Here is a 72089-nt window from a genome sequence, read left to right as displayed (position 1 = left end):
GGTGTTTTTTTCTGTTCTCATATTCTGGTATTTATTCCAAAACAGCTGACGTTTTTGGTTTCTACTACACATGATTTTGTCTTTGTGACTTTGTTAAATAGTTAGACACTGCCTGGGGGAAACTTTTTGACCTGTTACCTACCAGGCCTGAAGCGCTGCCGTGAGGAGCTCCATCTTAATGAACTCCTCTGACTGTCTGGAGTGAGGGACGCATGAGAAATGTCTAAAAGGAAAGAATACCTTGAGATGTAATCTCCTCTCCTGAACTTGTCTGCTGCTTTTGGTTACATTTTCAAACAAACGGTGCATGGAAGAAGAAACAAAGCCCCTAAGGAGAGGAAGACAACCCAGACAATGATTGGGAGAGGCTTAACAAAGCACCTGTCTGACAGAGACGGATAGACAATACACACAAAACATGCAAACAAACACCAGAACCTGCTCTGTTCTATGCCTGCACAAATGAGGCAGAAAGGAAAAAGTCTTCAACTCACTGCTGCTCATCCAAATTGGTGTGCAAGGAGAAAGGGTGAGAAAGTAGCATACCCAGCGTAACAAAATTAGTGTGGGAAGTTATGCAGAGGCAAACAGTGAGTGTTACTGGAAGAGAAGGGGGAGAACAAGATGTGGTGACATCAGACTTAAAGCCCAGAAATGGGGCTTGTTAGCAGGAAGCTCTATTAGGTTCACCTCCTGGCCTCTTCTCTGTTCTCCTTTGTCCTCCTCACCTCTCCCACCAGGCCTAAATTGGCCTCCAGAACTCCACCTGACTCCCCTCCCAGCCTGCAGCGCTCATGTATATGCATCTCAAATCCCCCCTAGACACGGGCAGATAGGCAGGCCAGATATTGCGCTGGGTTCACCTAACAAAAGCAATTTGGTACAAAATAGCTTGGGTCAAGTACCCCGCATCTTCCCCCTCAGTTGTTTTAATCAGGCCAAGGTAGCAGGAAAGAGAGGGCTTGGAGGTACCTAAAGGCACCTTTCCTCCTGCCCATTATCCTCTGGTGGGTGAATTGTGGATGTGGTTGTTAAGAGGGACAGACGTGACAGCCCATCTTCTAGACGAGTCAATTAAAGGAGACAGGAAGTTTTTTAAGGGTGAAAGATGCATATAGATGTATGTTTTCGGGGAAATTAAAGGATAAGTTTGACACCAGAGATATGGAAGTGAATGCCAAGTGGGACGTTGTTAAAGGGAGACATTTGTTATTGGAGTTGTTGGAGTTCTCTGGAACAGACAAATTATCACACTGTGGAATAAAGTTTTCACCTTTGTCATGTCTTTCCTTTAAAGGACTATTCCAGGTTTTTACTATTGACACTATTTTGACTATTGAATTTATCTCAGATTGGCACATACAGTCTACCAACTTAGCCATTAACTCATGTGAACATAGACAATGCAGGAGTCCTTTCAGATCAATCTTTACAATTAGTGCTCAGCCTCCATTTTCCATCCTAGTCACCTCCTATCATAACCGGGAAAGTTAGCTTGGATTTAGTAAACATGAACTGTAACCATTGAAATTTATTCCTATTAGGTTGCAGTCTATTTGGACCGCACCTGACCTCTCTGGCGATTTGGACAGAACGGGTCCCATGCAAGAACATTTTCATATTCTTATCCTAAATCTCTATCACTTTTTTCTATGAGGATTGCTAATTCAAGTGCTCCAATTCAGATTTGCCAAACTCTTCAGCCTAATGAACACCACGTGTACATGAGTAGTAGTTCGCAGTTATGAGTGTTGATCATTAGCATGCTCATCTGTCAAACCATGACATAATTACAGTCATTTAATGGCATGATTTAGAGGACACAATTACATGATGCACACCTCGAAAACTGCCATTGCCTGCCTGTTCTGCTCCATTTGTGGCAAGTTTCAGTCATCAAAATGTTACCAACGTGTAAATAGAAGACTTTCACGCTGCGGAGCCTCAAGTCGTGCTTTCAGGAATCAGCAGACAAAAAGATAACAAGTTCAGTGGTAAATGTAATATGTAAACTGAGGTTCAAGCATACAAGCAAGTACTCGCAGATAACTTGTGTTTACATTCTCATAACTTATCAGATGAGATGACAGACTGGCCAGCAATGTAAAAGCGTGACTCATTCATTTAAAAGTAACTTTTGACTTGTTGGCATTGGCCTTTTGAAATGAAGAGGCACAGGCAGCTATTGGAAAACAATGTTTGCAAGCCATCCTAATTCAAAGACTGATTGTGGGTTAAAAAGATTAAAATCAATCTGTAAAGTAAGTTTGAAAATGTTAGAGAGTAAAGTGATGTGTTTTAACCCAGTGTGATATGTGTCATCTGCTTGGCTCTCGTCCTGATTCAGGTTAGAAGGGAAAAAAACAACAGCTGGGGAGACAAAGGAGGAAAAATGCAGATAGATTCCACTCATCAAATACCAAAACAAACTTTAATGTTCTGAGGCAGCCGTGCCCAAGATTCACCTTTACAAAGACTGTAAATGTTTGGATATCTGAAAATCCACTGTTGTTGATTCTACTTGGTGTAAGCTGTCACAGGTTACTGTATTTCATGTCTCGTTAGCCTCAGGCTACTGTACTTGAAATGTGATTGACTGACAACCTCCATGTGCATAGATGACGGAACCATATTTTGACAGTTACAGTGTAGTTTGACAGAAACAAAATCTCACTAAGTTCAGTCCTTATGTGGCATTCACCTGACCTTGTTTTTGAAATAGTAAGGTTTTCTTCAACACTCCTACAACAAAAACACAATCTTATCTTCGGTGCATGTGAAAGAGGTCCAATTGATCTGAATCTATCTCCAGTTCGGAGCAGCAGAGCACTTTGATTGTATTGCTACTGTGTTACATGCCAGTGTAATTGTGAGGAGGAGGAGTATTTATAAAACACACACACACACACACACACACACGAGCACACACACGAGCACACACACACACACACACACACACACACACACACACACACACACACACACAAACCAACATTCAGTGGAAACACTGAAGGCAACACTAAAACTTCAAACCCCTGAAAATCAGCAAGTCACAACAAACACCTGGAAAAATTGTAACAATCTGAACCACATGGAAAATCATGGGCTGACCTTAACAACATACTTGGCACTAGTTGTTAGCGCGCTACAGTTGTGTAGCTCTGACAGTTTTTACTGACAGATGTATGACTCATGAAGGAGTGTGACTATGCACATCCATTAGAGCTGAAAGTAACTCATGGAACTGGTGCAAACTGGGGGGGTGGGGTTGGCAGCTAATGGACTGGACTGTATCTACACTGCAACCATATCTGAGTGTACTATATTTAACTATGATAACTTTCCTATCCATCATCTATTTTGTTTATATTTTAGGACATTAAATTAATTTTAAACATTTGGATGACGCTGTTGGTCTTTGATGATAACCTAACTTTTCCTCTAGCGTGACCATGAAGCCAACACTTGTGATTTTTAGTGAAATGTGTCAGCAACTATTGGCTGGTTTGCCAAGAAATTTAGTACAGACATTCATGTGCCCCTCAGAATGAATTATAATAACTTTGTTGATCCCTGACATTCCCATCAGTCTCAGCTATAGTTCATGTTTATGCAGCATTCACGTCATATCTTTTAAACTGCAATTACAAGCATTAGAGCAGGAAAAACCTTCCACATCTGCCCCTCAAATGTAATTCCAAGCAGGCATTGTTGGGACTTCTGACACCAAAGACTAGAAAAGAACTACCAATTGTTGACAGAATGGCTGTAAATGCACCACTGCCGGAAGTTACATCAAAATCAAAATAAATAAGTAACACAAAAAAAGAAGGTAATGTAGGGCTGTTTATCAGGAGTAACTGGGGTGATATTTTTGAAATATTTCTCAATTTATTTATGTCTGTGTTTGTGGATAAAAAAAAATTAAAAAAAATGAAAAGAATGTGTAGGAGTGACTTGATAAATTAGTAGAATTAGTTGAAAATAGATTGTGTACCAGCTGTACTAAATATGTGCGGATTAAAATTAAGCATTCTTTTTTTTTCATTGACATGATGTAGTAAGCTTCACTCACTCTTGCTACAAGCAAAGGCTGAAAACTGTTTTCAGGCTACATGGCACGGGCCCTACAACTGCTGGTAGTGCAGCTGTGTAAGAGCAGCATGTGTTATGTAAAAAAAGAGGATGATATTTGAGAGGGGTTATTACAAGACTCTGTCTGTCTGATGAAGTGCAGATGGCGTTTCTGTGAATAGCTGACAGGCTACTGCTAATGTCACAGGCAGAAAACAGAAGCAGGTTAAACCTGTAGAGAAACCTGCAGGGCAGAGTATACAAGGAGACTGCATTGATTAAAAGTCACAGAGTACATTTTAAAATTTTGACCCCTCAACAAATCCGAAGGAAATAATTAATAAAAATTGCGGCTGGTTGGAGGTAGGGAGTATTAAAAATGTAAAGAATGTTTTGAAAATTGTCTGCACTAATATAAAGTATATGTGATGTATAGTTAACAGATTGGTTAATGGATAATTGCATGGAATTACACTGAATAGTTTTCTTAAAATCCCAAAAATTAAAATTCCTGGAAAACTCTCACTTCCTAAAAAACAAAACATTATCAACGGTGACCTACTGACCCGCTCCGCTGCCCCTTCCATCAAACCAAACTGCCTGTGTCTTCCCAACTGATATCTTACTGGTTTCAATTTTCAGTGTGATATGTCCTGCCTAACATTAAACCGCTCTGCTCCCTTATTACTTCATCTATTCTGCTAATTTTTTTTCTTTTTTTTTTCTAATTTACACGGTGCACAGGTGGAGCATGGCAGACCTCTAGACACTGTTGAACTTCACCTCAGCCTTATTGGCTTCCTGCTTCTTAAAAAAAAAAAATCTTTTATTTCCGACTATAATTTTAATCCCCTCAGGCAGCAGGTAACCGACAAAATATCATTTACTGTTTCCCTCAATGGCCATGTCATGAGGAGCCAGGTGTGTTGTTATTTCCATTGCTACACAAAATAAATAGTTCAAAGTCAAGGGCTGTACTTAATGTGTGCATGCGCATGATCGCACATATTTCCATTTGACTGTGTGTATATTTTATTGGAAAAAAAAGTAAAAAACACAAACTCCTATATTGAATATTCAGTGTTCATCTGTATGTGTACTGTATGCATGTATGTGTACTCATACAGAACATGTGTGTCCACATCGCATACTGTATGTGCATGCATGTGTGTGTTTTGACTATTCTATTCAGAACGCCGCCAAACTTCAATAGTAACAGTTTCCGACTAACTGCATGGTATGATCTGAAACTTGTCTTCCCACCTCTTTACATGCATCTGCAACACTTCTACTCATGTGCGCACGCTTGTACACATTCTAGTGTGTATGGTGGTGGGTGTGTGTGTTTGTGCTACTGTCACAGCAGTGATCGGCAGGTCACCCTGCAGGGCACTCTGTTGTGTTGAGAAAGGAAAGGCAGACAGCGAGAGAGACAGTGAAGAGGGCTGGAGGGAAAACCTGTGTGGTGATTATTACGCAGTCCTTCACCTCCTCCACTTAACTTCAACAAGAGGTAGATCGAAATCTTTCCTGTCACTCTACGGGAAGCATTTTCTGAGAGGCAATGATATTTAAAACAAAATTATCACTGGACCGATGGTTTGAAAGGAACACCAATACTGACCATCGTGGTGTCTAAAAGTTAATTTACCGGTTTGCTTTCTTCCCTACACTGTAAAACATCATACTGGAAATAGGTAAAAATCAACAAATCTTTATTCATTAAAGTAGTTAGATAAATACATATGTTTTAATAATTTCAAGCCAATTTGGACTCTTTAAAATAACTCTTTCAACTGAGAAAAAAGTGCCACCACAAGATCCATTTAGAGCAAATTCTGGAGCAAGAAAATACAGTATTTTGAACCTCAGCTTTTAAGGCAACGTGGAGGACAAGTTCTTTAAGTGCTGAGGAAATCTCCATCTGTTGATGGAGTTCATTTGCTATGATTGAAAGTGGCAGAGCAGTATTTAAGCAGACCTTGGTGTTTTGTCAGCTTCCGTTTTGGAGATCCAGAATCATCTCTGAACCTTAATTTATAGGTTAATTTATGTCATATTTAAGTTCAGTTTGGTTGTTATACATTTTTAAGGCAGCAAGGACACCTGAACTAATTTCAAATGTTTTACAGTGTACAGCACAAATTAAAAGTCCACTCAACACAGTACATTATTATAATATCAGCAAACATGTTGAAACCATTCAAATCACAGGCATATTTCAACAGTACATTCAGTAGTTTTGACTATGGAGGCTTTTCAGCATTGATTAAATTTCACTGCATCTTACACCAGCATGCCCATTTCAATGGTGCATAAAGCTTCCCCACTCAGCCAGCCCTCATTGCCCTCCTCTGACTTGTCATGGCTATCATCGTCCCTCATTACATCCTTGCAGCGTGTACTTTACCACGTGTAGCTCACCAAAGATTCGTAAAACATTCACCAGCGCGCTATATGTACACCCACTTTCCTAATGAAACACAATGAGGGTGTAAAATATCCCTATGAATCTTTTAGAGTGGCAATTATACGGGCTGTCTGTGGGGCAGATTTCTTCAAAAGGGTTTTTTTTTTGTTTTTTTTTTAATGGGGTGGAGCTGGTTTTGTTTTGACTTGTCAAGGGCGAGAAAACAAGATGGTGGCTGATTGAGGCAAACCACAAGCAAGAGTTGCTCCAGTGAATACAAGTCGTAAATCTTTGCTATTTAGAAAGAGCAATGAAGGGATTCAACCTCAGACTCTCTACTGCAACTACAGAGTAGAAGAGAACTGAACAGACAAATGGGAACTTTCTACGTTTCATATCAAATGTGTTTCCTACGAATCCCCGTTTTCCTACTTGCAGCCAGGCTTATCAAGATAATTTACCCAGATGTTATGCCATGGTACTTTATCCAGCATTCTGTAAACTTGAAGAATGTCTACGAAGCTCTGGTGCTATCATATAGCCAATATTTTTGTTCTATCAAATTCCCAAGATTGATTCAGAAAAACCCATTTTAATCTCTTCTTGACTCACCTCTGGGCCCAGTGTTGAAAAACGCTGCAGTACTCTACAGTGAATTTAAAAACTATTAAGACCATCTTTCCAATATTGAGTTGCAGCCTCTTCAAAGTTCCCATCCAAATCTTCCGAGGACTTTGAAATCCTTTTGTAAACTTTAGTTCCCTTCTCCTTCCCTTCATGCTGGAAGTGGACTTAACAGGTGAGATCAATAGGAAATAAGGGCTTTCACCTGGATTTCAGTGGGTCTTTTGATTTCATGAGAACAGCATGTTGTTTTTGTGCTCTCTGTGTGGATACAACAAACAAGCATTGTGTGGGGAGGAGCGGAGCTTTCTGGCCAGTCCACAGTGTGTGAACAGTGCATTTTGTTTTGACTAGCGCCGTGAGAGAATTGCTACTCTGCCAGTGAGGCAGTTCATGTGTGTTGATGGAGGCAGGTTGAGAGTGTCAGTCTTGTGTCACGCCGATGCCCTGCCTTAACTGTTAATACAGCCTTTCAAATGTTCCTCTGACACTTTGACACTCCAATTGTGACGGGATGCGAGAGAGAAAGGGGGAGAGAGAGAGAGTGTGTGTGTGTGTGTTCAAGCATGTGCATGTATATCCCTGTGTGTACTCTGGGTATGCACATGCCTATTTACCTGTGTGGTGTGTGTCTCTCTGTTTCAAAACCCGTCCTTGTCGTACTGACTTTGTGACAAACATGAAAAACATTTGACTCGAGGCCGTGTTGTCACTGAGTGAAGCTTCTATTGTTTTTTTGTAACTCTGACTTTACCAGCCATTTCAAAGCACTGAATGCTCACTAAATAGTTTGGGAAGTTATTACTGCTTGTTATTGTTGGACTCCGGATGAGCTCTGCTGATACAAACAAGAGTCATCAGGATTTGTTTGAGGTTGCTGTTACTTAAATGAAATTCTGCCTATGTTGTATGAGTCTCGTTAGTTAATGTTGGTAAAGCAAAGCCACTTTGTAGCCAACTTTTCAGGCCCAGCTGGAAGAATCAGAATGAGTAACACCACGCTGACTTCTGCCGTCTGAATGTTGATCTTTGATAAATCCACTCTTTAGTCAACTTAATTTCTATAAGCCTAAAAGCCTGTAACCACATCAGAGGCCTCATGAAGCTGCAATATTCAGTATACACCAGAACATAGGAAACATTATTATTGATTGGATGAGAAATTGAGCGACAACTTTGTTATTTTCAGATCATTACCAGGAGTGACATAAAGCGCAACACGCACACTGGCCAAGTTGTGGAACATTGTTTCATTTGACGGCCGTAGCAAACACACTGGATGAATGATACAGACTGAAGTATTCACAGTAGTTGGGGTGTGCCAGTCCAGGGCGAAAATGGGATAATATTGCTGCTCTTCTGAACAGTGAATGGCCATTGATGCTAGGGAACAGAAAGCCGAAGTTAATTCAGAACTTTCTGGATGTGTTCCAGAAGTGAGAAAAACAGACTTACTCAAAACCACACAGTGATGCAAATTACTAAAAATCTAGCCTTCAAACATATCCTTACTCAAAACTGTAATGTTGTTCACTCCATACGTATAAATAAGGATGGTAATTTAAAAAAAAACCTCTCTGATTGGCTGTCTTTAATGAGCACTATTGCCAATAAGCCCTAGACGACTGCGAGTTAAACGTCAGCAGCTTGACTAAAGAGACGAGTAGAAGGGCAGGTTGATTGACCACAGCTAGTTCAGCCGTGGCTATGACAGGATACACTGTGTAAGAGCAGGACAGAGATGGCCAAACAGTGTACAGGTTTTCGTAAACAGTGAAAAAGGTGGAAAAATTACATTAGAAGAGCACATGGATAGATGTTGTGGCTTCTGACGAAAACAGAAACACATGCTGCTTTGCTACCAAACTGTCATGGGAGCTGTAGTTGACTCATCTTCTAGTAGCATGACCTATAGTAGGTTTTCATTTATCTCAAAATACGGATAGTAGTAGTATTCCTTTTTTCTTTCCATGAAAGAATTTCTCAATGAAAGATTTGCATTAAGTTACAGATGCTAGCGGAACAGATGCTTGCCTCAGTTCCACTAGCTTCTGTTCCACTCAGGAATTTGGTGTATCCTTGATGACGCATATCAAGATGCCAGTGGTGTGTGGTCTTACTCAAAAAAAATGAGCATGTTTTGAAAACCGGTTCGTTACCATTCTTTCTGATTCGCATTACAGACCTACTACCAGGGGGTGTGGTCGAGGCTGAACCACCGCAAAATCACCGTAGCTATTAACTAAACTTTTACGGTTAGAAGAGAATCCCCTGTTTAGCATGACGTGTAAATGGTGTAAACATAGCATAAATCCAATGGATGTTATATTAAAATATGGTTTGTAGAAGATGAGCATAAGCGACGATTTTTCTCAAAATAGAATGCATTTAATCACCTTTTAATTCACCATACCATCTCTGATAGGACGACTCTTGCGATGTGAGGCACTGCTATATGAGACTTTTAACATCACTTATAGTAATAATCACCCTGAAACAACCTACATTTTGAAAAACCCTTGGACATGATGAGCAGGTATTAAAGGGGAATACTAGCATCATTACTATGGTTTTTAAGTAAGCAGATTTCGCACAACATCATTATCTCAATGGCACCACATGATAAAAATGAATCAGACCAATTTGGGCTAAACACTAATTATTCTTTAGGCTGTTCAAATATAGATAAAGAACCCTAATCACAACGTAGTTTCTTCCAGCGATTGATCTAAAAATCCATCGTCTAATTACAAACTAAAAAGCAGCTCACTGTTGGTACAGTTGCATTTGGGGAAACAGTGTTAATATATCACCTCAAGCACTTCTAAGGGTGGGCCATATTTACTATACTGCTATAATACCCTATCATTTATTCCCTTTGTGCTGGCGGATTGTGAAGACTCACAGGATTACAACAGGCCATTTCAGTGAGGCACATTTACAGGTGTAAGTTCAGGCTTTTGTCTGCACTTTGTGTGTGTAGCCCGTGTGAAGGCTGCTAAGAAAGTGAAACTGTGTGTTGGCTGCTACTGCTGCTGCTGTAAACACACAGCCAGGACCTCAAGCTGAGCAGTGAAGAAACCAAAATGACCGGTCGTTTCCCCAGAGGGGGTTAGAAGGATTCGACAGGGACGCGGATGTAAACTCTCTCTTCCGCAACGCTTTGTGTCCCCATCCTGTAGTAAATTGGCGGCACAGTTTCTTGTAACAAATTCAAGGATGCAGCATGCCTAGGTGTGGAAGCAAATCTCAGCACATAGGGTCGTAAACAGAGGTCGAATCTCAAGCAGCAGAGAGACAGGTTTACATCTGCACTGCTCCAAATCCACCCAATCCCCACTTTAACCTCCACATCCCCTGTATCTGTTTTCACCTCACTCGCACATGCTGACCAGGGTGGCTCCTAACAAACTAAATGAGGGCCACTTAGGTGTCGGCATTAGGCTTAGATAGCAGAGTGACAGGATGAAGACTTATAGTAAGTCCATGGTAAGTCCTTGCTCTCTCACCATCTCTCTCTCTCTGTCTTTCACTCTCTTTCTTGTTTTTTTTTTTCATGATTTTTCCAATTGTTCTTCACCGTCTCGGTCACTTTCTGTCCTGGTTTTTGTCATGTATTCTTGCTTGAATTCTTTGCTTCTCTCTTTTTTCCTCTCTCCACTCAGGGCTTACAAAGAGCTCATATGGGGTCTGTGTGTAATGACTTCAGTTGCTGGGTCTGAATAATTCAGGTAGGATTTTACCTTAAAATGCTGTCAAAACAATGGTATCGCTGTCACACATGTATCCTGCCTGGATTTACTCCACTATCATTCTGTCACAACATTTCTGAATTTGTTAATACATAAGAAGCAGAAGAAGAAGAAAGTTTGTTGACAAAAACAATAAATTTAGTATAAACACTTTAACATAAAAAACAATGTATGCTTATTTTTACAATTAAAATCTAATGATGCTTTATTCCATTGTTTACCTTTTTTTTTTTTTTTTAATCAGATGTAACTTGTGCTGTACAGGTGGGATTATGTATATATATATAGGCATTTGTTTTGTGTGTAAAATTTTAATCTGAAAAGCAACTAGTAATTATAGCTGTGAAATAAATTTAGTTGAATGAAAGTTCGATATTTGCCTCTGAAATGTAACACAAGAAATACTCACATAAAGTCCAAGTACTTCAAGATTGTACTTAAGTAAAGAATGTACAAATAAACGTACTTACTTCCCACCGCTGGTTACAACCTATAAAAATGTATTTTCTTTACTGAATAAAACATCAAAAATGCAGTTTCAGTCCCAGAATTAATGTTTAGTGTTGAGGAATCTCAGGTGCTAATAGTGTGAGATGTTGTGTAGCCACTTTTTAGATATTATTTCAGTTGTAGAGCAATCTTCTTAGATCATAATATCTGTTTTTATTAGAGTACCTATAACGCCCAAGATGTGGCATATTTTTCCAGTTGGCAGTAAATGCTGACATTTCTCTTTGATCACATGCAATTTTCTTTTTAGCAGAGAAAAGCAGCCTATGCACAATCAAGTCACACATTCATGGTTCTCAAAACCCTGCAGAGTGCAACATCAAAGGAAAACAAGAAATCACTGGGAAAGGCAGAGGTAATGATACAGTAATATAATCAGTTTTAATTATATGTGTGGTGGGGAATAACTGTCTCGCGGCAACCATCTCCTACAGCCCAAAAACCTGCCAGTGTTGGCACGGGAAATCAAAGTATAACCTCTTCATAAGTTTAAGGTTATCGTTCCTTAATGGCAGATAAATACAGTGTGATTGAAAAGACCCAGATCAGACCAATTTTCTGACAAAGACAATTTGAGATGTCATGTTGGACAGAAGACCTATTTCTAATGTTTGTAAGCTGTGAAGAAAACAAAGAAGTTATTCTCCTGCACACACGATGTCAACCCTCACACTGCTCAAAACTTCCAGGAAGATTCATCTTTCCCCCTCATTTTATTTTTCTTACCTAACCAAACCTGTCACAAACTGCATGTTGGCTCCTTAGGTTTGACAAGCGCAGCCTTCCACATGCTCTCTACATGTCTCTCCCAAGAATTAATGTGGTTCATACTTTTACCCGTTTAAACCAAATGGCTCAACAGAATTCCCGCAGGATGGATACAAATTTGCTCTTGAGTCTGATCTGCCGGCTTCTAGACCAGAGAACCACAGTGACTAGATTTTCATACAAACCTTTCAGGTTCACGTTAGGCATGCAGACATATTTCATATGACACTGTCATCACAAGTTGTTGGTCATTAATCTTAATGCCTATATGTAGTACTGATGCTGAGCAATTATTTATTTATGTCAAAAACTAGAGTCTGAATATCAACAAGTATTCTTTTTACTGCAGTAAAAGTACTAATACCAGTAGGTAAAATGCTGCATTACTCGTGAAAGTCTTGGAAACAAACAAAACTTACATTTACAATCAATGTTTCTCACCAAATGCATTGTATGAATCGTTGAGGGTGTTGAATAAACTTCCTTCCTCATAAAACTGGAAAAAACTGACTTTTTAAAAAATTTAAAACCTGCGTTGTTTGCATCCATGTTTTTTTCTTCACTGCCTTTGTGGGTGTATTACTACACTACACTTCTTTGCGTGTTACTGCCAACTGTTGATCAGGAGAATAGCACGAGACCAACAGCAGACATAAAGTATGCAGTGAGTCACCGCGTGCACATGCACACTCCAAACAAACTCACTCGAACAAATATTGCTCCGTAGCACTGCTAATGGTCAAAAGCTACACAGGGTACCTTTAACTAAAACTATTAGAACAACATTTAATATTTGTGATATATTCAAAATATGTGAATATTTTACAATTTAAAAATTAGTTAAATTAGTTAAATATATATATATATACACTCAGACATATATATATTTACACACACACACATATATTTAAACACACATATATACACATTCACATACATTCACTCACACACACACGCACACACACACACACACACACGTACACGTATATACATATACATACATATATACATACACATACATACACATGTAAACATTTACATACATACATATACATATACATACATATACATATATATACATACACACACACACACACACACACACACACATATATATATATATACACATATATACATACATATATATATATATTTTTTTTAAATCTGTTCTTGTGCTGCCATGATTGGTGCTTCTGTGCTGTCCTTCAGTCCAGCCTTATCCAGCCACTTCTTCTGTCGGTCGGTGGCACATGCCGTGTAGGGGCTTGTCCCTCCATGATGGTTCATATACATATATCATACATATATATACATATATACATGCATACATATATATACACACACATATATACACATATATACACATATACACACACACACACACACAAACACACATATACATGTACATATATACATATATACACACTTATATCTTGCAGAGGTTGAGTCTCAGTCTAAAATAGTCCCACACTTGGGACTGATCACACACACTGATCCTGTTTGAAGTTTTGTAGCTACTGCTTGTTTTCCGAGGAATTCAGGCTTTGACCAGGCAGCCATTATTGTGATGCACCGTTGCCCTAATCGATGACTTCGGCTTCGTTGATGAGTCGCCCCAGCCCGAACCAACTGTCATTTAATACATCTCTTTTTATGTTTCTCTTGACCCTGGCGGCGGTACTTTGAGCTGAATGCTAACATCTTCGTGCAGACAAGTTCATGATATTGGCAGTTTCTGAGCACATTGGCTACAGCTGGAATAAAAAGCCAGAAAGTTGTATTACTGGTTACTCTTTAGCCTAAACAGCATCAATTTTACCTTGACTACTTGTTTTTGCAAAGAGTCATAGTGTGCCTTGCTCAGTGTTGGTCTCTCTTTAACCCTCAACCCAAAGTTACTCTAATAATGTTTACCGTTTTAACAAAACACAAACTCGTACTCTAAAGTAGATCTTACGTACTCCGTTTCACACAAATATCTTTGTTCTTAAGCTCAGATCTTAAACTGGTTGAAGAGTAGTAGACACCATGGACAGTCAATCAGTGTCCATTTGAAAGTTCCCCCCTTCATTCAAGAAGATTATGATGTCAGTGCACAAGATTTATGAGTGTTTCCGTGTGTGTGTGTGCTTGGACATGTATGTGTGCATAAGAAATATTTGCTCTAATGTTTGTCTGCATGTCTGTGAGTGTCTTTGAAGGATCTGCGTCATCCGAAATGTACACTGGAGAGTATTTCAGCTCTGGTGGAGTTTGTGGAGGAGAGTCCAGTTATCCCTTCTGGTATCTTCTTCCACCGTCCAGTCAGACACCTCCTCCGGTTAATGAAAGTGCCTCCACAATAACATTAGAAAGTGTCTCCTTCAGTTTTGTAAGTTGCTTGGAGTCCGTCCATCATTGGTTCTATGTTTAAGTCATAGGTCAAGATGTCCATTCACAAGTCTCTTGGAGAAGCCTCAGCCGGGCAGATGAGACGAGGTGTTATGTCAGTATGTTTGCGTGGTTTTAAACAGCCAGTTGGAGGACTAGAGCGTTAAGAAGTGGGGTTGTGATTGGAAGCTGGGGTGCGAATCCCCATCTCGACTGGAAAAAATCATAGCAGGTGACATGAAAGTGTAAATCTCTCTCCTCCCTCTGTAAACAGCATGAAGGTACCCTTGAACAAAGCCTGAGTGCCAAACTGCCTAGTGGTTAGCAGCACATAATTGTGTTTTTATTGATGCATGTAATACAATTGTTCAGTATAAATCAAATATCAGCACCGAACAATAGATAAGAGGAGGTTTATGCAGAAGCCCATTTGTTATACTGTCTAAATGTTGAAGCAAGGCGGTGCAAAGACAGCAAACCTTCTTTAAATAAATACAGGTTAACCAAACGTCACACTTTCCACTGGTACATGTGACCTGATAATATATCCTATTTGAACTTCTGCAGTCTGATTGACTGATTGTCTTAAGTACATACGGATATGATGATTCTTCTCAGAGGCATCGCTACGTTAGGCGTGCACTTGTTCTTCCTCTAGGTGTATTCATCATTAGGTGTAATGAATTACTGCTCTTTTGTCAGCTTTCCAAACCCTTATGTTGTTTTATAAGCACACAGGATGTGTCACCTTGATGAAGCCGAAGACTCGCCTCTTGCGAAGGAGTAATGAGATGTCCGCATTGCCGGCAAAGGAGTTGGTTGGCTCCTGACAAGGGGCCACAGCTGCCAAATGGGAGACAGCTTCATCGCTGTCTTCATGTTACAGATGGATGGCAGTGCTGACAGAAGCACTGCCATAAATTGGTAGGTATATATCAAGGAGAGACAAGCTTACATTTCAGGGCTTCTCTTTTTTTTCTTTTTGCTCCTGTTCCTTTTTTCAGCGTCAAGGTGCATCTTTATTCAAATGCAGGGAGAGGATGAGAAAGACCGTTGCCCGGGTGCATATGTTTTGTTAAGGTGATTTAATGCAAAGCAAAGCATTTGCCTGTATCAGTTGCCTGTGTATTCAAAAGACTGCCCTCTGCCTAACTGGGCTGTGGTGAGGAGAAGAATAGATAAGCAGAAAGGAAACAGCATGAATTAAAATGAGGTGGCTTCATGATGAACTACAAATTGTGATTTAATGCAGAAATGAACTGTACAGAGTTTTATGTGTACAGCAGCACACGCATGCAATAAGTAATCTTCAGTTTTCTTTCTTATCAGAATCAGTTATTTTCTCCCTCTGTAAAGGCTGGTGCTCCCTGAATAGATCTGCTGATATACAGTGTATTTGAGGAATTAGTTGATCAGTCACAACATGTTAAATGTACAGATGTGAACTCCCTTGTCCACTGATCAGCTGTATTTTTATGTCAGTGACCATACCAGAGTGTTTGCAAGGTTTACCTCATCACCCACAAATCATAACTATATTCTTGTTTATCGCATTACAGGTTTCAGAACCCGACAGCTCTCTTGGAAGCTGCATTGGAAAAACTACAGAAATTAAGATCTCAGAAAAGTAGCATCCACTGACATCACACTTTTGTAAAACACTGTAGCTCTCTTGCTTTTCATCTATTATATTTATAGAATGTGCCCCTATAGAAAAGACATGACTGTGCCTGTGTGCTTGTACTGGCCTTTTTGGCTTCATGTTTAGCTTTACTGTACTTTCTTTACTTGTCTGCTCTTCCTGATTGACAGTTGGTTGAATTTCTCAGTGGCTGTTAACCTCAAGTTGAGGACCTAAACCCAGCTGTACACACATGGTCACAGACAAAAACTGATTAGTATTTGTTTAGTAAATATTCTCAAAATACATGTCAGAAAATGTTATGTTTTCATAACAAAGTCCAATCTATTGTCTGTAATGTAAAGTGTTATAATAACCTATGAAAAACTCAATCAAATCCCTCAAATTAAGCCCCTCCCTATGTTTAGACCCACCTCAAGAGGAAACACATTAAGAAATTTCTGACATCAAGGACTTTTTTAAAGCAAGGTGCCCATTTGCTACATGTGAAACTATGCTGTAACTTTGACCTGTTTTTGGTAAGTTCTGCTGGAAATATCCTCACATACTCACACTATTTAATTGTCATGTGCATCCTCATTTGTTTTGGAGCCAGATGTCACATCACATGTTATTTCAACGCACGTTTTTCAGACCTGAGCCTGGCCAAACACCTTTACTTGTGAATTACGCTCCCCAAATCAGAAGGGCTGTTAAGGTACTCGAGGGGGGTAAGCAGTATATTAAGTCCAATTTCCATAAGCCTGGCCCTAAATTAGATGTTTGTTGGTACTTTAAGTAAAACCTGAAGGTAACGGAGGCCAGAGTGGAGCCAAAGAGATCAGGACGATATATGGTGATGTCAAAGCTGTTCTTTGCACCCAACAAAACCTGACAGAATCAGAAAAATCCACCCCTCTTAGAAGTGGAAGAGGGCACGTGAAATTTGCTGCTGCCCTTTTGTGCATGTGTTTGCAGCATGACTGTATCACATAAAGGTGTTTTTGTTTTGTGTGCATGTTAAACCATAAGAGACACAGAATAAGCTGTTTGTGCTATTTCTGTATCATCTGTATATGAATGTGTTACGTTTACTCAAGCACAGTTTTTACAATTTTAGATACTTCCATTTTGTTCTACATATCATGTATGTACGTGTGTGTGTATATATATATATATATATATATATATAGTGTGTATATAGTGTGTATATATATAGTGTGTATATAGTGTGTGTATATATATATATATATATATGTATATATGTATTTGCGTATGCTGCTGATTGGGCACTGGATACATACACTTGAAAATTTTATCAGGCCTCCTTTGGCTTCCATGTTTTTCAGCCTATAGAGTACGAGTATTAGAGTCCTTCTCTGGATGAATCGGCATATTTATCATTTTACAGCCATTCCTTTTGTAAAACTTGTGTCTTTTGGAAGCAAAGAAGGTAGATATTATGCACAACCAACCAAATAATAATACAATAATAAATAAAAATAAAAAATAATGCAAAATAACACCCATTATCCCCAAAATATTTACAAGACACACAAGAAATACATAGTGTTTTAAAGAAAGGACACAGGATATATGTGATACACATTTTTCCTGACCTCAACCCCATCCAACACCTTTGGGATAAACTAGAATAACAACTGCGAGCCATCAAGCCTTAATGCCCAACATCAGTGGCCGACATCACTAATGCAGGTTCCACAAATCTTGTGGAAAGCCTGGGGGCTATTAAAGCAGCATGTTAATGCCCATAGATTTTGAATGAAATGTTCAAAAATCACATATGGGTGTAAAGTTTTGTTGTCTGCATACTTTTACTCATATAGTGTAGATAAGACATACAGACCTTTGACAAGGTCATAGATGAAAAAGCAGGGCAGAAACACAAGACAGACAGAAAGAGATAGAGGAGGCTGATTTATTGACAACTATGTGGAGACGTGATTGATCTGGGCATCGAGGGAGCATCCCTCCCTGAACAGACGTGATGGAGAGAGACAAAGAGAAGGAAACAGAGATGTGGTGAAAAGAGGAACAAGGAAGGAAATGGGAGAGACAGGCAAACGAGAAAATCTGAGCAAATGTTTAAAAGTGAAAAGAAAAAAAAAGGAAGAGCAACCGGCAAGATTAAGATGAGAGAAAACTAAAATAGATTGACAATAGGTGAGATGAAGAGCAAACAAGAAAAAAAAAGTCACAAAAAGGAGACGAAAATAAGGTAAAAGGCTTAAAAGAAAAAGATGACGGAAGAAAGAGAGAAGGGATTACAGAACGAAAAAGGGAGACGGCAGAAAAGTTGCAAAAGCGAAAGAAAGAAGAGACAGAGGGAGAAAGAAAGATCACAAGGGAGACAGAAGTGAGGAGAAATAGGACTGACACAGATAGACGATGGACAAAGAGATAAAGAAAGGGGGGGGGTGGCAGCTTTTCTAAGCCAGCCAGGAGGAGAGTGCCAGCTGTGTTTATCTGACCTTTGACCGCAAGGCCACTCAAATCTCAAGACCTCAGCCTGACTAGCAGGCGTGCACGCACGCGCACACACACACACACACACACACACACACACACACACACACACACACACACACACACACACACACACACACACACACACACACACACACACATGCGTGCGCGCACACACACGCACACACGTACCTCACTACAGCAACAGTGGATTACTGAAGGACTACTTTACCTGATTAAAATAGAGCAAAGGTTAGACCCACTGACTAGGCAGGAAACACAGACATTTGTCTGAGTGGAAAACACACCTGGAGGAAAACTAAACGATCCTCCAACAGAGTAAAAGTACAGGAAGACTGTCTGTTTTGTTTTTTTTAATCCAATCATTTACCCGTGACACTTCTCCATAATTTTGAGACATCAGTATAATTTACCCATTTCCCTAAGCACACAGTTTTGTTTTTCGCATTGTAATCTGGCAGTTAAGGTTTTTGCAAACTGGAAAATTACAGCAGCTGTTCTTCAAAAAACAAGTTTGTGGTGAAAAAGAGTCTATGCAGTCACTAAATCGGCAAATGTGTACTAATCCACAGCTGAAAATAGTCCTCAAAATATGCACTATTTACTCCTTTGTGGGAAATCACTGAGCCTTTTATAAAATTTAACTATATATATTTAGGGGCTTTTTTAAAGATTTGCATCTTCACTACGAACTAAAGGGCTTGGGACTGAGTTCCACATACTAGGTTGGTGTGATACTGTACATGTAAATGTATTTCCAAACATATACGGGGAAGGGCTCTATGGGTAACCATAGGTCACAGAGGCCCACACAGAAGCCAACGAGCACACCTGCCAAAACCATTTGATCCTGCATTTCCCTTAATGCAACCAATAGTATCTTATCTTATTATTTTCTCAGACTTGACAGAGATCCTCTGGAGCCAAAAGAGACATCACATAATAGTTTTCACAGGTTGTGTAGCATTAATCAGTTTGTGTAAACTAACTTATGTGAACAATCTGTGGAGGTTTGTCTATAATAATAAAGTCTGTAAAAGATCACTATCAGTTCAATTACAATCAAAATGTAACCCTACAAATATAAGAGACTGTCCTCCCATTAAAATAAATGCACCAAAATGCACAGAAGAAAAAAAAATGAAACAAAAAAAAAATTTAAAAAAAAAATCGACCCACCGGATGGGTTTACAAAACATTTGACTTCAACGTGGGAGAATGCTGTTCATATCCTGTTTTCAAACGAAGTACTTAAATTAACCCAAACCATGATCTTTCCCTAAACCTACCTAAGTTGTTTTTGTGGCTTAATCCAACCAAAACCTTACCATAGCATTGTCACAACACAATAGGATAGCTGTTATTTATTTTTCAACAATCATTTTTAGCAGTTTAACTGTGGCATATCTCTGGCTGCTGATAGGGGGCGCTAATTCAGGAAATGCTCTTATGGGTTGTATATGAGTGTAGGGACAAGGTTGGAGGATTTGTTGAAAAGATTTTATATATTATATGGTCAAATAAATTACTTATGAGCCTTTATTTGGATTAATAATTAAATCAAGGATTTCATGGAGTCAATATATTGAGTTTGACTATCTTGTCATTTGCCACATTTCCACATTTGAGATTCAAACAAACAAATAAGTGTGAAGTTGAAGAAACCAAAAGAGATGAAGTTTTGCTGCTTTTTGTGCCAGAAGAGGGGAGCTGCACCCTAATCCTACCACACTGGCCTCTTGCAATAAGCTCCTCTCGCAGGCCAGGCACACACAAATACACACTTAAACACATTTACACACAATGTGTAGGCCAGATCAAAGCCTGACAGCCTCTAAAAACCCCCACTACAGCCTGAAATATGTCTCTGGGCCTCCATACCTCGCCGCTTTTTCTCTTTTCGCCTTGTCTTTCTTTCTCTCCCTCATTTCTTGCCCTCTCACATTAAATCTCCTCTGTCCCCAAATCTCTGTGTCATTCCCTCACTCTTTTCTCCCTCTTTCAGCTCCGAATCCTTCTCTCTGTTCTTCTGAAATATGTCCAGCTGGATTTAGCTTTTTCCTCCTCAGCACTCAGCTCACCAACCCAGGAGAGAGAAAGAGGAGCAGCTGGTTTTGTACAACAAGAAGAAGCGATGGATGGATGGGTGGTGGTGGTGTTGGTGGGGGGTGTTAAGGAGGTAGGAGAGGCTGACAGAGGAAGACTGGGGGAGTGGGACAATGGACAGAAAAGGGAAAAGTAAAGGGAGACATACAGAGGGGATATGCTGATGTGGAACCATTTGAAGGTAGATTCAAGCCAAGTTACAGTTGGGAGACAAATTAAAGGAAAAACTGGAATAAATTAGTGCAGTCATAACAAATCTAGATGCCTCCATACAGGGAACAAGGGCTCACTGGGTGGTTTAAGGAGTATGAAAATTAGTGGTATGTTAGCTTTATGTTGAGATGGGGCCTTTCTTCATATCTGGAAATATTTCAGCTTGAAATATTCATGGTTAAGTTATGGAGCAGCTTGTGGAGACAATGTGCAAAGTGGAATTTCTACATGTCCAAAGTTAAAACTTTCAACACAGCTGACTCAAAAGCCGCAGTGCTTCAACAAGGCTTCATCAACCCATCACTAATGATCTTCACAGTCTCCAGATCTCAACCTAACTGATCACCTATGGGAGATTTTGGAAAAATGTGTTAGACAGCGCTGTCCATCACCATCATCAAAACACAAAATTAGGGAATTGCTTTTGGAAGAATGTTGTTCATCCCTCCAGTAGAGTTCGGAGACTCGGAGAATCTATGAGAAGGAAGCAATGAAGCTGTTTTGGAGGCTCCAGGTGGAGCAACACCTTAAGGAGACACTTTACGTTTGGCTTTTCCATTAATTTGTCACCTGTCTGTGTGTGTATATTGGACAAATCCTCACCTCACAATATCAGCATTCAGTGCCAATGCAGGAACTGTGTCCTTAACATAGCGAGGCAAGAAGTAAGGGTGTGGAGGTCAGGATGGTAAATGGGTTTCTAGTGCATTTGACTTAATGCAGAAGACCAGAGTTTTTGTCCCGTGGCAGCCCTGCAATTAATGTTTGCCTTTTTATCAAGTGGCACGACAACTGCTCCCTTACCTCAAGCATCCTGTAGTTACCATATACAATCATTGTAGAAAGTGAGAATTTTAAAAACTTTGGCAATGAATGTAAAACACAAAAACAAAACAAAACTTTGTCGTGAACGTTTTGCAGAATCATCCAATATCAGTGTTCTTGTCTGGTGCTAGGGTTGCAGATACTGGTAAACATTAAATCAGTCATCAAAGGAACACTTTCAACTGAAATTGTTTAATTTTCAAATACACCACCAGTTGTTTGCAAATGCGTCTGATATAGATTAAACGAGAGGCTATCTCGTGAAGGGATCACACCAGCCACACAGTCTTTCGCTAGCTTTAACCAAAGTTCTATTGTTTTTGCCTAAACCTAAAGACCTGCAGGACTCATCTTTTGAACCCCAGACTCCAGTGTTGACGTACTGTGCTTTGTGCATCCACCATCCACCCTTACCACCTCCTGGCGATTTCTGTGCAGGACATATATGTAACAGGTTGATCAACATGTCGATCAACATGTCAACATGTCGACAAGTTGATATTCCGACCCATGAACCTCAGTAGTCATTACTACATGATGAGTAATCAGTACTCATGGGTGGGACCACACCCATCTTTGAACTCGGCCTTCATTTTGATCTCAACTATGCACTTGTAAAGTTTAGTGACTGCATCTTGCACAGTTGTGATGCTATAGCGTTGACAAAATCTGTCCACAGACAGGCATATAAACACCTGCAAAATTACTCAAAACCGCTTCCGTGGTAGCTCCCACTACAGTCCCCCCACATTACCAGCCCTGTTGTCACGGCTGGTAACCATATAGGCTATTAAACCAAGACTACCATCATTCCCTAATCTAATCTTAATTTGGCTGCTTCCGTTTCAGGTTCCTCATAAGGTGCATGCTAGTTATCATTCACTTCTCACAGTGACACTTGAATACAACAGAGCCTTTTTAACATCTGTGTAAAATCCAAATTTTAAAAAGGCCTGTTAGTGGTATATAAATATCATTTACAGGACATGCTGCATGAACAACTCTTTCACTTAGAAAACACATTTGTATACATCTAATTTGTTTTCCCAATTACGTTGGGATGTCAAACGTAACCACTGCCAGGATTATGTTCAGAGGCAACAAGTGACTGAATGGTTACTTTTATGTCCTGCACAGAAATCGCCAGGAGGTGGTCATGGCGGATGCTGGCTGCACAAAGCACAGTACACTGACACTGGAGTCCGGGGTTCACAAGATGAGTCCTGCAGGTGGTTAGGTTTAGGCAGCAATAGAACTGTGGTTAAAGCTAGTGAAAGACTCAGGTTTCTATTACATGTTAATAAACAAATCGCATCTCGTCCCTGAAGTCACTGCATTCTTTTTTTTTTTTTTTTGTATTAAACTAAAAACATAATCCTACCCTTCCCCTAACCAAGTGCTCTGGGTGTCTAACACTAACGATGAAAAAAGTTTAATGATACTTTAGTTGCTACAAGCAGATATTGTATTGCAAGATCTGAAATTTTGTCAGAAAACAAATGAAATAAATAGTCAGTGAACACTTTATTGATTTATGCTCACTATCAACATTTTGAAATTTGATAGATGCATTAATTACGTTACAAGAAAACCACAAAAACGTATCTACCATTTCAGATTAGTAGCACATAACAGTAATATCTCTGAGACAAAGCTAAACTCAAAGAGCACTGTGAAAATGACAACCTGGGGCATGTTTATTATGTGAATGTTTAGCTATTCTCCATCATGGCCACTCCATGAATAGAGTCATTTTTGCTGTACCTCGTGTACCTGTGGCTGTTTCCCTGCCAGACAGGAATTGACATGTTTTACAATTGTTTCCAGTTTGTTTGAAAACAGTGCTTCCAAGAGGCCCAGAGAGAAATAGAAAATATTCATTAGTGCTCCTGATGCGCAGGAATCAAACACACACAGAGCACAAGATGAAGACAAGTGGCGTGAACGATGCAGATTGGAATAAACAACAGGTTTGAGGCTCAGTTCTCTTCCTCAGACAGCAGAGCAAGCAGTTTGTTTAGATTAAACTACATTGTTAGCGTTGCCAACAACAATCATCATAGCTGTAGAGAAAAGAGCTCCACCTCCAATCAACATAAATTCCAGGGAAAGAGACACTGCAGCATCGCCCACGCAGTCCTGAATGAAAGAAAAGGCTGAGATCTGTGGGATTACCACATTAAACTCACCCTCACTCACCACAGATGAGAACACTCACTAAACATTTGCAGTCTACAGGCTTCTTTCACATCATTTAATCACACCTATACTTAACATATTAATTTGGCATTTGAGGATTAGTTTAGTAAATTACAGCGGTGACTGTTGATTTCTATGATAGATAGAGTGCTTTGGGTTTTAGCACACCCGTCCTAGGAATGAGTCACAGCATTATACTTCTCAGACTGAGACAAACAGAGATTACTGGGTTTACCTACTGCCACACAGGTAGACACTCATGTGTCAGACACACATTCATGACATACAAGGACACACACACACGCACCCGCACACGCCCACACGCACACGCCAGCAGACAGCAGCTAAAGCTTTAAGATACACACATTTACACAAGCACAAAAGGCATGAAAATGGATCCAGTACTGTTGCAATCACTTTTAACTGCTGCTCACTTTTTGGCACAAAACTAAAAAACAACTAAGAGAAAAAAAAAAAAATACATCTGTGAAAAATTTAGCAGTCTCTCTTATTCTCATGAAAAACATTTTGCAGCTATGTGGTTTTTTTATCTTGAGAAAGGAGTGTGTATTTAGGAATGCGAGTTTCTAAATCATTGGACCTAACATTGGAGTGAAATTGTTACACAAGGTATAGCCAAAACAGTTGTATCATAAGCAAACGTGGATTTCAAATGTTTAGTTTACTTTCATAATTGAAAATATACAGGCTTTACAAAAAATATTGGATCTGTAATCACCAGAAAGAATGTATTTCTCATCTTTTTTCCATCTCATCGTTGTGTGGTATAGACTATTTGGCAAGAGCTTACTATCCATATTTTTAGTTTCACTGATGAGCCTTTAACTTTTCTTTATACAGTGTAACTGTATTTTTGGACACGAGAATAATTCCTTTCACTACACTGTCATTTTTTATATTTTGATGGCTAAATTTTCTGTCCAGAAACGCATTCTCTTGCACAATTTAAGTCATATGAAGAACCACAAAAGTACCTTACCCCAGTGGTAGGACTCAAACTCAATACTCAAAATCAACTCATATATTTATTTCTTTTTCACTTATGTATTTATTTATTTATTTATTTACTTATTTATTTTCCCTCAGTCCTCTCTTATTTCTATTGATTTTTAATATATGATCAAATTTTTTTACTGTGCCATGCCTTTTATGTTGTTCAATTTTGTCTTTGTTTGTTGTTGTTCAGCTGTATGTTTTTGTGATGATTTACACAGTTTGTGTAATACATTGTTCTTGTTCTCTTCGTATATTATAGTCAATTTTGGCCAATAAAGTTGGAAAAAAATTGGATAATGCTGGTAAACTGCCCATCGCCTAGTATCTGAGAGAAGTGCCGTCATGCAGCAAGAGAGCAAAGAGTTATGTGAACTTTGAATCTCTGTGCAATGAGAAGTAAAAAAAAAAAAAAAAGAAAAACATTAAAAAATATAGTTTTAATGGTTTTTTTTCTTTTTTAACTGGCAAGCAACATGTGTCAGCTGATTGAGAATCCTACCAGTTTCACAAAACTTCCATTTAAAACCTGTCGACATGTTACGATGCACATTTAATTGATTGTTTGATTGTTGATTAATGTTTGTAAGTTAATTCTTCATTTGAAAGGAGAACTGTATCCCAGAGTTCCCCCTGTTACTGGACAGGCGGGGTCACCCTGCCTTACTGACAAGACTTTTATTAGTCTGGATTTAAACAGAGAGTTCTATTGACCTGATATGATCTCAGTGTTGTTTCAGTGCCTTTGCTGCTCCAACTACAATATGCATCTGGAGTAAACAATGACTCCCTGTAGAATTATTGGAAAAGTCAAAGTTAAAAGACAATGATCAACAGTACAAAACATTGTCGGGAGCCTTATTTGTGCAAGCTGTCAAAGAATTTGATTATTATTATGAAATTTAATTAAGGATTAATTTAATTACATTTTATGTGATTAAGTCACATTTTATTTAATTCAATTCAGCTTTATTGTCATTATACTTGTGTACAACAAAACATAATCTTGTCATTCCAAGATAGTGCAAGCTGCTAAAAAAATGTTTTTTTTTTTAAATCTACAATAAATAGCAGTAGAGATGGTGCGTAAAATTAGGCAAGTGCACACTGCTATATACACTGTAAACATACTGTACATGCATACAATGTGACAGTGCAAAGGAATATATTTACATAAAAGAAATACGCTAAAATAAAAGTTGAACCTTCATGTTCACATTCCTGACGTTCTGTTCTTATTGTGTGTGTTGAGCCGTAGTACTATGTACTGTATATGTAATGATTCTACTATAGTTTTCCAGTTTTAGTCTTGTTTCTTACGATATCTTGCCTTAACTTTGATCAGAAAAAAAACATTATTGGATGTAATCCATTACAACTATCCCTAATTTGTTATTTTTCACAGTGTGAGCATGCATTTCAAAGGGTTTTCCAGTAGAGCCTGAAGGTTCATTTTTGACCATGTAAGTTGCCACAGTTTGTGGCTTTCCCTAGTTGCCATGGTGATGGTTTAGTTTGTCATCATCTGACCTAAGTATGGAACTTCAGTCATGTGACAACAGGTGGTCGTATATGGGGGGAGATGGTAACCCCCTTCTCTGTTCAAGATGGTCTCTGACTATCCCTATCTTTGGCGCCGAATGTGGACGGCCCCCTTGATCTTTTTTCAGCCATGTACAACCATCTGTTATCTGTTACATGACCAAAATTCCATACTTAGGTCACAAAATGTGGCTAAAAGCTTTGGAAACTGCAAACAAGTTGGACCTTGTGTTGAGATTGTGGGGTTTTTTTGTTGGTTTTTTTTTTTTTGTTTTGTTTTGTTTTGTTTTGTTTTTTTTGTCAAACTGTTCCCGGTTGAATTTACCTTCAGACCATTATGTTCATTATGTTTGCATGACAATGTATACTGCGGCTACAGTAAAGTCAGTGGGAAGACTCCATAATAAATGTGCTTGTTTGAATGCTCAAATTACAACACACACATATCCTAACATATATAGACACACACACACACACACACACACACACACACAAACACACAACCCTAACCCTAAACCCAATTCCGAAGCCGTCTACTGCATACACTGTCTGCTGCTCCCGAAAACGAATTAGTCACACATATTTGCATTTGTACACAAACCCGCCCAGCAACAAACAGAACAGGCACTCAGGGTCATACATGCATCTGCACACACACTCATGCATGTATGAACCCACTAACATTACACACATGTGCACAACTACACATACAGAAACACATGAGGATGTTTAAACGAACACACGTGAAGACAAACACGCTAACATGAGAACTCTCCTCTGCAACACGAACAAACACACACACTCGCTCACCCACCCACACTACACTGGTGGTCCTGCTTGGAGAAGAGCTAAAGCTCTGTCTCTTTTGTCTCTCGTGGGAGGCCCAGACAAAAGCAACAACTTGACAGGTAAACAAGCCGTCATGTTTGGGCAGACCTACCTGAGAAAGGCTCTCACCCTTCTCAGAGTCACCCGACACACCCTCCTCCCCCCTCTCTCCCACCAACACCGGCTCCAGTCTGCGGTTTTTTTCTTCATCGACGTTCCTACCTGTGTCTCCTAGTCTCCGGTCCTCCCCCAGCCCTCATCCATCTAATGTTTAACTTTGCTCTTCCTTGCAAACCTGAACAGAAATGCTGAGCTATCATACAAAATCTGAGTTGGGATGCGAATTATGGGCCTGACAGGGGACATAAAATACCCTGTGGCGGCCATATTGGAAGTCCAGAGCAACAACTGATTGCATTTATGAATTTACAACTTGTAGACATAATTCAACAGATGTGGCTACATACATGCTATTTCTGACTTGAACCTGGTAATTTGCTAGTAAAAATGTGACTGATTACTACTACTTGCTAATGATATTAGCTAGCTAAAATAAAGCCATAAGTGAGTGTGTCTGACTATAACTGCATGTTCTGATCATGCAGTAGTTATAATACGTAGATGAAGTTATGTTAACATAACATACTGTAAGTGAAGGTTCTCATTATCAGCTTTACCACTTACCTGGAAAATGAAATGCAATGTGAACCCACCTGAACAAGAGGTAGCGTTGCAAATGCTAATGGATGTAACCTTACAGTTATGATGGCCAAAACTATGAAAATACCATCCAGGTTGTACATAGTTTACAGTTAAATCAAGTGATTCTTCTAAATTTTACACCACCATAATGCATCAAGACCAACTTACTACAACATATTTTGGAATAGCAACAAGGCTAAAGACAAGACAGTTTGTGTCACAGTGACCAAAATAGGAATTCAAACAAGCTGTTACTTATAATGTAAAATTATTAAATGAAACTTAACTTATATCAGAACAAAAATGGTTTTCCATTCGTGGTCATGTGTCCTCTGCCTTTTCATATGAATGTGGTATACCTCAAGGCTAAATTTTAGGTCCTCAAGGATTCCTAGGACATTAATAATGCAGTTGCACTGGCTCTAGTACCATGTTCAATGTGTCACCACCAGTGTTGTGCAAGGTACTTGAAAAAGGTCATCACTTACTCAGTATGTATTCACTGAAGTAGTAATTACATTATTTTTGTTACTCAGCCGAGTGCCGTCAAAGAACCAGTGGGACATGCCTGGAAGACCTCCAACAGAAGGCGCCCAGGAGGCATCCTTATCAGATGCTTGAACCACCTCAAATGGCACCTTTCAACATGAAGTAGCAGCAGCCCTACTCCGAGTCCAGCCACCCGCAGAGGAAACTAAATTAAGCCGCTTGTATCCATGATCTCATTCTTTCGGTCGTTACCCAAAGCTCATGACCAGGGGTGAGGGTCAGAACGTAGATCGACTGGTAAATCGAAAGCTTTGCCTTTCAGCTCAGCTCCCTCCTCACCACAACGGTTCAGTACAAAACCCGCTTTACTGCTGAAGCCGCACCAATCTATCGATCAGTATATTTGACATCTTCTGTATTTAAATTGCTTAAAAAATGAGAGAAAAAAAAGAGGTGATGGGAGGTATTTACTGACCATTGCTAGCACATTTAACAGTTGCTAACATGTAAAAAATAGAACTTTTGAGTTACCGGGAGTTGCTTCTCTCCTGTCTTGGCAGAGGGCTAACCACCTCCAGCCACTGCACCAAGCTAGTACATCTTGGGCCACTCTTTCCACTGAAGACACAGACATAAAAGAGATATGAAACTTCCATCAAACTCTCTGCTCTGTCTTTCTAAAACAGCAAACAAGACGAGCTCCAAAATGTTGAATTACTGCAATAATAATGTTATTACTACATTCCAAATTGTAATCCCTTACACTACTAATTGCTGAAAAAAGTAATTACATTACTATACTGTGTTACTAAATAATTGGCCAACACTGTGCACCATTCACTACACTAGATCAGGGCAGAGGAATTCACCCTTACGAGCTGCAATAAAACAGGAAATAAAGACATGTTTCACAAGACAGAACAAGAGCAAAATATGTAAAACATTTTTCTAGCCAGGCTGTCTTGCCAGTATTTGTGTAAGACGTCATATAAAGTGATGAAGTTTAGTCGCGGTTGGTAATAGAGGTCAATAAATTTCATAGATGATTTAATGCTCCTTTTAAAAATCAGGGTGTAAAGCTCTAATGCACCAGAATGCATCTCCAGACCACAAAGTATAGTATTAAAATGCTATTTCAGAGGTTTTCCTACCCAAGAACTTTTCAACTCCAATGCTTAATATGTGGAATTGTTTTCCAGTCCAAAAATAGCAGCGTCACATATCCAAATTTTCATTGTTTTTACTAAAGTAGGTTTCAAAATTCTAGGGAAACACTCCATGTTTGCCAAATCTGAAATGTATTATCCATATTAACAAATACTGGTCAAACCCAAATTATCAGAGCATTAGGCCAATGACATTTGGTTTGATATGTGTATAATTTTCCCTCGCACACAGCTTTCGTAAGTACATAGACATGCACGCACACACACGCAGACACAAATTGATGAAGTGAATCCCCGCCAACTTAAGGCTTTCCAAACAATTCATAACATTTAGGAATAAAGTCTTGCAGCGTAAGACGAGAGTCTGACAAAAGCCACCCACACCTGCTTTATCACTGGAGTGTATTTCTTGTGTATTCCCTCCAACTAAACATTGGGAAGCAGTTTGTTCATTCTGCGCAGCAGATGTCAAATGGTGTAAGATCATGACCACAGGGACAGATAAGAAGGAAGAGAGAAACGGCACCAAAACACAGCCCAGAAAAAATGGATCAGGAGTACAAAGAAAAAAAGAAGCTTGGATAGAGAGACTGCTGAAAAGATGATAAGGGATGTAGTGTAGAAAGAAACAGAGGCTATCTTACTTCAGTTTAGTCACCTTTTTATTGACAGGAATATTGTTAACCAATTTTTTATGTGTAGAAATAGATCTTAAATACCTTTCTATTTGGGCAATGCAGGGTAATTTTATGTAAAATGAGACTATATAGCTTTAGAAAGGAGAAATAATACATTATTCCTCTTACTAGTTCAAAGTAGAATTCATTAGCATTAAAACACACCCTTGGTCAATTAAATACAGCCTCAACAGCTTTACTTGGTCTGGTAAGAATGGTGGCTAATGCTAGCTAATGTTAGTTAACTTTGTGTAAATGCCATTGAACAAAGTCAGTTTGCTGACTTTATGACTCTTCTCTGTGTGTGCTTCTGTTATGCTACATTTTCACATTTACTATCATACCATCATTGTGACATGTAGTCACAGTGACTGGTGCTCAGCAAAAGTTACACAGACTCACTATGAAGCTTCAAATATGAAACACATATCATCACAAGTAAAGATAATGTGCTTTACATTAAAAAAATGTGCATTCAACACATTATGTTAACAGCTAAAAAATTAACAAAACACCTTTGCAGCATTAGATGCTTCAGCAAATGTCCAAAATTGCATTTGTTCAATTTTGAAATGCAGAGACAAACTACATTGTCTTGTCAATAGGGGTGTTATCTAATTCTAGAAGGCATGAACAAACTTTTCATTAAATTTGGAGAACTCAAAAAAACATCACCTGATGACCTGAGACTGAATTGTAGTCGGTGAGCAAGTCAGAAAAATAATAGGGAGTCAACACATTAAGTGATTTAAGGACTATATGTAAAATTTGAAGCCGATTCTGTTTTGCACATGGAAACCAATGAAGTATTTCAAGTACTGGAGTAATATCACCACCTTTTCATAAATCACAGCATAAATCAATGCTTTTCTGAAAGTGTAATAAATTTGCGGCCATATAGTATTAAGCAAGTAATCGTACTTTATGATGATGGGCCAGCGAGAGGTCATATGTCATACTTTTTATTGAAAATGACATCATCAGACAAGACTGACAAAGGGAAGGCAGTAAAGACAGAAGATATGAGAGTTGAACGTTGTGTTGCACGTGAAGCCATGTGAAGCTGTTTGCGTGTAATACTGTGGGAAAACATTCTTTCCTGGCTGAGGATAACCAGAGTCCCAGCAGTTCATCCTGCTCACTTTCCTCCTCGTCCTCCTCCTCGTCCTCCTCCTCCCTAACTACTCTTTAACCTGGCCTGCTGGGTCAGGCTACTGTGTGTGTGTGTGTGTGTGTGTGTGTGTGTGTGTGTGTGTGTGTGTGTGTGTGTGTGTGTGTGTGTGTGTGTGTGTGTGTATTAAAGCAAGAAGCCCCAAGAGGCCGTGGTCTACTCGGCTCTGCATCCCGCCTAACAACGCCCCTTGGCTGTTCTGAAATCACTGCAAACCACAGCCTAGCGTGGCCTTTTGCTTTTTTTAAAAAGTTATTACATATACCTGGCAACATTTCAGAAAATAAACAAGCAGGAACCAAAACACGACAACAAATAAATAATCATTCTTCCGCCAAGCAATGGCAGCTAGTTCTTCAGCAAACATGTAGCAGAATCGTTGTCAAGCAACACACAATGATTGGGATGATTATAAACATTCATCTGGATATTGCCATTAATTGTACAATTGTTGAAGTAGTGTTCAGTTAGCCTATGTTAGCACTCCTCTTTGCTGGTACAGGTGTGTTTTAATTGTGCAGTGCCAGGAGCAAGGATACTGCTCCAGCATCTTCTCTTGTTGTAGTTTGGGCACCAGTAAGATTGCAGGGATGATTCACATTTATGCCTTGTCACTGGCACATTAATATTTTTGTTACGCAGTCACAGCTGTCGTTTATAGAGTATTTTACAACAGCCTCGAACGCAGCTCGGCCAATCATCATCAAGGACCAGAACTATCCATTTTGTAAACCTGTGTTAACCCACCTGTGTCTGCGTGTCTGGCTCAGTACCCAGTTTTTTTCACTCTGGACAAAAATAAGTATCTGGCAGAAACACTGTCATGGATCAAACCATTTTTATAGCCTCTTTTTTTTGAGTTATACTATTATCAGGATAGTCCTACATCTTTATGAGTGGACAGTTTTATCCCCACTCTTACATAAGGATGCAGCGGTCATATTTAAAACACTTTACAAAGAAAACAGCCTAACTGATATCCCTTTTACACTGCAGAGTTTCAGTATTTAAGAGATTTTGATTGATGAACTTGAAAGAAAGGTTTTTATTTTTCCACAAGTATGTTGTTGCCTCAAAGAGAAGTCTTCAGAAGATGCTCCAGGCCTCTGTGCACTTTTATTGGCCTTGCTAATGACAGTGTTTGTGAGGTTTTTGTATCAGAAACCAGGACGTGAAGAGGAGCTAAAGTGCTTTTTGTTAAAGACTCTCGTGTATGTTATGTAGCTTTAGAGCAGCAGATACTGTTTTATCTGACAATCAAGATAAAACTGCCAGGGTTAGTTCACTGCTCTGGCTTTTCCCACTCTCCATTCCCATACCTGGATCAAGTGGAATTCCCAGAGAAGGGCAGTAAATTGTCCAGCGGGGCGACGTTGTCCTCTCCCTCCTGAATACCTTTCACTCTGAGAAAAGGAGACAAGAGAGGAGGCATGTTGAGTTTCACCTGCGAGTCCTTTCTGAAAAACACATACATCACTTTTTTTTTTAAAGGGAGGATGTGAGTCTGAGGTGGAGCGTCTATGTGTGTGTGTGTGTGTGTGTGTGTGTGTGCTCGTGTTCGTGTGAATATGTACTTGGATGTGAACAGTCCATGACTTTCTCAGGTCCAACAACTTCCAGGATGAAGTGAATAGGGAGTGTAGAGCTTCATAAGAAATGAAATATGCGGTTGACCTTTTGTTGATGGACAAACACGGCTGAGGTTCCAGAGCAAATATGTAGAGGAGGCTCATACAACCTCAGTGTTTTCACTTGATCAATATGTGACACTAACTTGCCGCAGAGAAGTTCAAACCTCGCCAAGAAAATGTCACCTCCATGTGCTAAAGTGCAGGATACCATTTTGATGTATTAACCTTTCAAAAAGATATGAAATCCACAGGTGGTTTTCTTAAGCGATGTTGTGGTCAATTCAGGGCATGTTGTCAACTCTCTGAGAGCTGAGATGTATGTCAGCGCACCATATGCATCCATTATTGGATCTGGGACCCACATTTGATGTTGTAGAGTCATTTTACTAGTACAGGAGAACTTATTTGCAATGTTATGTCTTAGCCAACAAACAGCTGAACTAAATAAAGGTACGTAAATTTAACCTGAAACTGTTGCAGGTTTTTCCATCGTCATAACTCAATTAATAATGCATCAAGCCTGTAAAATGTGACTTCTAATAAGAGGCACAATTCATTTTCAAGTACATTTTGTCTTTTAATCAAAACAGCAACAATCCTAAGGCTTCCATAAATCTCCCCATAGTTAAAGAAATAGTTCAGTATTTTGGGAAATATATTTGTTTTTAGTGACAACAAGACTCCAGGAGGTAACTGCACCGGACCAAGAAATAGTTAAAGCACATTACCCCTTGTAGAACCACAAAGTCAAGTTTTTACACTTTGGCCTTTGTGCAGATTTTGAAAAAAAAAAACAATCTATGTGTTAATTGAGAATTAGAGGTGCTGGTGTAGGTGTTTTTTTTTTTTTACCTTTAAGCAGAACCAGGCTAGCCACTTCCCCCATTTCCAGTCGTCATGTTAATCTAAGGTAACTGTCGCCTGGGTGTAGGTTTCATATTTAACAAACATATGAAAGTGGTATTGATCTTCTAATGTAACTCTCAGCAAGAAAGCAAACCCTAAATTATGCTGCATTTTCAAGTGTTCAAGTGTGATCAAGTACAAAACACAATTTACAATAACTTTGCTGCAAGCACATATACATAGAAAAACGTGAATGAAGCGGCTTCAGGTCACAATAATATGAATGTGATGGAACTGCAGGGAGAAACCGCACCAGAGAGCAGCAGCTTTGACTGTAACCAAAGTATTTCTTTCCCATACCCTAAATCTTGTCTGTTGTGTACAAGGCTCAAGGGTTCAGGTTAAGACTAACAACTGACAGAGTAAAATGTTTAGGAGTCAGCATGAATTATATTTCTGTTCTAGGACTCTACCCATTAGCTGTCAAAGTCTCGTGCAACTCTATGTGGTTCAAAGTTTTTACTTTTCTCACAGAGTGGTAATGGTGACAGCAAAAAAATTGGAAATGGTTTTGCTATATTTGGAAGAGCTAATTTGTCTCGCATTATTGGTAATGAGGAAACACTGGAAATGGAGCTGGTCTGTTTGCTACTTTCACTCTGATTCCAACTCATTAAAACAGAATTGTTGTGACCAGAGGATTTGGTCACAGCAGCAAAAGCAAATTTGAGGTTTAACATCAAGTGTATTGAACCTTGACAGACAAATTTTTGACGGCAAACAGTCGCAAACTCTCTTCACTCTGTGACAAAGGCCATGGACAGATTGAGAACACACTGGACGGAGTAAACAGTGTGTGCCATACTCTACTATGCATTCTCTATGGGCCCAAGAACACAGAAGCTCAGGGAAGCCTAAAAAAGTTTTTTGGTATAGCTGCCCAGTTATCAACTTTCATTGGAATGAATAGGGCGTCATCTAGGACACTCGTTCAAGTTCAGTTGTGAAAACAGTGTTACCAACAAGCTAGCAACAATATCCCACTCAGAACTCAGGCTCGGCTATTTATTTTCTTGATTTATCCAGTAGAGACAAATTGCAGAGGTGATAGGAAGGTTCATTTTGACCAAGGAATATGTTTGATGATGATTTTTGATTTTGAGGATTAAAAAAATATATAACTGTAAAAATAATTACTCATCATATTACATGTTTTGGTTTATTTCAGGCCTTTTGTGAGGGCCTAGAGGGCCGTGATGGTTCCTCCCTGCATAATCGCGTCACAATGTTGAGTATCTGGTAAGAACTATGCAACCTTACATGTGCTTTGTCTTTTAAGTCGGTGAGCTAGTGACTTAGTCAGCTGCTACTAATGTAACTAGCAAGCTAACTAGCTTCAGGCACTTCCTATTTTGGAACGACATCATAGGGAATTTCACTCTGTCTGCGGTAATCAATTTTTCTGGTCTACTTAGCTTGAATAACTTATCTTTGAAAAGGTGGATCATAGTTACTCACCCTTACTGCCACAACAGGCACCTGTGAATCAAGTAACAGGATAATTCAGTTGTGAGGCATAAATCAGCATAAAGCCTGCAGTCGGTATAGCCTAGTCAGTGAATGACCTCAAAACTGCAGTGATACGTGTGTGTGTGTGTGTGTGTGTGTGTGTGTGCTTTGAGGACATGCAGCTGTAGGGTGTATAAGTATGTATATGTGTGTCCGTGTACATGCACATGGGAGTGTGTTTATAACTGTTTACACTCTTCGGGTTCAAGCCTTTGCTCGGCCTGGTTCCACTGAGAAGGCAGGTACACCGGCAGGCAGGGAGGCTGTGGCAGCTTCTTAATCATTTCTCCCTCCTTTTTGTTTCTCTTTTGACAGTCCCTCGCTCTTGTGTGACGGCCCACATCGCCGCCCTTGCCAGCTTACCTTTTCAAGGCTCCTGAAGCGAGACTACTAATGCACTTGCTGCTCTCCGCGCCTTCTCACTGGCCCGCCCTGAGCTCCAGCCTCCCGTGACAGCGCAGGACGCTCACTTTGTCTCCCATGTTTGTCGAAAAAATTGTTTCAATATGTATTTTTGGGAATGGTAATGTTTGCATAATAAATCTTTGTGTCAGGGCAATACAAAGAGAGCTATAGGTCGAAACCTGGGTGGGTCGGATTGGTCTCTCTCTGTCTCTCTCTCTCTTATATTCATTCATTCATTCATTCACTCTCCACTCTACTTTCCATTCTCTCACTCTGCCAGGTTGTTTTTCCAGCTTGCTGTCAGTAGGTTTATAGAAACATGTATCAGGCCAAGTGCAAAGACCTTCTTCTGAGTAACCCTTGGCAGTTCACATGCCCTAGGTCATGCTACTTTCACACGCCCAGTTAGAGCAAGGTGCTGAGAATCTGCAGCGATGTACAACATGCAACACCCACATGCTATAAATATTTTGCTGTCGTACAAATTTCAAACATGATCCAAGGCTTTTGAATCTAACATTAGTGGTGGTGGCTTATGCGCCAAAATATCCAATTATGAAGCTATGCGCTGAGTAAGCTTCAAGCTCTTGGCCCTTATTCCAAAAACAACTTATCTAGAAATCACTCCTCATGCATAATTTCATTATATTTAAACAGATATCTTATTATGGGAACCCTTTGAACGAGCCAGAAGGATTTTTTACAGATACTCTGGGCAGCCCTCGTGAAGTTGAGTCGGGAGACGAAGAGGGGAGGGGAAGTAATGCACCTCAAGTGATGGAAAATTGGACGAGCTCCCTCTGTTAGCCCCAAAATGAGGAAGTGAAGAAGCAAAAATTGACACAGGCCAGACAAAGATTTTAGCCAGAGAACAAGCACCAGATCCTCACTGTTCAAAAAGTCACAATGACCGCAAGCATCAGTATAAACATAACTCAATCTTACTGAAATAAACTCAAATAAATGTTAATGACACTGAGCTTTTTTTTCTTAAGAAAATCTTTTCTCATCCCTATGGTACAACAGCAATTTGCACCTGATTTGTATTTTATGAGTTTATGTATAGAGGGTGGTATATATAAAAAAAAAAAACTCTGCATAAAGCAGAAATGAGCAAGTCCTCCAAACTAAATGAAAAAATAGATGATTTGTCACTGCCTTCCAAAAACCACCCATATGAATGTTTTCTGATCTGCTGCCCCTTTTGCTGGGATGATATAGTTCCTCAAGGCCTTCCAAAAAGAGATGGACCATTACAAACATTATATGGGTATTCTTCTGGTCTTCCTCCCTCCGTGGTTAAGATTTGGTGGATTTAGATCTGCCTACTGGCACCTCTGAAGTTCACCAATTGACAAATGATGTCAAATTTGTTTAATCTATACGACAATCCATTATCTTATGGCGTTTATGTGCCAGACTATTTCTTTGCTCTGAGCAGCAACTCTCTGGAATCGCAACTGGTTGCCTGGCCGAATTCCCCCTAGCCAAAAGAAAAAGTCTGGCACATAACTCCCTCGTAAAATGACAAATTTTCATTTTTTACATTTCGGTTTTTGTACGAATTAAATAAATGAAATATAATTGTTGTTGTTAACTGGTCAGCTTCAGAGGTGCCAGAAGGTGAATTTTGTTAGATTCAAAATGTATTCAAAATACAAGACAGGCTAGCTGTTTTCCCCCCATTTCCAGTCTGTATGTTAAGCAAAGCTAAGCGCCTGCTAGCCGTAGCCTTACGTTTAGGGGAAAGATAAAGAGATGAGAGTTGTATCGATTTCCTCATCTAATTTTCTGTCAGAAACCTAATTTGTGTATTTACCAAAATGTCAAACTATTCTTTCAAGGTACGAGACAAGATCCTGATCACAAAGAAAGAAACCAACATTAACCAAATGATAGCAACATTACACTACGTCTAACTTTGCTCATCACAGACGACAGTCATAAAAATGGGTCATTTCAGTTTAAACAGCCAATGCTGTTTACTTTGTTAGGACAGTCTCAGAATTACATCAAGGTTAAAATTTTTCCCCCATGAAAAAATTTTGAACAGTTTTTTGTAGGATGTAGATCTCTGGATAGGTGGAGATGGGTTTAAAGCAGATATAACTGATGTTTTTATAATAATGTATCAAATGACAATGTGAAAGGGGTCACTCATACTGGTAGTGATAAACCTACAGAGAATTATTACTGGAATCTGCAGCTCCCCTCAGCTTTACAGAGCTTTACAGGGAGTTTCAGCTCATTGTTTAACTGTCCACAACTTTACTGTTTCGATCCACTCTCCCCGCTCTCGTAGCGTTGTTTTCAGCTGCAGCAGGCAGCTGTTTTCAGTGAAAGAGCTCTAAAAACCTGCTTTACACTACCTGCTCAGGAGCAAACAGCAGATGAAGACAGTTAGAGACCAGCTGGTGAACATAGTGGAGAATTTGGCAGCTGAAGAAGCAAATTTTTCCGTCAGGAGCTTGTAGAGACCAAAAACTGAGCTAGAGGAGAGTTTGGATTGAACTTATGCCAGGTGGCCAAAATAAATGACTTCAAACAAATGACAATGTTGCTCCGTCGTTGTTGGATGTGTAAATAAGTAACTGTTCGCTAACAAGTTCTTCGAATCCTCTCAAAAAGGTGATGATATGTCAGTGTGTACAACTTCTTTTCTGCTGCGTCAAAGTGGCCAAAAAAAAAAAAAAAAAAATCAGTTATTGTAGGTTTAATCTGTCAAAAATATAATCAGCTGTTAGGTATAGTGAAGTAACCCAACTATTTTATTGGTTGTGTTGCTTAAAGATCAGTTGAATTACACAAATGTGGAGAACCATGCAGCATGGTGCGGCCCCTTCGCTACAAACCAAACAGCCAAAATCCTCCTGTAATCAGAGCGGCCACATGACCTCATGGTTTTTATTGTCCCTCGCTGGTGACAGAAGCAGACTGAGAGGGGAAGAAGTGGGCGGACAGTTTCCCCTTGATGAGCCAGAGGCTGGATTGAAAGCGGGGAAGCAGAGCAGGGGAGGGGAGAGTGTGGTGATCTTAGCGGGACCGTGCAGGGCACTGCTATCCCAAACACAGGAGAGTGCTATAAGCCTCCGCCATAAATCTCAGAGCTCACCAAGCCACAGCCAAGCTTGTTCAGCGCTGTGTGCCGCTCCAGAGGCCAGAATCCAGATGTTGGAGAGAGACGGTAAATAAAATAATCTATCAAAACTGAAGAAGGAAAAAAAAGAAGATTTTTTTTTTTTTTTAAAAGACTTGCTTTCATGCAACTGATATTGGAAAAAGAAAACTACTTGTTTTAAGTGATTATCAATGAGGTTGTGTGGGATATACAGCACCAACCAGACACACATCATGTCTAATACAAACTCTCAGTGAGTAAAATCAGTACTTTGATCCCATTTGGGACAACACAGACCATAAAGCACCATTTCTTTCAAGCAGCTCAAAGTGTTTCTGAATACAAAACAGGCCTGTCCCTCCGGATTAGTTTTTATCATTTATAGATGTAGTTGGATTGAAGGGATAAACAGATATGGAAACCTAATTGTGGAATAAATATCCGTGGCTTAAAATCTTACCGTGCAGAGCATAGTGAAGGTTTATTGTTTAAGACCTTTGCCTCTGGACATGAACTCCTGCTAGCATGGGACTGAATCCTGAAGGAGTGTCCAGTGTCCCTCCTGCTGTTGTGTCTTTCTCAGCTTTCCGGTGGCTTGATAAACAAAACATGACTCAGATGCCAACAAAACATTTTGATATTTGAGATCTTGAGTTTCCATGAGTATTTGGGGATTTACAGCACTCTATGATGGATTTTTTTAAAATAGAAAAACACACACAAACTCTCATCTCACCTTACCCTTGGTCAAAAATTGGACAGAAACTACAACCCCCTACCCTCCAACTGAGACCCAACAGATTCTCTTAAGCTTCCCAAATGAACTTCTTGTGTCCTGTTTGTTCAATTGAAGGAACCCAAGTCACAGGAAGTGGAAAATTGGGACAGTGTTAGATCTTAAGCTAATTCATGCTTTGGTCTATACTGATCTCAGACACGCCAGGTTGATGAACATGAGAGCTCTGCATGCAGTTTAAAGACGTCACGTTACAGGATTTTAGGATTTCGGGGTCACACAGTTTCCAAATCGTTATCTGCTGCAACCATTTGGAGCCGCAACCATGCACAGTAGCCCGGTGCAGTTCAAGAATTCCTACGTACAGTATTGTTCTTGTGATAAAGAATCTTAGGCCAATCCATTTTTCATTCTTTGGAAAATTTGTCTTGTACCTGACGTTCCCCGAACCTAAGATGAGAGTATATTACTTCTTAAATTATGTAGTTAGCTCCTAGGTACCAAGTATATTAGCTAAAGAATTTGTGGAGAAAAAAAAAATTGTGTTTTGTACTCTTGGTAAGATATGTTGAGATTTATATATAACTTGATTCATAATCACTAGACAACTTTGTTTTCCTCTTCAATTGCCACCGATTTTCTTAAGAAAACAATCCACTCTCACATATTTGGTGTCTTTGGGAACTTTGGTGTCTCCACAAGTCTAAACTCGATTTTCTGTAAATGAGGACACTATCAGGTCTGAAGTGTTGAAGTTTGATAGAAGTTTAAAATAAAAAATATAAAAAAATAAAAAATGCATCTTTAACCAAACAATGAATTGTTTTAGGGGCGGATTTACTCAGGTGACTCCAAACTTCAAACTCGCACTCAGGATGTGCTTCATTTTCACAGCAGCAGTTGATTATGGATGAGTAGGATTTTGTAAAGTGATGTTTTACTTGAGTGGGTCATTTTAACATTGCTAAAGTTGGTGTAAAGGTCAGTAGTCTTCAGTCTCCAACATTAGGAATCCCGGGAGCTGGACTTTAAGGATTTATCCAAATCTGAAAAAGGGAAAAACTGCTTGAAGAGATGTTAAAATCTGAACTGAAAGGAGATGACTTTACAGTCATTGCTCGCCTGTTTTTACTTATTAAGCCAGAAGGAGGGATGGAAAGACAATTTTTTAGACAAGCTGAGTCAAAGTGTGTTATAGTGGCTGGTCATTTAAATGTTTTACCAAAAGAAAATATTACGTTAGCCAGCATTAGGTTCATGCTCAGATGAAAAACTGGAAGCTGGATGTCCGATTCTCATCAGCACTAAGCCAAAGAGGCCAGTCAAGTTTGGATAAAGTGGAAGACAGGGATGATGCCTCCTCTTGAAATGATCTATGCACCAGACTTGTTTATATTGGTAATCTCTGAGCCCTGTGTAATCAAAACATCACTAATTTCATTGCTGATTAGAAAATGTGACATCTGTGTTTTCAGCACACTTCAAGGGGGACTGTTTCAAAGGGGGGGTGTGGGGGGGGGGGCAACAAGGAAGCATCTATTCTTCATAATAGCACCAGTGGTGAGAGGGTGACTTCATCCTCGTCCGCTCACATGTTTCAAAGTGGATAGATATCCTTAGTAGTGGAAACTTTATGCAGTAAATATCCCTACATGGCTGTCTGTCTAAACAGGCTGTTGTGTGTCCGTCCGAGCATCTGGCCATGCTGGCTGGTTGGGTGTTTGGTTTCTGGACGTGCAGGCGGGCTCAGCTCAGGTCTGAGTTAGAAAGACGGCTGCAATGTTACAAAAGGCTTTCCATCCTGTCAAGCTGCCCAGCGTCAAGCTCGCAAAACCCTACTGATTGATTCTACAGAGTCTGGACGACACACAGTTCAAAAGCTCTTCTCTGCTCTTTGCTCAGCGGAAACAGGCCTTACATACTAATGCCAGCAGCTCTGCTTTATTATGACTGTCCTGGATGGGGAGCTCGCTGGGAGTCACTGGTTGAAGGGCTACAGTGAAGACAAAGAACAGAAAAAAGAATTTTGCTTTGCTGCAGGTTTGGCTACATTAAAAACAGCCAATTCTGATGTGAACCTGATTCAGAAAAAACACACCACTCGCCAAGTGTGTGTGATACTGTGTGTGTGTGTGTGTGTGTTAAATGTATCCTGAACATGCACACTTACACATCAAGTCTCCTCCAAAGTGAAGCCCCATCTTCTGACAGGGTGTGAGCTTGTTTTCCACCCTTCCAGTGTGTATCAGCCCTTCTGTTATTTAGGAATAACTATTTACGCTGCTGAGGTGACCATCAGACAGGTCCTGGCCACAGACGCACACCTCCTCCCCCTTCACACACACACTCCAAACGGGCTAAATAATCCCTCCACCTATTTACACAGGAGAGATGAGGCCACGGCCTCACCTTCAGGGTACTACTTAACTCCTGGAGTCACTAGTTGAGTAATCACAGCATTCTCCTACCTGCCTGCCTACTGTCTAATTATAGAGAATGTGTGTGTGTGTGTGTGTGTGTGTGTGTGTGTGTGTAAGACTCATTATTTAGCAATGCGGGCCTCACAGGTAGACAATTACACAGGTTGATACTGCCTATTACTACTATTTTGCGGATACAGTTGCAGGCTAACGGGCAGGGGTCAGTATTGTCATGTGGAGGCCTAATGGGAGCACATTTGTATTGTGGCACCAATAAAACTGGATGACATGCATGTTTGAGGCATGTGCGGACTTGGAGTTGCAGATGAACTAACATTAAAATAACTTGGTCAAATTCAACTGTTAAAATTGACTTAAAGGTGCAACACGTGGTTTTTAGCTCATTATTTTGTGTCTTTTGGCACAATTAAGCTCCATTTTCACTTTATTCGACATAACAATTAAGCAAGAGCTGCTTCTGACTGTAAGTGTAAGCGCCTGGGAGGAAAATCAAGTTTCGAAACTGTCTGGATTTTTCTGCAAAAAAAAATCAGGCCGGGAGCATTACATCACTGCATCCCACGTGTATGTGCAGGACAAATATTGACGCCTCAATTTTGATATAGGACGAACCTGGTTTGCTCCTGAAAAAGGGGGGAAATAAGAAAGAAAAACGAAGAAAAAAAAAACGTGACGTGAGGATAGGTGAGAGAGAACCTTCGGTGTCTCCGTGAGGCACCACGGGAAGGAGGTCTGACCGTGTCCTGGAGGGAGGCCCGCAGCTCCCCTTTAATCCCCCCCAGATCCCTCTCTCAGAGCCGGGCTTTGCTTCGTGCGCGGCTCTTGGCCGAGTTAAAAAGAAAAGCGTAAGTTTGGGACAAATTTCACACTCTCTCCCAATGTCTCCGGCCAAGAGAAGGAGCTTGTAAACCAAGTATGCGGAGCTGGAAATATTCTTTGCCACACAGACGCTGGTTGCGGGCGTTTCAAATCCAGCCCGAAGGGGTGTTTTTGTCAACTGCGCAACAAGGAACCCGATGAGAACATGCATGAAAAAAAAAAAAATAATTGTAAATGCTTTTCAGGTATTGAATATGTAAATTAAATTTAATTATTTTTTATATTTTTACCGTAGGCCTGTTTATTTTCTATTCATTTTCATAGTTTTACTAAAATCTTAATCAGTAACCTACTATGTTACTTTGCCTTTTTATGCCTTTTGTCAGTGCTGCAGAGACCTGACCCGAATCATCAGTTTATTTGCTTTAGTTGAAGAATTTACAAAAGTGTTTTGTTGTCATCGTTGTCATTGTGTCTTTACTGACCCCTTCGCCTCTGCGCTGCTGCAGCACAGACACACAAGGGCCTGAGTGTTTCCATTTCAGTATCTTCTTTTCTTTAAAATGAAAATATTTTTCTTCTAGATTTTCATTTTTTTTATTGCAAAAAGTCTACTTTCCACAGAACAAATAAAATATTTGCGCAATTAAAAAGGTTTTGATTAGCAGAACAAAACAGCGCTTAACGCTGCACGTGAATATCAGGACATTCATAATTTAATTGTTTTAATAATCATCCGTCAACAAGTTCTCCATTGTTTCCGTTGCACTTTGTTTTCCAAATCAATGAATAATCGAAAAGAGAATCACTATTAGAGCCCACACTCGCAGGTTCTTCTAGAGATGAACTGCTGCCAACTGTGACATTGTGATTTTTCGTGTTTGACAAGCCAGGTAACACATGAAGACCAAGGGACGAACTATGCTGAATTTTTGTCTGTTTTTGAGCTTTGTAAAATAAATCAATATTTAAAATGAAGTAAAGAAAAAAAAAAGCTGAAATAGCAGAAGTGTTTTATTATTCTACATGAGACGACCACAACTGAGAAAAAAAAGAAGTGATTTTTCAAGCTGTCTGACAGTTTTTTTCAAATCCAACCTGTGTCAATTTACAGAAAAAGAAAATGTTTCGAAAAAATATATATATTATATTTTATATTATATATTATATATTATATATAATATATATATAGTGGACTGCACACAAATGATGTGGTCTGTTAATGCGCATCATAAAAACTCCCCAACATTTCACACCAAAGCTGTTTTTCCTCACAGCTCACACATCCAAATAATAGAGGAAAATATCAGCAATCATGCACAAAACTAAAGTGAATAAGGGCATTATTATTATTATTATTATTATTATTATTATTATTATTATGTATTCATATTCTTTCGTTTTACCCTCCCTGCTTGTTGTTCACATACTGGTGCTGAGAAATGAGGATGAAAATAAATGTTTAGATGAGAAACTGAGATCGAGGATGAATTCTGGGATGAAGATAATGAGGAAAAGGGCGAGGATGAAGATGAGCATGACGTCAGGTGAGGATGATTATGATAAAGGCGAGGGAATCAGCGCGGATTTAAAAATGATGGGGATGAAGAAGCGCCTGGATGAAGAGGAGAGTGAAGGATGGCAACGGGGGAGCTGGTAGGTGGCGGTGGTGGGGAGGTGTGTGTGGGGGGGTGGGGGGGGGTGTTTGCGGTGTCGTGACGTCACCGCGAGGCGTGCTGCAGAGTGTTGGGGGAGAAAACCAAGGCGGCGCCGCAGAGATGCAACCAAAGCGCTGATTACCGCGGACGCAGCCTTTACTCGCAGCCGACGCATAAAGTGGATTTACTCAACACCTGCATGGGGAAACTCTGAGGCTCTATTCCTTTTTTTTTTCCCCTGTCTTCTGCCTCTGCTGGGATCCAACTGGTGAGTAAAACGCGCACCGCGTCTGTCAAGCCGCTGAGTTTTAGGGTCTGGGAGCTGGTCAGAAGGTCGGCTGGCGCCTCGCTATTGGCCGCTTTACGCCTGGGATGTTGCAAATACGAGACACACATGACTCTGCGCTAAGCACGACGGAGAAAAATGAAATGTTGATCGGTGCCGAGTCCATTAAGCGGCGCATGTTGTCGGCCGGTTGGGGCCAGGGAGGCTGTAGTGACCGCAGAGAGGCCGGAGAGTGAGTGGGTTGAGCGCAGCAACGATTTCTGTAGTTCAACAGCTGCATCGCCTGTTGAAATATAAGTTAGAAGTTTGAATAGAGTCGATATCACTTAGAGTGTCTGAGCATCGTTGTCAGCCAGCCGTAGCCAATAGTCTCCTGTATTTTTTCTTAATGCACTGCCGTCTTAAATGAACCAAATAAATGTGTATATAAATATATTAAGTGCCGCCGTGTGCGCGCAGCGAAGCACGGCTGGACAGAGGAGGGCTTTGCGAAGATTTACTGAGGACATAAAAACAGCAAACGGATTCCTGTAGATAAGAGGGGCTGTGTCAGTGTGTGTGTAGTATCATGGCAAAGGTAAACTTGTTTAAAAATGCCTGCGATGTTGGGTTAGGGGTCTTGGGTTAGGGGGTGGTACTGGGGGCCCAAAACAAAGATCTGCTTGTATAGTAAAGTTTTCATTTTTTAGTTTATCGTTTTGTTATGGTTTCATTGCCTTGGAATTTTTGTTTTTATAGTTTAACAAATTTTTATCATTATAATAGTTTTATCGTTATTTATTTTGTGACTTTCTAACATTGAAAAAGTGTTAGAGAATTCAGACCAGGGTGCAGAAAGAGTCCAACGTGAATTTGAAGTGTCCTGTGTTACAGCAGTGTTGTATTGCAGGATCGCTGGGTGCTGGTTCTGAACTAGCTTCAATTTATTCAGTGTATCATCAAACATGCTTATATTATAATTCTAACACTATTTGGTTCATCTGGAAATTTTCTCCTGATGCAACATCTCTTGTTCTGTTTTGCAGGCAACTGGAATGGAACTGAATCTGTCGAAGAATGTGATTTCTTGTGGGGACCCAGGTATGACTTGTTCTCTGCTCGTTGAACAATTAAATTACCCTTTAGAGAATTAGAGTATATATATATATATATATATTATATATAAATATTATATATACACATGTACATATTACACACACACACACACACACACACACACACACACACACACACACACACACACACACACACACACCTGTAGCGAGGTCAGAACTTGTTACTGGCAAATCATGGGCTGTGCGTGTTCACAGGCGTCTGCTTTTAGGCTTTTAGCCACAGTATGCATGATATGTGGTGAATGGATGCGCGGGGCAATTGCGACATGTTAATATGCGGAAACATCAGATAATGAGATGCAAATGAGAGCATGCGGAAATCAAATGGAAACAGACTGAAACAACGTTTTCAACAATGTAACCCACAGTCGAGTTTAACTTAAAGTTGTCTGCGTTATTTTTGTTTCGGGTTCAGATGATGAGGATGATGAGGATGAGGATGAGGATGATTTCCTGGCGAGTTTTTCGTTTTTTCCTTTGAAAAGCGAAAAACGTCAAGCCAGGTGGACAGCGAGCAACAAAAAGCTCTATTCAGAAGGAAAAGGGTTCCGTGTAATATTTTTCCTATAAAAACAAATGAGGTTTTAGATGACAAATAAAAAGGTTCTCTTGTAAGACCTAAGAAAGGGCGTAAAATGGAGACGTGAAAACCTTAGAAAATATCCGGGGATTTAGACGTTTAAATACAGGACATGCAGATGAGACGGAGACTGGTTAGCTACAATCCATATAAACTCGAGTTTCTCCCAGGAAATAATCGTTTATTATTCTAAAGCAGCTGCAGCTTAAAGGTCAGATGTTAAACAGTGCCACGTAAGTAGGAAACATAATTATTATAAAATACAAACTGGCTGAGAAAGGTTGGGATTAATGACTAGGTGCTTGTATTTGTGCTGGTGGGGGAAATTCAGGCAAAATGGACTTGGTGGACTCTGTGTCCAATGGAAAGTACTGATTTTATATTTGTTTTTGGAAGTCAAAACTCATTTTTGTGTGTATTTTGACATGTTAAGGACTAATTCCACCTCAACTCGACTTATCCACCTTTTTTAATTTTTTTTAAAGCCACATTAAATGGCTGCTGGGTTTGAGTAAACCTACATAACGATGAATGTATGAATACCGAGCAGGCTTAAGTTCAACTAGAACAGAACTATAAAAGCTTTTTTTTATAAGACACTTTCTGGCATTTTAATAGATGATTTTACCTCTGGGTCTTTTCCTTGTGATGGCCAATTGAGGTTGTTCTATTTACACCTGCATCTCCTCTGTCAGGCTGTTTGTTGGTTGTCAGGCTCCAGGTCAAACAGGCCTTGGACCAAGCAGGGAAACCATCACCAAGGCAATAATCAGCTCTGTCCTTCTCCAGTTACCCACCGTGTCCAGTTACATCTCCACTGGTGTCGCCAGCTTTAATTTTCTATACGCTTTGTTTTTTGGCCCTGTGGTCAGCTTCCCTTTGCTTGCTTGCCTTAGAGTTAAGAGCGAGAAAAATACACCTAGACTGTATTTTTGTGAGTCTGGCGTGTGATTGATGACGTTCGCAGAGTTTATTTTCCCTTCTTGGAGGAAAAATATGAGTGTTTGCATTGCCACTGGCCTTTAACCTGTCCTGCCGGATGGAAAGGCTTTTTAACTCATCCATCACACGCAAGTGTCCTCCAGAGCAGAGGAGGAGCGGGAGCAGGCAGGGATGCAGCCAGAGAAGGCTGGTATTTAGATGCAACCCCCCACCACCCCCACCACCAGCACCCCCACCAGCAGCACCCCAATATATCAGCCTGTAATATCTGCTGGAGGACAGATGAAGGTACAAATCACATGAACTCCTCCATGGAAAATCTGCATGTGCTGTAAATCCTATAATACTCCTGTGAGGACTTCAAGGGTCAGTGGGTTTAGTGTGATCTTATTTTTTTTTTTAATTATCTTCTATGACATTACGAAAGGGGCAAGCATCTTTAAGCCGTGATCCCCCTGTAACTGGCCTATAACGCTTTCCAAACGGGCAGTTTTGTCAATAACTTCTGGTACCGTGTCTTTTCTAAATGTATTTCAGGGTGACCTCCACTACACTACTCCCTACAATTAAAAAAACAACAACAGAACAAAAAAACGTCTATTGACCTGCCGGGCCGTGCGCACTTCACGGGTGGGATTCAGTGTACCTATTAACTCCCAACTCACACGCACCCTACATTCAACCTTCGCAGCCTGCATAGTAAATAGCACCTGCTGTCACTACGGGATGAACAGGTCGCCGAGGTCACTCGATTACAAAATTCATCGTCTACCGTTTCTCCGCTCACTTGCGTGTTGGGGGTCACACGGTGCAGCTAAATTTGTCTTCTCAACCAAACATCCCCCTAAAAACCATCTTACGCGCTTGACTACAGCTTAGAAAGTGAGTAAGCTGGTAGGGGATGGAGCTTTCCTGCCCAAGGGCATCTCGGTGGGTAGGCTATATGTGAGGGGTCGACTTTATTACAGGCCTTTGCCTGCGCACAAACAGGCCACCATTGCGCGGGCTGGATCAGGAATCTGCTTTAAAAAAAAAAGAAAAGTGGAATGGTTAATCCGTTTTCTAGACATTAAGATCATCTCATTAAAACGAATTCATATGACAGGCCAGTAATGTGTAGAGATGTAATACGGGCCCCAGTATGAGCCCCTTCTGTGCAGGGAGAGGCTGAGCAAAGGCAAGTGATTGTTGAAAGCTTGCACAGTTGTCTTTTGAAAGGGCCCTCGGGTGGAGTTTTCCGGTCGGACGGGGATCTCATGTCAGAAGTCACTGTCATACAATGGCCAAAAAAATGCTCGAGACTGGCGCCGGTGGCAGCCCGAGTCTCAGACGGTCTCGGGCCCGAGCCGCTCCGCGTTTACCTGACACATGGAGGCTACAGGCTGAGCGGCGACTAGTCAGCGCTTCAGATGGCCTCAGACTGCAGGAGGGACTCAAAGCTAGGAGCCCCTAATCCGCCTTGAGAAATAAAATGTGGAAGTTGATGTTATTTGTGTTCTGCAGGCATTTCGCTTCGCGTCTGGGCGCAAGTGCGCAGAGACAATGGAATACCTGTCCTTAAATGATTGGCATTTTTACCACTCGGAGCCGCTTTTTCTTGAGAGTAATTTTGCCATTGGGTTGGACAGTTTGACTTGTCTCATTTTTAGCCGAAAAAGTATTTCAGTCAGGAAAAAAAAAAACCCTTGGTTTCTACATAGGATCAGAGCTCGACCCACAAATCGGCTGCGCCAAAAATACTGGGCCTTTTGAACTTATCACAGACACATCAGCATCACTTTCTAATATTCTTGGCAAACATTTGCTTTTCTTTTAAGAAACGCTCAATCACGCCAAACACAGTTTAGCACACACAAGGGTCAGCTGTGCGAATATAGGCCCCAATGCGTAGACTTCTCCAACCAGAGCCCATGTCGCGTGAAAAAGAAGCCGAAGAAAACTACATTACTGCCTGTATTGGTCTGAAATAAAAGTGAATCCCGTCTGACTTCCCAATATGCATCAGGTCAACTACTTTAAACCTTATGGTATTACAATATGGCCCTCGCCAGGCGCTATCCTGACTCCAAACTAACTGAACTCGAAAGAAGTCTCGGCCTCGAGTTTTGCGACCAGTAGGCGCCGCTGCGTTTTTCTGACAGATAAAAGACGTTTGTGGAAAAAAAAAAAAGTCTCCTTTCACCTGCAGCTGCTGCGTTACTGCAAGTTTTCTACAAGTTCTAGTCCGGCGCAGCACACGCTGAGAGCAGCAGGTCAACATCTGGGAGAATGAGTGGGCATGTGAATGCTCAGAGGGTTAACAGCTCCCTTTAACTGCTCTGTGAGGCCACGGAAGAACTGAAAGCATGACCGAGACGACAGATCATAATCCGCCCCCCCCCCCCAAAAAAACACCGCGACGTTATAACGTATGGTTTGAAATTCTAGTTTTCAAGTCCCAGTGTAGCTCCTTCATCTTTACATAAATGATCCCACGTGACCTAATTGGTTTCTCTGTTCCAAATGGTCCCAGTCTCCACGGTGTAAAAACAGACGTAAACAATGACACCGACTCTCCAGTGATGTCCTGGCTGCCATTTGTGCGTCAGCGCCAACAGAACGGGCGCGGGGCAAAACGCGTCAATATCCGTAGCATGTTCGGGTTATCTGTAATCGCACCGTATAACCGGGCCGTCCGTCATCATGCGAGTCGAGCTGAACGGTTGGGGCCCGGCTGTGCGGCCGGAGCGGGTTGGTGAGCGCGGAGTGCAGCAGGTTTTTTTTTGACACAGTTTGGACATGAACCGCTGGCTGTTCGGGGAAACTGCAGCGCAGACGGATCTTCCGCTGTCAACAGATTATTATTCACGGATTTACTTGGCGGAAAACAGGCTGGCGTTGGCCGTGCGACCGAAAACACCGTCCAGGTATAAAACACGCCGTGTCAAGTAGCGCGCGAGAGAGAGAGGACAGGAGAGACTTGATGTTTGGCTTTTTATGCGTCCGGATTGTTTAGTTGCCCAAGTGTCCTAATGAGCTGATAGAGCGACACTTGTCAATTTAAAGTGCGTGTCATCCATACACACAATTATCTCAATATCTTGATGCACTTTTCATACTGGGGAGAGACGACAAGCCCGCGTTAGATAGTAAATGTTTATTCAGCTCTGTACATATCCGAGATATACGTCGTGTTGGGAGTGTGTGTGTGTGTGTGTGTGTGAGCGGGTGCTCGTGTATAAGCGCACCCAACGGCGTTGCGCCGAACGCATTCAAACATGCCTGAGTGAATAAAAGGCCCATTTTACTCTCAAAGGGCAAAGCGTTGCACTGCGCGCTCTGTCGAAAAGAGCAAGTGAACGCTGCAAAAAATGTCAGCGTTAACCGGAAATGCTGTCTAGCACCGAGCTTTAAAGTCCATCAAGTGCAGATTCACTTGTTAGTTACAGTCTTTTGCTCAGAGGGGCCACTTTTTATTTTTGCACTGCACCTAAACGTGATTTAAACGAGATATTTGCCGATTTACATGCGACAAAAAGCAAACCTCTAATGAATGAATGGCTTTTTTTGTTTCTTTTCTTTTCTTTTTCTCATTTGCTCTAGCTCTACGTCAGGGACGGAGTGTCATGTTTAAGTGGCTGCTTTTCTTGCAGCGGGCAAGTGGGTGGGGCCGCTCATTTTGGGGAGGTTAAACGAAGCAGATGGGTGGGTCTCAAGTGTTGGTTGGAGAGCCGGAGCGTCGTCTCGGTCACAGCAGGCGTAAGCTTTTCCCTGCAGCGGATTAGAAGGAGAGCGCCGCTGCAGAGGAGAGAAAGGGGGGCTGTGTGATCCTTTTTTTTTTTTTTTTTTTTTTTAATCCAAGTCTCCCTGTTTTTGTTGTGGAAGAACAAAACTCTCGTGGAAATTCTCCCTGCATGGTTCACCCTCTCATGTCGTGGTGTGTGTCTGGCAGCGGGTGGATTTTTTGTAGCGTAGCTGTTGAGGAAGGCTTTGTGCACCCCAGGATTCACCCCGTTTCCCTCTCTGTACGCATCCTTCTCTTCAAGGTGGGATGAATTTGGACAGAATCGCAGAGGCAGTGAGAGCACCGCCGCCCCGCGACGTGGCCCCCGCGTTTCATTTACCGAGAACTTCAAACAGCAGTCGAGAAACTTTAGAGAACTCAAGCAGCGAGTCTTCGGACACAGAGTTGGCAGGTACAGAGTCAGAGTGCTCCAAGCTACTCGATTCCTTCTTCTGGGTGCAATAACAGTTTATTTTTGCGTCTCCTTAAGCACGTTTACGGTGGGCTGTCACAGAGGCATGCCAGCTAGTTTAACGCTACAGGGAAAAAAAAAAAAAAAAGGGGGGGGACAGTATTTTAGTTAACTTGTTCGTCCCAGTGTTTGCTTATTCTCAATGCAACGACGATTTATTTCCGTGTGTTGCGGGGCATCATGTACAGGGATAAAATCCATCCAAATCCGTTTGTAAGTAAGTAGTTTGGTAAGTAGGGAAAATAGTCCAGTTTCGGTGCAGTTACACCCCATTTTTTGTTTATTGCGCTGGATGAGCCAAATATTTGGCAGGATCCCGAGGTCTGTCGGGGAAAAATTTGCAGAACAGCCTGGCTTGCTGTCAGTAAATGCATTAAACCAAAAATATAAATATTGGGCCCATCCACCAATCTAAACTGAAAGCCAGAAGGTCTGTATTAACAAATCTTGGAGAAGCTTTTTGTTTTTCAACTTTGCCACATTTTTAGAAAAACAATGGCTCTTTCTTCCCTGTCTCTGTCCACTTGAGGAAGAAGTAGAAAATAACGCGTGAATATTATTTATTCATTATTTTTCTCCGTTAAAATTATTTATGGGCCCTAAACATTAAAAATGATTCGGTGGGCTTAGGTTTAAGTTGCTTTTTATTTTTTGGCAAACATTCAATAGAATATTCCTTTTTGTGTTCTTAACCTTTGCACGTGTTGACCCTTCAGTTTAATGAAGCAATCTTGTTAGGACACGAATACAAGATAGCAGTTGGGAGATAAGGATGGGCAGACTTGGTCGTAAAGAAAGTAATATTCGCCGAGATCTTCCCTAAGTGTGTTTGAAAGAATCGATGCAAAACTCCTAGACATGTTTGTAAATATTTGGCTTGAAGCTGTCACTTCTCTTCTCGGGCTTATTTTTTATGAAGAACTTTGTAAACAGTTTTTTTTTATAGCTTTGGCTTTATTTCTTGCTGACAGGCCTTTTCAATTATTGACCCAAAGCTTTAGTTTGCACGTTGCTGCACTTTATTTAAACTTTATGGTGCAAAATACTAAGTTATTGAATGTAAAAATGTCTCATTTACATGCTACTCAAAGTTCCCTATAGCTGTAACATGCAGTAATTTCACCCCGATTTATGATCCACAGAAAAGGAGAGGAGCGCTGAACACAGGAGCGATGACGGGAACGCGGATGACCCCAAGAAGAAGAAGCAGCGGCGGCAGCGGACTCACTTCACCAGCCAGCAGCTGCAGGAGCTGGAGGCCACTTTCCAGAGGAACCGCTACCCGGACATGAGCACCAGGGAGGAGATCGCCGTGTGGACAAACCTGACCGAGGCCAGAGTCCGGGTAAGAGGCCAGCAGGCAGACCGCCGACCGTGCGTAACGTGTGCGTAATGCATGCGTAAAGACGACTTTGCAAATAACTTAGAGCATTCTTCGATGGTTCTTCCGGGTGAGGGAACTCTTCATTAATTAGCTAATTGAGTGAAATAATTCCAAGACACAAGAAACCAAATAAATAGTGAAATTTTCAGCCAAATGCTCCGAAATAAATGAGTAGGAGAAGATTAACAAATTAAAAAGTAACTCAAACATTTAAAAAAAAAATGCAAGAAAAGATACTCCTAAAACGGCTTAATATCAGGGTCACACTTTGTATGATAGAGGCGCTGAATTCAAATAACTTCATGTTTCCGCTATAATATTTTAATGCATAATTGACCATTGGTTTGCCTAATACGATATAATTTAATGAGACATTGTAGAAAAATCTCCACTGAGGATGTCAACACAGACCCCCCATTAATGTTTTACATCAGGACAGAGCGATAACAACATCTATTGTTAAAGCCTATTATGTGATATCGAGCTCTATGCTTTATAGACTGTGTCTCTTTTCCTCGGAGGACCAAAATCCAGCCTTTTAACTGAGTTCATGTAAATTACTGCAGTGACTCCAAACAACTCGGGCGGCTGGAAACTACATTTGTGTAATTCAGAGATACGCCGCAGAAAAATACGCTGACAAAAAAAAAAAAAAAAAGTGGGATATTTTCAGAAACTGTAACAGTCATTAAGTAGCAGTCATCCCTGACCGTCAGCTACAATGCATCCAAAAAGGAAGTCTACCGTTATTAAAGCACGTGCTCAATTCTCAACACCGCGCGTAATTCTAACACCATCGGGAATGAAGCGGCACGTTTTTCAAAAACACACGTTCATATTTCATGTTGGAAATTTAGCAGAAAGGCAAGGTGCATTAAACTATTCGGGTCTGTTGTTAATGAGCCGTACTTTTTAGGGTTGCATCCGCTTTGCTGATGGAGCCAATAGAGGATTTGTCTCCCGGTGACTTCACCGCCTGTCTGGACCTTTATTTGTCCCCGTGGAGGAACCTGTGCATATCGCCAGGTCTACCCGTGGCTGTCCAATGAGTAGGAACAGCGTGTGGCTACATTTGATCAGGGCGGGCGTTTCAGCGGCAGGGCGATACGTTTTTACAATTTGGAAATAAAAATATTTGAACAATATCGTATTTAACCTATTTTAAATCATTAACGAAGCCTGAATTCCTATAATAGGAACCTTTAAAATGGAAAAAAAAAAAAAAAGCTGACACAGTAAGTGCCTGAACAAAGTGCAGACAACACGATGTGCCATTTTTGTACGCAAAAGGTAATAATGCTAGCTGCTCTTTACTCTGAAGAAAATGTGGATTCTGGAAACGTGCGTTCAACACACACGTAAACACGCACACACACACACACACACACAAAAAAAAATGGCACTTGGTTTTCATTTACAGCAACTGGCGCCGGGCGGCCGGTCTTGCAAAATCCACCGTCTCAAATTGCATAAAAATGCATACAGCTATTTAAAGTGCAGAGAAAACAGTAAAAAAAAAAAAAAAAAAAAACAAGTTTAGAATGCTAGACTTTTTCTCGAGCCAAGAAATGGGTGAATTTCAAAACAGCGCAGTCTCTTATTTTGGCGGGGTAAGAGGAAAACGTTGTAAAGATCGTGGCGTGACACGGGGCAGACTGAATATCTCATATTCATATCTGAGCACTTAATAAAATGTTTTGACATTTTTAAGTGTTTGGACTTGACCCTTTAAGATCATCGGTGTATTATCAAGCTTGACAGATAATACGGTGAGGTGAGACTGAGTTGTATTTGTGGGCTCAGATTTGTTGAATGTTAATGAGGTCTCTGCTCCTTAACATGACATCGAGAACCAGCGTTAATGGGCTTCTTCTTCTTTCGCTCTTTTTTTTTTTTCCCTTCTCGCTGGGTTTAAGGAAGCCGAAGCCTCCCACGGGCACGCGAGCCGCGGCGGTGCCGTGAAACGCAGCCTGCGCGTTTCCTCCGCAGCCCTCTGTCACATCGCTCACGTCTTTGTGGACAATTTGTCCGCAGCACCCTGTCCCCTGCGCAACTATAAATAGCCTCCGCCGGCCCGTCTGATGGTACCACTTGTAAACTGTTTCTACTATGAATTAAAAATGACCCGCAGAGTGCCAACTAACGGATATTTTGTCAGGTTTCGATAAGGGGTGAGGATATCCAGAGGCACGTTTCTGATTCATGTACAGTCATCCACTGTGCGTGTTTGACTCATGGTGTAAACTTGTTGGTTTTATTTTGAGGCTGTCTGACCTACATACTAATATATGCACACACAAGTAGGCATTCATTTCCCTCGCATGCAACGGAGAAATAAGTCATTGCTAAAATGAAGCAAAAACAACTAAATAAATAAAAAACATATACTAATGCCACGCACGCTTGGCTCTAGCTCAAGTCAAAACACATTTGTGTTCGGTGGTTACAATTGCTTTATTTGAATTGTGTCATTTGGAAACTGCGTTTTGACACAACAAAAATCTTATGATTCATTTACATATCGTCGCCGAGTGCAAGGTCATCTCAATACAATATTCAAAATAAAAATATGGATGTTTCCTCGTGCCAAAGGCTTCATTTGAAAGAAACGTTATTTGCGACTATCGTGGGGGAAAGTTGGTCATTTAATTATATTTCTATATTTCCGCACTCACCAGAGCTCCTTCAACACTTCCTGCGCAAATAACTAAACGTAAAACTAAATAAGTGTGTCTTAAAAAAAAAATACGGCCTTTGGAAAAAAAAAAAAAAAAAAAAAAAATACAAAACAAAACGGTCAGTTAGAAAAACCCAAACAAAAAGCAGTAGTTTGGAACTGACAGTCTCTCTCGCTCTCCGTACATATGGCGAGAGAGAGAGAGAGGGAGAGAGAGATTCACATTAAAGACTTTGTTTTCAAAACAGACCGATGCTGTGCAAATTAAAGGGTTTTTTTGACTGGCTTCTCCTCTATCTTATCCTCTATCTTACATCAGGGCTCCGTTGCAGCAAACCGGACTGGTTGTGCGATTTTAGTAGGAAATGACGATTAAGACCAAATCCAGCTGGACGTGTTCACTGCGGGGAAAGAGAAGAGTTATAACGGCTCTAATACAAATCCTCAGAAACGGAGCAGAGAGTTCACTTTGCCCCCAAAAATCATTTTTGTGATCAAAAATAAATAGCTGCTGTATTTATGGAGCCGAACCGAAAAGCTCGACTATGATGAGGTTAATACGACTTCGTGTGTGTTTCTCAAATGATTCCTCAGTGAAAATACAGTCTATATGGGGTTTTTTTTTCTGTGTTTACAAAGTGTCGTAAACAAATTTTCGGGCATCTGAGAACGTTAATAAAATGAAGTCGTTGGGCCTGCAGCTTCACATTTTGAATTTTAACGTTGGTCTTTTGATTGTGCCCCTTCATTTTTATTTTATTTTTTTTAAATACCCCGTGCAAATCAATTACAGTAACAGTGAAAGGTAATCAAATCTGTTAATACCCCACCCAACGCCCAACTGAATGTGCGCAGAAATGAGTCCATTAGTTCTAACTACAATTTCTAACATTTAAGAAACAGAGTGATACCGTGTGATTCTTACAGGAAGGGTGTGATACTTGGAGGGTATGGGCCATTAGCATTAGTGGAATGACAAATAATGATAATGATAGTAATCAGGAACCTAAGGAGAAATCCCCTTTTAGAGTCTGAGGGCCCGCGGCTCCTCGCTCATGTCTCAGGTGACTCTGCTCCGAATGCTGCCGATGTCCGCACCTCTAACCCTCCGTGTCTCCTCCAGGTGTGGTTCAAAAACCGCCGGGCCAAGTGGAGGAAGCGGGAGCGGAACCAGCAGATGGACCTGTGCAAAAACAGCTACCTGCCGCAGTTCAGCGGCCTCATGCAGCCGTACGACGACATGTACCCGGCCTACACCTACAACAACTGGACCAACAAGGGCCTCGCCCCGGCGCCGCTGTCCACCAAGAACTTCACCTTCTTCAACTCCATGAGCCCCCTCACCTCGCAGTCCATGTTCTCGGCGCCCAACTCCATCTCCTCCATGACCATGGCCTCCGGGATGGGCCACTCCGCCGTGCCGGGCATGCCCACCCCGGGCCTAAACAACATCAGCAACCTGAACGGGATCGGCACGTCCGGCATCAACTCGGCCATGTCGTCGTCCGCGTGTCCGTACGGGCCTCCCGGCTCGCCGTACAGCGTTTACCGGGACACTTGCAACTCCAGCCTGGCCTCCCTCAGACTCAAATCCAAGCAGCACCCAACGTTTGGATACAGCGGCCTGCAGAGCCCCGGGTCGAGCCTGAACGCCTGTCAGTACAACAGCTGACGGGCGAAAAGCGGGGCCGAAATGTTACAAATATAAATAAAGAAATATATATATGTGATGAACGGACACGGTGTCAGAGCTTAAAGGCTACCTGCGGATGGGGGGGGAAAAAAACAAACAAACAAACAAAAAAAAACAACAAAAAAATCAAAGACAACTAAACTGGATTAGTTGCAATCATTTTTTCATAAAAAGAAAACATGGATTATGCGGGTTATATGTGTTTACCAATGAACTTGCACAGCAATTGAAATGTCCAGGTTTTTTTTTTTTTTTTTGGTTTTTTTTTAAATGATGAAGACGTGTTACATTGCTGCACTGTAAATATATAAATGTAAATATATACAGGCCTAACATATGAAACAGACGATGGGATTTTTTTTTCTTTGCTTGCTCGCTTTTGAAGACTGGCTTGGGGGTTTTCTCGACCAACACAAGGATTTGCAAGAATAAAAAAAAAAAAAAAAGAATAGATAACGTGTCGAGCCTGTCGTGAGTCCAGACTCTGAGGGAAAAAAAAAAAAAAAGACAAAATCTAGCCTATCTTGTACATATTTTATACTGCTTCTCTGTGCTTTCTATTTACCGTCTATGCAGGGTGCCACCGGCCCGTTTGACTCCATGACGCCTCCCGTTCTGTGACTTTACTTTGAAATGCTTTTCATTTTGATTGCTGAAAATAGGAAAAAAAAAAAAAAAAAAAAAAAAAAAAACCCGCATGTTTTAAGTTGAGTGCAACTTGTTTTGTACGATAATGTAAGACTTTGCAGAAGTAAGTTCATTAGACTAAACTGTATGCAAAAGGTGATTCCAAGTCCTCATGTGTTTATGGTAACATGTTTGTTTGAATAAACTCCAGGAAAAGAGGTTTATTTCAAGTATGTTTCAGGGGAGTCTTTGCTTCACCAGACAAGCCGCAGTGGTCCAATTTTCCCCAGCGGGGAGCAAAATAAATAACTTGGCAAATTATCTGCAGCCTATTGATCCACTCAGTTTAAAAAGATTATCTCAGAAATATGACGATTTTGAAGGATTAATGGGACTAGCCAGTAGTTATCTGGGCTTTTATCACATTATTTTTTCCCCCCTTTTGTTAATTTTGAAGCTTATTCCTGCATTTTTCTTTTCCTTTCTTCTCTTTATTACAAAGCAAATTACTTTTTGTCCGTGGAGGGAAATGAACCCACCGGAGTTTATACGCATTTTGCAAAACCCTCACAACCTTAATTCATATCTACATTCCTAGGAACTAATAGGGTCCTTGTCTGAAGCGTCCCTTAATATTATTGGCTAATAATTACAACATCTTACCGCTCGGTGGAGAAAAATGGGCGGATTTGAGCCTGTGATGTGTTTTATTTCATAATATTCAGTGTCGAAATGGATTTATGATTATTTTTACTTGATCTTTGCCCTCATCACAGCGCCATAACGCACGCGATTCAATTTGGACTCACTTGGGCCGAGGTTTGGCAGGAGCCCGCACCTCTCAGTGGGCCTACCTACCCAATCCCATTTGAAAAAGGAACATACATCTGTCTCAACATCTGATAAGTATAACCAACCCGCATACTGTAGATTATTCACAGGACTTTTTCAAAAACGCTTCAACCACCGTGAAAAAAAAACAACCTGTATCTCTCTCCTCCTGTTGGCAACAAACCCGGGCACGTTTGTCTCTGTGAACACAAAATTAACTAAATTGATATCATATCTTGTTTTCTGACGCCTCCAGAAATCCCCATATCTATATTACTCACCATTAGACTGATATTAGCGCGCTGCACGAGTGGAGCAGCAAAGATTGTGTGCTTTCACTCCCTGCGAGGGGAGGATGTTGGGATTACAGGCACTTTCATGAACCATCGCATGTAAAACCGTCTTCTAATTATTAATAAAGCAGCCTGTGATAGCAGAAGAACTATCCGGTGATTTATACGACGGTGTTGCAGGCCTGCAGTGTTACAAGTCAGCAATTCTCTAATGTAAACCAGTGTCTATATTAGCGAGTTTTAACCCCTTTTTTTTTTTTTTTTTTTTTTTAAATCCCATATCCTATCATTATTGGCAGGAAATACAGCGTCTGCTCTGCTTCACTTTTTGCTCCACTAGCTTTGCAGTCCATACTCCAGAGTATAGGCCCATACTTTAGTTCCTCGGTTTCTTTTTGCCATCTTTAATTTTCTGCACTAAAATTCCTCTACTTATTATTCCACGGTATGACCACTTAAAGGTGACTTTATCCTGACTCTTTTGTATTAGATCTCATAAACAGATCTATTTCACAACAGCCTGAAGTGTGTCTGTGATACTCAGTAGCAAACCTTGGCCTCATGGTGGCAGTTTGGTAATTATGCCTCCATGTTATTCCTGTAATAATTTATCTTGATTTGCAGTGTGTCTGTGATTCTTAAAGGAGAGTTTATGTTAAACTTATGACCCCTTTTGGGAAATTTTCTCCTGCGGTGACTGTAATATTTTACCATAGCAGGTAGTGTGTCTGACACTCAAAAGCGACTTTATCTTTACTGTACGGTGGCTTTTTGGCAATTGCCTTCTTGCAGTACTTATATAATATTCCAATAATATTTCTCCTGGCTTGGAGTGTGTCTGCGATACTGAACACTGAGTTTATGTGAGTGAGGTGGCTTTTGGAAATTTTCTCCTCAGTTGACTGATATTCCTATAATGTCTTACCTTAGTGTGTGAAACTCGAAAAGTACATTTTTTGCCCTTATGGTGCTTTTTCGTCAGCAAGCTCCTATAGTACTATTATAATATCTTGTCTCTCACACTCCAAAGTGACTTTATTTTGAAATTAAGGTGACTTTTTTGGAAAATATCTCTCAATATTCCTATAATAGTTTACCCTTAATATGTAGTGCGTCTGCGTGTGTCTCATCTGGAGATTTGGGTGAATTTATCTCCTACAATGGCTCTATAATATTTCACTTTAACATGTAGTGAGTCTGTGCAACTTGCGCTTATGTAGACCTTAGTTACTATAGCATTCCTAAAATATTTTTACCTTAGCGAGTCTGACACTGAAAAGGGAGTTTATGCAGACTTGGGTGTGTTTCATGATTTTAAAACTCCACAACAGTGTATCATTTTTTTAGAAATACATTTAGACGCCGTGCGCTCTCTCTATTCCTGTAGCTCTTCCTTTCACTCTGTCACAAGGGTTACTGAAGCTCTTTTGTCGTTCACCTTCATCATTCATAACAAGTCACAACAGTAACATCAGCAGCGCGCACGGCCTCAAATTCTTTCCTTGGGCGCGCCCGCGTGCACGGCGGGGGAAGAAAGTTTACTCGGGACGGGCATGCGCACTGGGCTGTAATCGCAGCTATCGGGCTTTGATTTGAAAATGTTGGACGGGAGAACAAAGTCACTCGAAGCTCAGGGACTCGCAACAAAAACAAAGTGCGCATGGTGCCGTAAATGTTACCCACAATGCCTGTTTCCAGTTATACAGTCTATGATAAGACCGCGCGACGCCGTGAACAAGCCTGAACCTGGGGGGCAAAGTTCAACACACACCGCTTTATAGCCGGTAAATATTTGAACGAGAGTTTCTCTGGTCAGGAAATCCCCACTTCCCCTGAATTATTAGAGATACTGCGATGGAACACAATAGGAGATAGTAGAATAATAGAATAGAATGGAACGGAATGACAGCTGTGTGTGTTGTTTTGGTGAGTTTGTGTTTGTGCGTGTGCGTGTGTGTGTGTGTGCGTGTGTGTGTGCGTGCGATACAGAGTGTAAAAAAAAAAGTAAAACGTCAGACGAAAAGATAAGAACCAGTTAGACAAGAAATTAAGCAACAAACATTTTGATAATCAAGTAACTGTTGTGAGTATTTTATAAAGATTTGCTGCTTGTTTCTTAACTTTTTCCTCAGACAAAACAAAACATTGGGCTCTCGGAAATTACAATGGGTGTTTCTCCTGCTTTTCTGGCATTCGACTGGGAAAACGGTTTATTGATTAATTGAGGAAATGATCAGCTGATTAATCGTGAATGAAAATAATTGTTAGTTGCACAATTTAATGGACACAGCATCCAAAGGGAGGGTTGCAGCCAAAATGGATTCAAACAGTTCCAGCTTTCATTCCTAACAATAACTTCAAATTAACTGAAATTTAAAATCAATACAGCATGAAGAAGAAATAATGCTAGACTTCACATCATCACAGAGCTTTTCTGATTAGTCCCGTAGGAACTCAAGAACGCAAACAGCAAACTTTGGTTTTAAATGCATTATTATGTTTCATCTTGTACTTTCATTTGAATATGTAATTAATGAGGCACACTTAGAATTGAACTGCTCTCCTCCTGGCCACGTTGCTGTACTGAGGCGAGTCTGGATTACCAGCCAGGCAAAGCAGGTAAAAGCCCTAGGGGCCCAAAAGTGCAAAAATGCATGACCTGTCAACTAGTTTTGGTAAGTTGTTGTACATTGTTTAGAAATTTGCACCAGTGAAGTGCAATATCAACTAAGACAGGTCGCACATTATTACCTAATGTTGTGGCCCTGTGGTCTTTTGGCATATGGCCCTGTTATCAAAATCTAGTTTGACTTTTATTATTTGAATTTTCATTGTGCTCACATGGTATGTATCTCTTTATAAATAGTTTTTAATTAATCAACTTACGGTAAACTAACTGACACACAGAAACCTGGGGCCTATGATGTTGGTCTCCATGTCTCTGGTCAAATAATGAAGCTGCCATAAGGACATAATGCCTTGGCGTCAATAGGGGCCCAGCAGCATATTTTTTGCCCCATAGGAGTTCAGTGTGACGATGGCTAAGGTTATGCTATAGTGGGCTATGAAAGAAATTGAATAAACAAACCAAGAAACCAGTTGAACAGTATTTGCAATATGCTTAGTGGTTGCAAAAAAGTGGAAGCTTCATCCTCCTTTTCAAAAATTAAAGCCGTCTTCATTACGGGGGCAAAGAATTGTGTATTTCATCAAAGTGTTTGACAGGCAGAATTGAGCAAATACCACCATGACGTAAGAAGAGGCTGGACCTTATATTTGAAGCCATCATATGAATGTCACTACACTTCTGTAACTGACATCCGAACAGTCTCTACAACCGCGCCCATCCGATGTATCCTAATTAACAAAACAAGCGCTGCTTAACCGAGTCCTTCCCACAGCTGTGACTACAATGCTGTTCCGCTTCTGTTAGTTTGCTCCTGCTCCTGCTCCTGCTCCTGCTCCTGCTCCTGCTCCTGCTCCTGCTCCTGCTCCTGCTCCTGCGTCCCTGGAGCACTTCATCTGATCCTGAAACCTGCACTACAGCTGCTGCATCCTATAAACAAACTAAGTCTCTGTTTACATCTAAACCTGTAGTTTATCTGGAAGCACTACCTAGACTCTGTAATATAAAAATACTGACCCTGTAATCAAACAATAGCAGCAGGGGTCTATTAGGACAAGATGGCAGCACCGGCCTTCATCTTTCTTAATGAGAGTGATGTTTATCTCCCTGGGTGTGAGGCAGCTGCTGCATCCCAAAAACAAGACAGCAGTCCACACAAATCAGGTGTCTGTACTTTGCATAACTGCTGACCAAAGTACTATGAATGTTTTTCCAATCTTCCATGAAGCCATTAGTTTCCAAGAATTTTCATTTAACATGAACATTTTATTGCAAGGAACTGAAACATGAGTGAGATTGGTAATCCATCACACTGAACATCTTGTCTGCTGTTATTATCCTCAAAGTTATTGACAATAATGACCTTCACAAAAGCAGACGCTGTGATGGATCACCTTTTATAGACCTATTTCTAGTGCATTTCAAGTCTCTGCAGGTTGATTTTGATATCATACTGAAATTAAACAAAAGTAACGATTGCTTGGAAAATAGGAAACATGCAATCAGTCTAGAAAACTGTGGTATGATTAGAAAAAGTGTTTGGCAGTGATATGAAGTATACATGATTTGTAGTAAATGGTGTTGAACTTCCTGTATGGTCCTTTAAAGTGCCATATTGTAATTTGGGAGTACAAAAACCTTCTCTTTTACAATCAAATGGAGTTTTTTCAAATCTCAAACTTGCAGAGAACGAGACACCCTCATGCAAAAAGGGGAACCAACAGGCTGAATCCTGAACCACTGCTCACATTTGATTGCTTTTGGATTACTGTTGCCATGACACTCGCATCACAAACAATAACTCAAGATGTTGCATGTTTTGCTTTTGCATGTTTCAAACACACTTCAGGTTACTGTATCTCCCTTTTCGGTTTTCACTGAGCAAAAGCGTCTCCAAAGCACACACCAGTTAAGTCAATGTTTGGCTTTTTGTCCAGTGTCGTGTGTCACTGTGGAGCAAGCTTACCACAGCTCAGCCAGACTGCCATGGGTTACAGACTTATGGCAACTGCCACAGGTGAGTGACACAAGACTGACCCTTCTGACCTAAATCTTCAAATACAAGCCACATGTAAAGTAAGCTCAGTGCCTCTGAATCAGTTTTTTTCCCTGATATTCAGATCCATCAGGTTTTTGCTGCTCACACTGATCACAAGATCAAACATACATAAGATCTGGTTAATATCTGAGGTGCAAAATTTTCTAATTGTGTAAAATTAGCCATTCGTTTGCACAGCAAATATAGTGGGAAGGTAAGATGAACAGTTACCGCTAACACGAATCTGATTTGGAAAAACTGCATGGACAAATGTATATGGACACCTGTCTTGGAGTGAGGTTTTTCAAAGTTTGGGCTGCTGTAGGCCCCGTAGTTCCACGTAAGGGGAATCTTTTTGCGAAAACATATATGAAATTTTAGAGTATAGTAAGCTTCCACTTTTATGGCAACAGGTTCTTTCCTGTATCAACATGACAATACCACCTGCACACACCCAGGTCCATACGGAAATTGTTTTCCCAGTTTGGTGTGAAATAACTGGACTGGCCTGCACAGACTTCAACCCCATCCAACATCTTTGGGATGAACTGGAACACCGACTACGAGCCAGGCCTTTTCACCAAACATCAGTGGTGACCTCACTAACACTCTTGTGGCTAAACAGGAGAAAATCCCTGCAGCCAGGTCCCAAAGTCTGAGTGGAAAGCTTTCCCAGCAGAGTTACAGCGGCAGATTAATGCCCATGATTTACATATGGGTGTCATGTTCACGTGTCCACATACTTTGTATAATGTGTATAATTTTGAGATCATGATCACTTTGTGATAATATGATGCAGCATATAAACTCATTTCATTACAAGTGTGCATTGTACCATTAAGTGATACCATTCTCATTAACACACTCTTTGGCTGAGAGAAATTTAAGAGAACATTTAAAACCACTGTTAGTTAATCATAGTAACATATGGGGCAAATAATAATTGCAATTTATTGAGCATAAATATCTTTACATTTGATTTTTAATCCAGCTGATGGTGTTATTTTACCTGTTCAACTCCAGCAACAGGTCATCCCATTTCCACGCCAACAGATTTCACGGGGCAGAGCATGTCTTTTGTCAATGGATGTCATGCAAGTGATCCATGTCTGTTGCACATTCAGACTCAAACCATAGACTACGAATGTTGTATTCCATCCTGTGAACACAGATGAATCGTTTTACTTTGCCATACACGGAAAACTGATTGTAGCCCTATGACACTGTTTTGACTTGTGTCCAGACATTATGAAACCAAGCTCCATTTAAAAATCTAGCAATTCAATGTGGCTTAATATACTGGCAGATGTGCATCCCTAGTAGCACAAGACTTCAACTTCTCATCAAATTAAAGGAGACATTCTTTTCAAATCATTATTAAAGCAATCCACAAAACTTATATCAGTGTAATTTTTACTTTATGATGCTCTCAAACAAAGGAAAACAGAGCACAAAAGGGATAAGTTTTGGTATAGCCTAGTTGTCGAGAAGGCAAAACAGTCTCACCCTCCCAACAGCAACTTAACCCTGACAGAAACCCACGTGGCATTGCAAAGATGATTTTCCATAACCTTCTCATTTACAGTTCAATTCACTGTCATTGTCACTTGATATCATATGCTAAGCACAAGTTGTGCAGTTAGCAACCTTGCTGAGGTGAGCTTTTTAGTTCCAGTAATAGCATATTGGACAAAAAAAAGAACACCACATCACATACAGTGCTGACATACAAGACACACTAAATTTCCCAAAAAAAAAAAAAAATTTACAGGCCCATCATCCAGTACTATGCTAACAGCTGAACTTTAGCAACTGGTGCTATAAACACATTTGTAAGTTGTGGGATGAGAAAATTTGTGATTGTGGGTTTTTTTGGGGTTTTTTTTTTTGCAGACAAAGGCTGATGGAGCTTCTTCTCAATTTGATGCAGTTAAATTTCATGTTGTGTGTGTATTCATGTTTTTTTGTTTGTGTGACATAGGAGTCATGAGTCTGCAGTTCCTGTTAGCCATGGAAGTCAGTGCTACACAATGTGAAAACAAACCATGAGGTGGGCCACTACCACAACCAAGCATTTTTGATGTCTTCTATTTTATAGTAAGCTACTTACTGCTAACATATTTACAATATGAAGGCAGTGTCTTACCATTGTTACTAATCCTCTTTCTGTTCCTCAGGCAAAAGGATCTGACAAGGATTTCCTATCTATTTCTACTTCCTGGTTATACCATGTTTGAAGAAGAGGGTGTGCCTGGTTAGGATGAGAGACGTTTTTCTGAAGCTGGTGGTTACATATACATTTGACACTATGATTTCCTGTTTTTATTTGAACAAAACTGCATAAATTGTAAATATCTATGTGGCCAAACTGTCTGTCTGTAAGTTTATTTATGGTAAGCTCCCCTACTATTGGTGTGGTCCACTCCAATTAGTTACCTGGAGGGTATATAAGGGTTGGTCTTGTGAGGTGTTGGAGCATTCTGTGTTGGCACTCACATGCTTCAAGACAGGCACATCCAGTATTCACACAGCTTCTTTCTTTCTTTCTTTCTTTCTTTCTTTCTTTCTTTCTTTCTTTCTTTCTTTCTTTCTTTCTTTCTTTCTTTCTTTCTTTCTTTCTATGTCACATCCATGTGGGTCCCTTTGCATTCATGTGTCATGGAAAACAAGAGAGCAGACAAACTGGCCAAAAAAGTGACTGTAAAAGGAAATAGTGAAGTTAATATTGGACCCTCTGAATCAGGTAACAATAAGCAGAATTGCACTTCTCATTTTAGGAAAACATCTGACAGGTCAGTGTGACCAGTGCCTTCAATAAAAGTATTCAACTATGTTGAAGTGTGGAGATAGTGCTGTACCTAGGCCTGTGCCCGTTTAAAATCTTAGTTACTTAGTTATTGAGTCAAATAAAGACATTGTTTCTTACCCTGATATATCTTATGCCTTTGCGCCATAGCACTCCATTGTTGTCTAAAAACTATTAAAAACACATCAGTGTTGCACACCGCTGACTGGGGAACATGTTCCTTCATTACCATGAACATGAGAAAAGCTGTAGTGTATTTTTTAGTCAATCCCACAAACACTAATCTGCTGCTGTAAATACCCACTACAGTTTGTTATGTCAGAATAACAAATTTGTATTAATCCACAGCTGAAAATAGTCCCCAACAAATGCACTATTTACCATTTTTAGTAGCTTTTGCTGAAAAATAAACTATCCAGCTGTATTAGGAAATGACTGAGCCTTTTTTTTAAAAGTGAAACAATATATTTGTTACCTGCTTTAAATTATTTACATCCTAAGGAGGAAAAAATGGGACTGGGGCTGAGAGCCAAAGACAGGGTTGGGAAGTCATAAATCTTTGACCGATGGACTGAAACATTTTTGGTCTTTTCAGGGAATTTGTTGACAATAACAAAAATATAGAGTACAAAATACATAAAAGTATGAAATAGGTGTGATGCTTTTCACTGTGTCTTTTGTACTGAATCTGCCGTTGTGAGTTGCGTATTCTTCAACTAAAGCATGGTCAAAGAAGGCATATTATTACATAGAAAAAGTTTGTATGTGGACTTAATTCCTACAGCATGAATAGTATTTAAAAAGCAAACACTACAGGAAGCTCATAGGAGTGATCTGTGTAACTCCTGTTGTGTTTCCCACAAAAAGTCCTTGAACAAGATACCAGCACTCAGCTCAAAATCTCCCTGTATAGAGCATCAGCCAAATGTCTTGAACAGCCCAGTAACTGCTTATTTTACCTCCTTCCTCCTGAAATATTTCAATGCATTTCCAACATTAACAGTATAGCCAAAATCTGATGAGCTGTATATATCCATGTTCAGCATGACCCAAAGTTAAATGTGTTACCTTTATGAATGTATTTTGATGTATTCAGCATACAGTCAACCTGATGCTTCTGATATTAAATGCTAAAACTAGCCCACATTTATGCTGTGCTGCAAAGAGATACACTTTGATTTGTGGAACTGAAAACTTATTACAAAATATTGGATCACACAGTCAAAGAGCATTTGGTTTTTGCTGCTGCAAGCCCAAGTACAACAGCATGAATTAATATAATTACATGTGTCCTGGGAAAATGATGTACAGTAATTACCGCCAAGACTCTGTCTCAGTACCGCTGCAATAATTCTGACAAAGCTGACACATGACAGTCATTTTTGGATTAGTGACTGTGCTGAGTCGAGCTGCAGTGACTTCACAGCCTAGTCTGCGTAAGTGTGTGTGTGTGTGTGTGTGTGTGTGTGTGTGTGTGTGTGACTGTGCTTAAAACACACTAAAGGGAGCTGTGGGTGGCTGAGTGAGGAAGGTAGCCTAGTGTTTGAGAATCTGCTTTGACATACTTTATTTGTTAACTCATCAAAACTCCTTAACAGTAGTGGTGTGCACTTTTACTGGACTTTCAGTGGCAGGGATGAAAAATAAAAATCTTCAGTTTAACTGCTCCTGTCTTTGAAACAACCACTTGCTGGAGGTTGACAAAAAGAATTCTGGGAGATGTAGGCAATCACTACTTAAAGCAGGCTGGGCATGACAGGAAGTGGCTATACTGAACATCTTATCAAATGTACTGTTCATGAAATACCGATACACTATATGGGCAAAGGTATATGAACATGTGAATGTTTTAGCCATATCTGATTGCTTAACATGTCATTCAAAAACCAATGGGCATTAATCTGCTGCTATAGGAGCCTCCCCACTTCTGTGAAGGCTTTCCACCCAGATCTTGGAACCTGGCAGAGATTTGCTCCCACTCAGCTGCACGAGCATTAGTGAAGTCGGATACTTGTTGGGCGATGAGTGCTTGGCTTAAAGTGACCACAACAATTCATCCCGAAAGGTGTTGAATGGGGTTGAGGTCCTGGCTGTGTGCAGGCCAGTCAAGCTCTTCTACACCAAACTGAGAAAAAAAAAAATTTTATGGGCTTGGCTTTGTGCAGGGGACATTGTCATGATGAAACAGGGAAGGGCCTTCCTCGAACGGCCTTCCTGCTTATAGGTACACATCACATATATTTTTTGTAAAAGAAAAACAAACAACTGCACTTACAGCATTTGTTGATAAGAAAGATGTGGCTGCCGTACTACCGATAGGATTTGGTAAAAGTTTAATCTACCAACTGACCCTGCTGGTCGCCATTAAGATGGGGCACGGTGGAAACCAAGTGGCTATTGTTGTTTCTCCATTGGTCACTCTGTTATTTTCAAAATTTAAATAAGAGCAGAAGTTTATCTATTTAATACCACTTTACAACAAGATTACCCCAGAAATACTTCACCCTGCAGACATAGGTATTCTGGTCCGACTTGGAGTTGGCGGACCGGGGCAAGACTCAAACTTTCAGAGCCCTTGGCATCTTTGAAGGAGGAGGCTACCGATTCCTTTTATCTGATGCTGTTGATGACGATGCTTCTTCATTCAAATCGGGCTGTTTTTCTTCGCAAATGCGAATGGGTCTGACATTCCCATCAGCCTCAGCTAAACTTTTGGACCCCGCTTTATCTCCAAATTTAGTGGTTTTACATTTTTTAGATAACCAATTTAAAAATGCAGTGACCTATCTTCAAAATTATTTGTTTCAAAGCTAAAAACAGGTTTCCTCTTAGCTCATGAAAAGTTGAATTTTTGAAAGTACATGGTTTGCACAGGACATCGACAACTGTAATGGATTTTTGAATTGGGGAGCTTCTCTGTTGCTGATACATTACATGGCATCCATTACTGAGATCCCTCATACGCCAGGGAAAATATGTTTTTCTTTTCATAAAAAAAGTAGTACAGACAACTTGTCTTTTAAATGGAAGAAGACAGCGTATAACTGCCATTAATCAGAAAAACAGACAACAATATGTTTCTGTCCACACAGAAAAGAACAGTCAATGATCGTCTAGTAGTTACTGCTGAACCACATGGGAAATGTACAAACAGGGTGCATTTGATCAAATAACAAATACCATACAAATGTCTCAAATGTTAAGCTCCCAGTTTCTTTTTGGCATCAAGCAAACACTGTGATTACTATCAGTGGTGTGTCTGCAGCAAAGCCCACAAGAAACGAGACCACATGCTTAACACTGGCCTGTGCGCTCCCCCTGGAGACTCCAAAAGCAGACTTAAGTCTAGATTGACTTTCTATGACTTTGTTATCTTTATTTGGCAGTATCAGATTACAACTACTGGTCCCCCAGCCCCATCCTCACATGGCCAGGGAGTGAAACTGTGATTCACACACCAGAGGAGAAATATGGGCTGCTATCACACACAGCAGCTACTTGGAAAAAGCCCAGAAAGCCTCTCTACTGCTTGCGGTTTCTTCTCTCACTAAGTGATGAAGGTCCCACTCCATCTCTCTCTTTTCCTTTCTGTTGCTCTCAGGGGCACTAGACATTCATGCTGGGGAGAATTATTATTTTTCCATCTCAAGGTCTACACAAAAAAGGAAAAAAGCATCCCCACCTGCCCTGTCCCACTCATTTATTCTTGACTCTATTCTTTTGCACTCTTTTCTCTGTTTGTCACTCCTCTTATCCCCTCTCAAGTGCCCTAACCACAGTCTCTGCTTCTTCTTTCTTCCTCATTCCTTCTCCAGTCTGTCTGTCTGCCTCTTTTTCTTGTGTATGTGTGTGTGTGTGTGTACTTGTACCTCTATCTTTGTGAGGAGCATTGTGAGTTATATACCTTACAGAGTGAGGACACTTTATTAAAGTGTGGTAATTTTGGCCAGTCCTCACAACTTCAAAGGGCTGTTTGCAGGTAAAGACTTGGTTTTAGGGTTCAGGTTAGAATTAGGTTTAGGTTAGGGTTAGGGTAAGGGGATGGGGTTCGGCATTTAGTTGTGATGATTAAGGTTAGGGTAAAGGGCTAGGGAATGCATTATGTCAATGAGTATCCTCAGGAAGATAGAGGTACAAGTTTGTGTGTGTGTGTGTGTGTGTGTGTGTGTGTGTGTGTGTGTGTGTGTGTGTGTGTGTGTGTGTGTGTGTGTGTGTGTGTGTGTGTGTGTTTGTGTGTTTGTGTGCAGGTCGGACTGCTGGCGGTGCAGAATTAGAATGTGAAGCTGAAAAAACGGATTAAGGAGCCAGAATCCAGGGAGTTCAGAAATGGGAGGGCTGGCTTGGCGGCCTGCTGCTTCTGGCCATCAGCTGAGGCCAGTTATCTGAAGGGGTACATCTGGCCTGGTCTGGCCCAGCTTGGCCTTGTAGGAACAGCTGTCTGGTCACTTAAAAGTGCCCCTCCTCTTCATCCTCAGAAGACAGATGGTGGCCTAGCGGTTAGTCAATTAGTTGATCTTCAGAAATTAATTAATCAACAACTATTCTGATAATTGTTTAAGTCCTGTATCAAGGAAAATTGCCAAACATTCCCTCGTTCCAGCTACTCAGGTGCGAGGACTGGATTGTAAATTGAATATTTTGGGGTTTTAGATGGTTGGTTGGACAAGACAAAGAATTTGAAGCCGTCAGCATGGGCTCTGAGAAACTGTAATGTATGATCTGGAGGCCCATCATCCAAGACAAAGGGGCAATGAAGTTTTTGATTTATTTCTAAACAGTGTTGGGCAGTAGTGCATTATTAGTAATGCACTAGAGTAATTTGATTACTTTTTTCAGCAATGAGTGATGCAGTTACTAATCCCACTAATGCTCCATTACTAAGACAATTTGAGGGTCACTTTGTTCAGTCTTACCGGGAGGTTTATGAAGGACTGAAATCAGTTTGGTCTCTGCATTCAGTGTAGAGACAGATCCAGTACATTATTAGAGCAGGGGCTGGAGCTGTGGGGAGGCATATCACCTTTAAAAATTGGCTCCCAGTAAATATGACTGCAGGTAACTTCAAATTTGTCATTTTTTTATATGTGTTGAATAGAAGTCAAAACGATGATACAGAATACAGATTTATGGAGCATGACTTTTTTTTAAATTAATTAATCTTTTC

At 40.5% G+C, this 72089-nt stretch overlaps 1 protein-coding gene and 1 long non-coding RNA gene across 5 annotated transcripts; one reads left to right on the top strand and one right to left on the bottom strand.

The window, feature by feature from the left end:
- Positions 1-32284: 32284 nt before the first annotated feature.
- On the bottom strand, positions 32285-66363 carry LOC120802111. 4 transcript variants are annotated; one of them, XR_005709183.1, is made up of 3 exons: positions 66266-66363; positions 65129-65278; positions 32285-32972 (listed from the first exon to the last, which is right to left on the bottom strand). It is a non-coding gene; the product is annotated as an uncharacterized LOC120802111 (long non-coding RNA). The 4 variants fall into 4 exon arrangements; XR_005709186.1 differs by lacking the exon at positions 32285-32972 and adding an exon at positions 40689-40920; XR_005709185.1 differs by lacking the exon at positions 32285-32972 and adding an exon at positions 41570-41867.
- On the top strand, positions 45030-58384 carry pitx1 (paired-like homeodomain 1). The gene is made up of 5 exons (XM_040149589.1): positions 45030-45060; positions 46104-46158; positions 51741-51890; positions 53093-53295; positions 57135-58384. The coding sequence occupies exons 2-5, from the start codon at positions 46113-46115 to the stop codon at positions 57681-57683; spliced, it is 948 nt and encodes a 315-aa protein (XP_040005523.1). The 5' UTR covers positions 45030-45060; positions 46104-46112; the 3' UTR covers positions 57684-58384.
- Positions 66364-72089: the final 5726 nt, after the last annotated feature.

This window comes from Xiphias gladius, chromosome 17, assembly GCF_016859285.1.
Source record: "Xiphias gladius isolate SHS-SW01 ecotype Sanya breed wild chromosome 17, ASM1685928v1, whole genome shotgun sequence".
NCBI lineage: Eukaryota > Metazoa > Chordata > Actinopteri > Istiophoriformes > Xiphiidae > Xiphias > Xiphias gladius.
This window is presented reverse-complemented; position numbering and strand designations above follow the sequence as displayed.

What these genes read in the sequence shown, in the direction of transcription:
- pitx1 (XM_040149589.1), top strand. Translation starts at nt 46,113, where the DNA reads ATGGAACTGAATCTGTCGAAGAATGTGATTTCTTGTGGGGACCCAG. An exon ending in GATTTCTTGTGGGGACCCAG is followed by an intron (nt 46,159 to 51,740) that starts GTATGACTTGTT and finishes CTTCTCTTCAAG; the next exon opens with GTGGGATGAATTTGGACAGA. An exon ending in TGACCGAGGCCAGAGTCCGG is followed by an intron (nt 53,296 to 57,134) that starts GTAAGAGGCCAG and finishes TGTCTCCTCCAG; the next exon opens with GTGTGGTTCAAAAACCGCCG.